A 63009-nucleotide genomic window follows, 5' to 3' on the forward strand; every position below is an offset into this window, starting at 1 on the left:
ATACTCTACTGTGTTGTATTGTACTCTACTGTGCTGTATTGTACTCTCACTGTACTGAATTTCTACTCTACTGTACTGATTTCTACTTCACTGTGTTGTATTGTACTCTACTGTACTGTACAGACTCTACTGTACTGATTTCTACTCTACTGTGCTGTATTGTACTCTACTGTGTTGTATTGTACTCTACTGTACTGTCAGAACTCTACTGTGTTGTACTTACTGTACTGTACAGAACTCTACTGTGTTGTATTGTACTCTACTGTACTCTGTTGTATTTTTGATGTCCAAACTTATGAAACAAAGACATCTATGATTGGTTCAGATTTCATTTGGTCTTGTTTGGGGGCAGAGCTCATTAAAATAATATCCAGTGTGTAGAATAATACTCAAATATGCAAAAGAGGATATTGCATATGTAAACCTTTGTGAACCTATTCAGGATACATCACCGTGAAGAGAATGACATTCATATCCATAATTATGCATTTATGTGTAGTACAGATCAGGGACCTGTGGATTTGCCCATAACTTTATAAAAAATCAACATCACTCTTGATTTAGATTCATTTCATTCACTCACATTTGATTAGGCCATCCTCATGAATATAATGGTATTATAGCAAAAATAAAAGCTATTATAGAGAAAATTGTGCAAAATTAACACGTTTCTGGATAGTCACAAAACAAATGAAAACCATACATTACTTACAACTCTATGATAAAGTGCATGTTATTAAGATATCKCCCACAGATATCTCACCTAGTCCAATGAGACAGCTTGAGTCATATGATTTAAATGATGCTGGGAATAACTGGCAACTACTAGATACCGCATAGGTTAGCTACAGTTATGTTTCATTATTTAGACACAGTGAAAAAAAATGGAAACAATTCATTTTCCATAATTGTGTCTTTTTTGTTGTTGTTTTACCTGAAGTTAAATGCCGATTAAATCCCTCTCTCCATAGTAAAGTTAAAGAAAAGGGCACTGGTTGTCTTTTCAAAATAGAGGAGGTGGGGTTTGGGGTGTAGTCACAAGGTGAGTGGGGGTGGTGTAGCTCCGCCTTTCTCCCCGTGGGAAGGTGAGTGCTCCCTCTGAAAAAGCAGAGTCACTCCTTTCTTGAAGCGCTGGTCTCTCACGCTGTATATTATCACATTACAGCAGCTGTTCCCAGTCAGTATCCAGAAGGCTACGAAGGAGAAGTTGCACCAGGTGAAGCCCACCACGTTGCCCAGCACAAACACAGCGATGGGGGTGAAGGAAGCCGTAAAGGCAAACGTCAGAATGCTGATCGTCTTGGCAGCCTTGATGTCAGAGAAGGAGGGTCTATGTTGGCAGCCGCCTCCCCCTCCCTCGACCCCTACATTCCCCTCTGACATGAGCTTACGTTTGCGTGTGTAGTGGCGGATGCTGGTGAAGGACAGGATGTTGAATACCAGGGTGCCGCCCAGCAGCGTGAAGTCAAACACAGGGAACAGCAGGAGGATGTTGGCGTCAGAGGGCAGCGTGACTCCATCCCACAGGGGGACGTAGTTACACATCCGGCTGCACTCACTGTACTCCAGTGTGAAGTTGTTGCTGAGGATGAGGGGGGCCAGGGCCAGGAGGAAACTGCCTGCCCAGGAGAAGAGGATGAGAAACAGGGTACGTCTCCGTGTCACCAGGTGGTCCTTATGAAGGGGCCATAAGATGGCCACACAGCGCTCTACCGTCATCAGGAAAATAGTACTGATGGAGACAAATGTACAGCCGGCGAAGACTGGACCAATCAGCATGCAGGGCTGCCAGGGTCCCACCAGGCCCCCCATGGAGGGGTCAGTGCCCCCCTGGTACCAGACAGGAGGGGAACTGGTCACCATCAGAGAGATCTCAGTGTAGACAGAGAAAGGAACCACCAGCAGTCCAACCATCATGTCCGCTATGGCCAGAGAGACTGTCAGGAGAGAAAGGTCATTCACAGTTCACACTCAACCACATACGGTACAAATCCCTGTGTTCTAAAAGCTGATTTTACATTCAATTCCATGGGGAAAAAATCAACAGTCTGTGTGGAAATGGTTTCGCGGCTTTTGAGGCAATGCACAAAGGAATCCCTGATTGTAACTGAACAGTATTGAAGATTGATTTAGTTCTCTGTTAATCAACAAGCACCGACTGTCTTAATTAATCCTGCCAATATAACTAACGCAGGGTGGCAGGTAGCCTAGCGTTTAWTAGCATTGGGCCAGTAACCGAAAAGTCTCTGGTTCGAATCCCTGAGCTGACTAGGTGAAAAATGTATCGATGTGTGCTTGAGCAAGGCCCTTAACCATAATTGCTCCTATAAGTCACTCTGGGTAAGAGTATCTGCTAAAAAATTATATGTAACCAGCAGGCAACATAAACAAACATGTGACTCTAGAAATCTTAGAACAACTCCAGAACATTAAACCAGAATTTGAATTTAAATGAATTTCACCTTTCAATGTCAAAAACACCAAAGGTTGTTCTTCCATGTCAGAGAATCTATTGCACCTATGTGCGTAAACATAAGCAACTTACATGTGACTACCATTCTCTCCTATCCAAATCAACAGCATTTCTAGAGAGTAAATGAGCTCATTCTGAATGAATCAGTGAGTTTGTTTGTTTACCTTTGAGGTATCCCTGTGGTGTGCGGACCTGTCTTGTCTGCATGAAGACGGTGAGCGTGACCACGTTGCCCACCACTATGGCGAYGGCCAGGCTGACCATAAACACCACAGCCAGGGTACGGTTCAGCAGGCCACAGCAGCAGAAGGTGCAGAAGGGGGCCAGAGACTTGTCTGACCCTGGCACAACCAGGGCAGCTGCTGTCAGGTTGGGTCTCACAATCGCCTGTGTGCCCCATGGAACACTCAGGTTGGCCAGGAGGTCAGTCATGGTAGTCTGGACGAGGCCCAGGACAAACCTCACTACTAGGTGAACTTTGTGCTCCTGGTGCCCATGTGCTGGACTGAGAGATGCTACTGGAGAAACAAGCAGGAACATTATAAACCAAGGTAAACCATCAAACCTGTCCAAAAGAAAACTACAAACACTGCTATGTAACACATCATACAGAGTTGATTTGCATGATAACACTCATATGACCTACTGTGCTGTCTAGCTATATGTTTCCTAAAATGACCTTCAGGTAACTGCCAAAATAAAGGAAACACTTGAGTAAATGAGGGATACAAAGTTTATTGAAAGCAGATGCCTCCACACAGGCTTGTGTGTGTGTCTCAGTCACCAGATGTCAACCCAGTTAAACACTTACGGGAGATTCTGGAGCAGTGCCCGAGACAGCGTTTTCTACCATCATCAACAAAACCCCAAATTATTGAATTTCTTGTGGAAGAATGGTGTTGCGTCCCTTCAATAGAGTTCCAGACACTTGTAGAATCTATGCCAAGGTGCATTGAAGCTGTTCTGGAGGCTCGTGGTGGCCCTATTAAGACACTTTATGTTGGTGTTTCCTTTATTTTGGCAGTTACCTGTACAGTATGTTCTGCAGAAGGGCACTGCTAGCGACACCTCACAAATCCCCATCAACGGACAACCTCTTTTGAGGTATTGAATATACTACAAAATGGGCAATCATGATGTATTCAAAAGAAATGACATGTACTGTATACTTCCCAAATCAGTGTAAGTACACAGTGTACCCCACAGGTTTTTGTATGGTGTTTATTTTTTATAGTACTTCTTATATTCATTACTGCATTGTTGGGAAAGAGCAAACAAGAAAAGCATTTCACTGTACTTGTGTACGTGACAATAGAAACTTGGTGTTGCACTGTACTGGAAATTTGTCATAGGCATGTCATATTCTCATGCTCCCGAGTGGRGCAGCGGTCTAAAGCACTGCATCTCAGTGCAAGAGGCATCACTACAGTCCCTGGTGCAAATCCAGGCTGTATCACAGCAAATATTGGCCTAGTGTCGTCCGGGGTAGGCCGTCATTATAAATAAAAATTTGTTCTTAACTGACTTGCCTAATTAAATAAAGGTTAAATAAAAAATACAAATAAATAATATATATTTATTATTCTATGCACATCACAATGCTTGATTAGGGGATTTGTGAGAAACATTGTTTTGTTTCACTGCAATATACAGTCAGATCCAAAATTATTGGCACTCTTGATAAAAATGAGTAAAAAAGACTATATAAAATAACAGCCTGGTCTCAAAGTCTAGACGTAACATAGTAAATGTAAATTTGTGTCACTCAAATTATATGTTACGCTTACTGGCGTAGCGCAGTTTCTCTGGACCCCGAGCAAAATCGGAGTTTGCGCTCCCCATATCAGATTATGTGGTGCTAGTGCTTGAAGTATCTTGTAGCTTTGCTTGAATGGATACGTTTATATTTATTTGGTCGTCATTTTCTCATGTTAAGTCAAACTTTTATGTTTCACGAAGTTATAGGCCTACGGTGTCGCAAAGCTGCAATTTCGAATGCTATAATGTAATAATGTATTTACGGCAATAATGGCAATAGTGTATTTACTTGTTCAGTAATTAAAGTGGAAAATTCTAAAATGTCAGATTGTAAAATGAACTTTCGATGCAACAGCATACTAAATCAGTACCCAATAGYTTATTTTTTTAAATATACAACTGTCCTGTAGGCCTATAGCCTACCAGCCATCCTTGCACTCTCTCTCAGTACGGATAGAAAGTTTGGGCTGCATAAAACCAGTCTATTAATGCCAAATAATACAAATCAGTCCACTGTCAAAACAATAGCTTACTAGGGCTTGTTTCATTATGCAAACAATGCAGTCTAGCCTACTAGCCTATCTATAGCTATATACAGTATTTAGCTGGTAGCCTCTTTATATTACAGATTGGTACTCAGGGCTAGCTGTCGGGGATATCAGTCTCATCACTCATAGGCTTTTACCAGTGTTCATAGAAGGGAGGGGGGTTGCTCAGCGCCGCTGGGTCTCTGACAGTCATCAGCTTGGTTTCCTGGGAGAAGAGGAGGACCGGTACTCTCTCTAGAGGAACTGTCACTATTCTTGAGGGGAGGAATTAGAGGAGAAGCAAGGCCACTGTCATTGCCAGGCCCTGGCAGTGAGGTCTCTGGGGACTGGGAGACTCTAGTGCTAGCTGCTGCATGACTAAGCCTACTAGCTTCCACCTGCGATGGTGTTTGGTCAGTTGAGAACAAGGTGGTAGCTTTGCTGATGTGGTTATCGTCTGTAATTTGACACGAGCTTGATCAGATAAAGCTTTTTGCGSCGTATTTGTGCACCAATTAGTCTTGCCTTTGTTTATCCATCTTGAACAACTCACTCACTCTCCATCCGAGTCCGACCTGATTCACCTAACTTTTTTGAACTTGATAGCAGAGGCGGGTTTGTTAGGGGTGTGTACGGGAGGCAAAGTCAGGTGCAGGAGAGCAGAGTGTAGTAAACAGGCGCACTTTAATTCCGGTCCAAAAACGACAGCACATAAAAACATAAACGTGCCAAAACACGGAACGTAACAAAAGTATGGCGCCTGACAATATCCACATAACAATAAACAATTACACACAAAGACATGGAGGGGAACAGATGACTAAATACATGCAGTGATTATGGAATGAAAACCAGGTGTGTATGGAACAAGACAAAACAAATGGACATATGAGAAATGGAGCGGCGATGGCTAGAAAGCCGGTGACGCCGAACGCCGCCCGAACAAGTCGTGACAGGGTTGCCACCGGCGTAACTGAGAAATAGGCTAATTAGATGCATGAAAACTGTATTGTCTGTCTGACTCAGCTACTACCCATGTTGATTGGAAACAACAAACACTTTGCTTGCTACATGTGAAAATGAAAAAGGATGGTTACTTATTTTTGTTTAAAAAATGTACTACTTACTACTTACTACTTTTGAGCTACTTTGCAACTACTTAGCATGTTAGCTTGTTAGCTAACTCTTCCCTAACCCTAACCTTAAGCCCTAACCCCTAGCCCAGGGGTTCTCTAACTTTTTTGTGATATCAAATTCATCAGTGAAAAATTGTAAATTAATAATATGACATTGTATTGTATTACACCCTCTAAACTTATTCCACGGATCCCTTGGCCAAAATGTGTTTATTCTGTTGTTGTTAGTAGTATTCATTWAAAAAAATCTATACATACACACTGAGTCTACCAAACATTAGGAACACCTTCTTAATATTGAGTTGCACCTGTGGTTTGAATTGAAGAGGGCAGTCCACAAGGGCAGACGAAGGATATCAAGGATCTGGAAATATTCTGTATGAAGGAATGGTATAAGATCCCTCCCAAAATGTTCTACAATCATCATAAAAACATTTTTAAAGGCTGTGTTCTTATCCTCGCAAGGGGAGTGTGCTAGAGTATTAAAAACAGGGGTGGCAATAATTTTGATACCTTTCTTTAAAGACCCTATTTTATTACTTGTTAAATAAAATCTCTTCCTCTTAGCACTTGCATTAGTATAAAACAATTTAACTTTCCCTTTTTTGCATTCAAATACTGTAGATCGGTATTTGTATTATATATTTCATATAGTCTTTTTTTGCTCATCTTTCTCAAGGGTGCCAATAATTTGGGACTTGACTGTATGTAATCAAATAGTCCATCATATTTCAGAGGTACCTTTTATGTGAGGTAAGATGGAAGCTAAATGTTCCTTCTAAATCTTGTTATTGCGTAACATTTTTATGCTTGTCTTCGAAACTGATAGTCCAAGAGTACTCAATGTTCAGAACCACATTTTGGTTTCAGCTGACAACTACACACCTTTCCCTTTCAATCGCCCACACAATATCCCCTTGACTGCTGTGCATGAAGACATCAAGAGACAGACATCTAGCAAGAAAAAGGCAATTGGAGGGAACACTGACAGAACAACAATAAAAAATGTGAACGTGGAAATGTGTTAAAGAACATTGTGAGTCCGACTGTAAAAATAGCCCAGCCCAGTTCATATTGACTGCAGCTGGAGCTCCTCAGGCAGCAGCATTCCCACTTCATCTTACGTTAGGGACACAGATCAAGGGTTCTCCAGGGACTGACAGTATTCTTCAAGCTAATTACATCCAGTTTATTAACATCGAGGATGAGTGCCATGGGAACTATCAGTATGGCCCAGCAGGACCAGCCTAAGTGACACGCCTCACATGTTTAAGATAATGCACACAGAATAATGGAGCCCTTAACCTTTACGGCACATTCAAAGGTGCTTTTTCTCTCCATGCAATCTTCGAACGCAGACGTATGTGTGTGTGCAACAGGCTGAATGAAGCTAATGAATCCAACATGGACAGAGAGGCTGCATTTTTTTGTTCATTATGAGCCATGCCTATAGACCAATCACCATGACTAAATAGCTCAACTAAGAGCAGCAATTTACTCTACAGGTCATAATGGGAGGTGGAAGCTCAACTTGCATAATTTAATGACACATAACCAGTGGTGTAAAGTACTCAAGTAAAAAACCTTTAAAGTACTACTTAAGTCATTGTTTGGGGTATCTGTACTTTATATTTGACAACTTTTACTTTTACTTCACTACCTGCCTAAAGAWTTTTTTTTACTTTTTACTCCATACATTTTCCCTGACACCCAGAAGTATTTGTTACATTTCGAATGCTTAGCAAGACAGGAAAATGGTCAAATTCACGTACTTATCAAGAGTCCATCCCTGGTCATCCCTTCTGCCTCTGATCTGGCAGACTCACTAGACTTCATGCACACAATATTTTAGTTTTACAACAAAACAAATCTCACAAACTCCAAACCAATGCAAAAGACCAAGGAGATGCAAGTGTTTGTGTGCACTAGCAGTATAACAATAGACGAACAAATGCCTTGCCCCTGATACAAATTAAAACTGATATACAGGCGTCTGTGCAAAGTAAAATGCCTAAGTGGTAGTCAGAAGTGTGTGGTGAACCTTTTGGTGAGGAGGTGGGTGAGGAGGGCTGACTGACCATGGGGCTCATGAGGCCTGTGCTTGTCATGCATGCAGTGGATATATGTTTGACTGTGTGAGGAGAGCCGTGGCGGTCTCCTTGAGTGAGAGGCGAGGCGTGGGGAAGGCTGCTGGATTAGGGGCTAGGTCAGGGCTCCCTCCCTGGAGCAGGACACGCTCATCTGGAATAATGGACTGGCCATTTCTACTCGATGTCCCCCCAAGCCAAGGGTTGTCTTCACTGTCATGGCCTAGCTGTACTTGACCACAGCAGTGACTCCTTCATCTCTCTCACACTCCCTCTCCTCCTTTAACCCTTTCTTCCCTTCTCKAAAGTCTACTCAATCTCTGACGACTCCCCATACTGCATATCTCTTCCCAGCCTTCTATTTTCACACCTCTCATCTACCTCTTACTTTCTCTATCAATTTATTTTGCTGTTGCAGGATGTGTGAAGACCACTGTGAACAGTGCTTTATTCCTTAATCTAGCTATCCGTTGATCTATAGCTATCTCCTCGCTTGCTCTGTTGATCTTTGTTGTGTTTGTTAACCATGTACAGAAGTCTCGTTGTTCTACTCCCTGTCAATATGCTGTGGTCTCAATCACACTCATCTAATGAACAGGCATCCCACCCAGAGCACGTCTCTCCATCAACTGTCCTGCTGTCTGCAGCTCTAGGGAGAGCCAGCAGCACAGGACTTACTGAACAAAAGCAACACATATTGTGAGTGTGACTGTATCTGTGTGTACGGTATGAGAGAGGGGAAAGAAGAGCGATACAGAGACACAGTACGTCATTGTTCTCTACACTCAATCATAAAAGTTCACTTTTCAAAGCACATCTTTGTTTTGTTTTTTACCTGGAAGCGCATATCAAATATATCTCAAATTACAAGTAAATGCATAGTAACAGCTTATTACCTCAATTTAACTAAACAGCACAGCCTCTGTCCACACATCAACTGGCTTCAGACAGAAGCTGTTGAATATTTTTTACCGCAAACATAACATATGAAATATAGATAACTCAGCATCTGGTAGATATTCAGTTTCCCCAATTATAAACAGATAGAAATGCCATGAACCAAAAGCTCAAATTCAAATCTAGCAAACCAAACTCTAATTTCAGTACAACATACAGTTGAACACATGTACAGTGTTTGAATAATCAAGAGAATCTCACCTGCATTGTCACTGCACTTCTTAAAAGTTCACCTTTAGTGCCTGCAATATTGTGAACAAGTAAATGGTCCAATGGTCATTGATGTCCTTTTCTGAGTAAATCCAGCTGATAGGAGACAAGTGGATGAGACAGCAAATGTGTCGTTCTGGTATCACACTGCCTCCACAGACACAACCGAATTCGTACATCTACAGTAGACAGAGAAGCATTGCGCCACTCTACTGTCTTTCGTGCATTCTTTATTTACTTCACTCTCTGTGCTTCAGCCTTCTCTCTCTCTCTCTGTCTGTCTGTCTCTCTCTCTCTCTCTCTCTCTCTCTCTCTCTCTCTCTCTCACTCTCTCTCTCTCTCACTATATCCCTCTCTCTCTTTCTAGTAGTCTCTGAGTCTCTCTCACATGAGCACGCTTTCTCGCTCTTCCACAATTGCAGCTGCAAGCTACAGTCCACACGCAGCAGCATCTCTCTCCCAGTCTCTTTCCCCCACACTTTCCCTCCCACGTCCCCTCCCCCTTCTGTCCCTCACAACTCCAAGCGACTTATATGCCCTATGTCTTGTGCGCTCTTCACACTCATATAAAAAAGGTGCTATCTAGAACCTAAAAGGATTCTTCGGCTTTCCTCATAGGAGAACCATAATGAAATAATGATTTTCAAATGATTTTAGAGCTTTTTAATGGAAGTTCCAAAGCCAACAACTGTGAACATTCAATTGACAAAATATTGAAAATATTACATTTTCTCTGTCAGGTCCACGTTGAGTAGACATCAATAGAAAAATAGTAATTTACTATGAAATAATACAATATTTCAGTTGTGTATATTACTTTGCTTTTATTTTCGTTTTTATTTGATGGCTTTACCATGTTTCATTCCTTAAAGTCATCATCTCATCTCTGCTCAGGCAGGAGCAGCCAGCCAGACAATGTTATCTCTGGGCTCCTCGTACTGTCTTTGGTCATCATATTCAGCTAGGCAAGCCTGCCTAAGTATGCTGCAGAGCTGTCTGACAAAATCATTTTACTAGCTCTTCAAAGTAGATAAACAACGTGGACTCAGAGGTAGATGTAACATAGTAAACTAAATCTGGGACACTTCAATTATACTGAACAAAAATATAAATGCAACGTGCAACAATTTCAAAGATTTTACTGAGTTATAGTTCATATAAGGACTGGGAACACAGATATGCATCTGTTGGTCACAGATACACTACCATTCAAACGTTTGGGGTCACTTAGAAATGTCCTTGTTTTTAAAAGAAAAGCATATTTTTTGTCCATTAAAATAACATCAAATTGATCAGAAATACAGTGTAGACATTGATAACGTTGTAAATGACTATCGTAGCTGGATWTTTTATGGAATATCTACATAGGCGTACCGAGGCCCATTATTAGCAACCATCACTCCTGTGTTCCAATGGCACGCTGTGTTAGCTAATCCAAGTTTATCATTTTAAAAGGTTAATTGATCATCAGAAAACCCTTTTGCAATTATGTTAGCACAGCTGAAAACTGTTGTTCTGAATAAAGAATCAATTCAACTGGCCTTCTTTAGACTAGTTGAGTATCTGGAGCATCAGCGTTTAGGGTTGGATTACAGGCTCAAAATGGCCAGAAAAAAAGTGCTTTCTTCTGAAACTCGTCAGTCTATTCTTGTTCTGAGAAATGAAGGCTGTTATGGCTTTTTCTTTGCAACTCTGCCTGGAAGGCCAGCATCCCGGAGTCGCCTCTTCACTGTTGACATTGAGACTAGTGTCTCAACAACGTTGGAGGCGGCTTATGGTAGAGAAATTAACATTCAATTATCTGGCAGCAGCTTTGGTGGACATTTCTGCAGTCAGCATGCCAATTGCATGCTCCCTCAAAATTTGAGACATCTGTGGCATTGTGTTGTGTGACAAAATGGCACATTTTAGAGTGGCCTTTTATTGTTCCCAGCACAAGGTGCACCTGTGTAATGATCATGCCGTTTATTCAGCTTCTTGATATGCCACACCTGTCAGGTGGATGGATTATCTTGGCAAAAGAGAAATGCACACTAACAAGGATGTAAACAAAATGTGAGAGAAATAAGCTTTTTGTGCATATGGAACATTTCTGGAATGTTTTATTTCAGCTCATGAAACATTGGACCAACACTTTACATGTTGAGTTTATATTTTTGTTCAGTGTAGTATGATATGTTACAAATTATAATTTGTATGATATGTTGCTAATTGCAATTCGTACAATATGTTATGAATTGCAATGCATACAATATGTTATGAATTTGCAAAATGTATGATATGTTATGAATTCAAATTTGCTGTGGTTAACGTTAGCTAGGTGGCTAACACTAACGTTAACTAGGTGGCTAACGTTAGCTAAGCTAGAGGATAGGGTTAGGGGTTATTGTTAGGGTTAAGGTTAGGGTTGAGGTTAGGGTTAGGAGTTTGGTTAAAGGGTTAAGGTTAGGGTAAGGGTTAGCTAACATGCCAAGTAGTTGCAAAGTAGCTAAAAAGTAGTAAGTAGTTGCTAATTAGTAAAAATGTTAAAGTTGTACATGATGAGATTCAAATACACAACCTTTGGGTTGCTAGACCCATCCACCCCGACCAACCACCCCGACCAACCACCCAACTTTTTAAGTAACCTTCTGTCTAATGTAACCATACCAAACGTGACACTGATTTGGAAGTCCCTGATTTACATTTACTATGTTACGTCTCGTCTATGAGACCGTCTCGTCTATGTGTCGCAGTCGGCCGCGACCGGGAGACCCATGAGGCGGTGCACAATTGGCCCAGCGTCGTCCGGGTTAGAGAAGGGTTTGACCGGCCACCCCTGTCCCAACGCACTCTAGCAACTCCTGTGGCGGGCCGGGCGCATGCACGCTGACACGATCGCCAGGTGTACGGTGTTTCCTCCTGGCTGGCTTCCGGGTTAAGCGAGCAGTGTATCAAGAGGCAGTGCGGCTTAGCGGGTCGTGTTTCGGGGGACGCATGGCTCTCGACCTTCACCTCTTCCGAGTCCGTACGGGAGTTGCAGCAATGGGGCAAGACTGTAACTACCAATTGGATCGAAAAAGGGGTCAAATAAAATAAGCAGACAATGGAAAGCTCTTACAATAATGATTACATTTCTCTAAAACAGGTTATAGGCTACATGTGCACCACCAAGTCAGAACAGTAGGCAAAATTAAGAGGGGAAAACAGACCAAATTATTAAGGTGAGGCACATGGGCTACTAACAGCTTACTACACAACATACATTTAGTATTACTTTCTTAGCTACAGTATACATATCTCCCTGGCATATTACATAATTTATGCAGCAGCATACAAAGGCCATATGTTGGACTCACCTTGTTGTGCTTTGCTCACTTGAACAGGAAGGTGCCAAACATTTGTCATCAAAATCTGTCATTCTCTGGATTTAATGGTGCTTTCAAGACAACTGGGAACTCGAAAAAAAAAACATTTCGAATCATGATTATGTCTAGTAACCTTCAGGTCGTAGCTCTAGAAAGAGGCCGGATTTACAATTATGAGTGGATGACCGTTCAAAACCTATTTTTCAAGTCGGAGTTACCAGTTGTCTGACTCACTGAAGTCAGATTTAAGAAGTTAACAGTTGTTTGAAAGCGGCAGAAAATCGTGCTGGATTGACAGCATGGCCAATGTTGGAAAAGAGACCTTAAAACTTCCTCTTAATAGGGGGCGCTGTTTTCACTGAGTAATGTTTTTACTGAGTAAAACAGAACTCATTTGGCAGCAAACTTCCAGACAGGAAGTGAAAATTCTGAAAATGGGGCTCTGTGTCAGGGCCTGCTATTCAACTGGCTTATATTTATGGATCTGTATGCACTTCATACGCCTTCCCGACTAGATGTCAACAGGCAGTAGAAGAGTTGAATGGGGTGGTCTAGCTTGATGTGAGGCGAATGAGAGCTTTTGGAGTACAGGTCCGCTCTTTTGTCAAGTTTTCAACTGCGCACAGGGGAACTCCACATTGTCTTCTGAAATGCGTTACGTTACACAACGAAATGCTCCGGCTCTGATTTTATTGGTGAAAATAATGAGAAAAACATCATAAAGTAGGATTTTCAAACCGAGTTTGACCAGTTTATTCGACGTTTATTGGGAATTTTGGAATTTTCGTTCCAGGCGCAAAGATTTCTTGGACATGTGCCCTCATATGGCTAGCCAAAGTTGCTAATTCGACAGAAGAAATGGACATTCTAAAACAAAACAACGATTTTATTCTGGAACTAGGACTCCTTGCACAACATTCTGATGGAAGATCATCAAAAGTAAGAGAATATTATGATGTTATTTCGTATTTTGTGTTTTTTATTGTTGGCTCAACAAGGCGGAGAATTGTAGGGCGCTGTGCTCACAATATTGCATGCTGTATGTTGTACTAAAGTTACTTTTAAAAAATCTAACACAGCGGTTGCATTAAGAACCAGTGTATCTTTCATTTGCTGTACAACATGTATTTTTTAGTAAAGTTTATGATGAGTTCTTTGGTTAGTTAGGTGACTGTCCAAAATATCTCCGGATAATTTGGTGCATTGTGGTCACGTATTCACAGGTAAACACACGATTTGTAGCTCTAAATATGCACATTTTCGAACAAAACATAAATGTATTGTATACATGATGTTATAAGACTGTCATCTGATGAAGTTGTCCAAAGGTTAGTGATTAATTTTATCTCTATTTCTGGTTTTGTGTGAAGCTATGTTGGCGGTGAATAAATGGCGTTGTGTGTTTGTCTATTGTGGTGAGCTAATATAAATATATATTGTGTTTTCTCATGTAAAACACTTAACAAATCTGAAATATTGGCTGGATTCACAAGATGTTTATCTTTCATTTGCTGTACACCATGTATTTTCATAAATGTTTATGATGAGTATTTATGTATTTCACGTTGCTCTCTGAATTAATTCTGGCTGTTTTGGTGCTTATTGTGATGGTGGCTGCAATGTAAAAACTACGATTTATACCTCAAATATGCAAATTTTCGAACAAAACATAAATGTATTGTATAACATGATGTTTATAAGACTGTCATCTGATGAAGTTGTTCAAGGTTAGTGATTAATTTTATCTCTATTTGTGGGTTTGTGAAAGCTACCTATGCGGTGGAAACATGGTGAAAAACATGGCGTTCTGTGTTTGGCTATTGTGGTGAGCTAATATAAATATATATTTGTGTTTTCGGTGTGTAAAACATTAAAAAAAATCAGAAATGATGGCTGGATTCACAAGATGTTTATCTTTCATTTGCTGTATTGAACTTGCGATTTCATGAAATTATATTATATGATATCCCTGTCGCGTTAGGCTAGGCTATGCTAGTCAGCTTTTTTGATGAGGAGGATCCRGGATCCGGGAGGGAGACTCGTTAGAGGTTAAACCAAGAATTGGGACCACACACCTACTCCACTGAATAGTAGGCTAGTGATTGCTTTGCAATGCTTGCAGTTAGCCACTGGTTCCTTCCAAACCAACTCATTGCTGAATTTGCTATTTCCAACTTGTTGGCCGATGAGCACTGATACATTTTATCTATAATTTCTCTTCATTATTTCTCGTCATATGACAAGGATTAAAAAGGATTTGCCAGTAGATTGTCGACTTGATTCATGATGATGACTGCTAGCTAAGATTTTGAAAGTATGATGTTGACATGACTAGTCCAATCAAAGCTACTGTAGAAATAACATTGATTTGAAGTAATTTTATCTGTGGCCAATTACCTTGAGCCTTCTTGGATGGGCTCTTCTAATATAACTCTATGGCATCACCCAAAGGGCTTGAATTTTCGAGCTCTACTTTAATATGCTGACCAAACCACTCGCGCACGTGTGTCTGCGTGTGCCATCGCGCCCGCGATCAGGACACGCAGGTTGAAATACCAAAACGATATCTGAACCAACTATATTAATTTGGGGACAGGTCGTATATCATTAAACATTTATGGCAATTTAGCTAGCTAGCTTGCTGTTGCTCGCTAATTTGTCCTGGGATATAAACATTGGGTTGTTATTTTACCTGAAATGCACAAGGTCCTCTACTCTGACAATTCATCCACAGATAAGGGTAAACCGAGTTTGTTTCTAGCAATCTCTCCTCCATCTGGCTTCTTCTTCTTCTTCTTCGGACCTATATGGCAGTTGACAACCAACTTTAAGCTCCATTAGCACCACCAACTGAACTGAAGTGTGGACCTCAGTTCATCTTTCAATCACCCATGTGGGTTTATGCTGCAAATAACCAATGAGGAGATGGGAGAAGCAGGACTTGTAGCGAGTGAAGCGTCACAAATAGAGCAGTGTGGCTGCAAATTTTTTATTAAAATGTTTTTATTTCACCGTTATTTAACCAGGTAGGCTAGTTGAGAACAAGTTCTAATTTACAACTGCGACCTGGCCAAGAGAAAGCAAAGCAGTGCGACACAAACAACACAGAGTTAGTTACACATGGAATAAACAAGTGTACAGTCAATAACACAGTAGAAAAAAAGAAAGTCTATATATGTACAGTTTGTGCAAATGGCATGAGGACGTAAGGCAATAAATAGGCCATATTAGCGGAGTAATTACAATTTAGCAAACTAACACTTGAGTGATAGATGAGCAGATGATGATGTGCAAGTAGAAATACTGGTGTGCAAAAGAGCAGAAAAGTAAATAAAAACAATATGGGGATGAGGTAGGTAGATTGGGTGGGCTATTTACAGATGGGCTATGTACAGCTGCAGCGATCGGTTAACCGCTCAGATAGCTAATGTTTAAATTTAGTGAGGGAAATATAATTCTCCAGCTTCAGCGATTTTTGCAAATCGATCCAGTCATTGGCAGCAGAGAACTGGAAGGAAAGGCGGCCAAATGAGGTGTTGGCTTTGGGATGACCAGTGAGATATACCTGCTGGAGCGCGTGCTATGGGTGGATGTTGTTATTGTGACCAGTGAGCTGAGATAAGGTGGAGCTTTACCTAGCATAGACTTATAGATGACCTGGAGCCAGTGGGTCTGGCGACGAATATGTAGCGAGGGCCAGTCGACTAGAGCATAGGTCACAGTGGTGGGTGGTATAAGGGGCTTTGGTGACAAACCGGATGGCACTGTGATAGACTGCATCCAGTTTGCTGAGTAGAGTATAGGAAGCTATTTTGTAAATGACATCGCCGAAGTCGAGGATCCGTAGGATAGTCAGTTTTACGAGGGTATGTTTGGCGACGTGAGTGAAGCAGGCTTTGTTGCGAAATAGGTAGCCGATTCTAGATTTAATTTTGGATTGGAGATGTCTAATATGAGTCTGGAAGGAGAGTTTACAGTCTAYCCAGACACCTAGGTATTTGTAGTTGTCCACATATTCTAAGTCAGAACCGTCCAGAGTAGTGATGCTAGTCGTGCTGGTGTGGGCAGTGAACGGTTGAAAAGCATGCATTTGGTTTTACTAGCGTTTAAGAGCAGTTGGAGGCCATGGAAGGAGTGTTGTATGGTATTGAAGCTTGTTTGGAGGTTTGTTAACACAGTGTCCAAAGACGGGCCAGATGTATAAAGAATGGTGTCGTCTGCGTAGAGGTGGGCCAGGGAATCACCTGCAGCAAGAGCGACATCGTTGATATATACAGAGAAAAGAGTCGGCCTGAGAATTGAACCCTGTGGCACCCTCATAGAGACCGCCAGAGGTCCTCCGATTTGACACACTGAACTATATCTGAGAAGTAGTTGTTGAACCAGGCGAGGCAGTCATTTGAGAAGCCAAGGCTATTGAGTCTGCCGATAAGAATGCAGTGATTGACAGAGTCGAAAGCCTTGGCCAGGTCGATGAAGACGGCTGCACAGAACTGTCTTTTATCGATGGCGGTTATGATATCGTTTAGGACCTTGAGTGTGGCTGAGGTGCACCCGTGACCAGCTCAGAAACCAGATTGCACAACGGAGAAGGTACGGTGGGATTCGAAATGGTCAGTGATCTGTTTATTAACTTGGCTTTCGAAGACTTTAGAAAGGCAGCGCAGGATGGATATAGGTCTGTAACGGTTTGGGTCTAGAGTGTCTCCCCCTTTGTAGAGGGGGATGACCGCGGCAGCTTTCCAATCTTTAGGGATCTCGGACGATACGAAAGAGAGGTTGAACAGACTGGTAATAGAGGTTGCAACAATGGCAGTGGATAATTTTAGATAGAGAGGGTCCAGATTGTCGAGCCCAGCTGATTTGTACGGGTCCAGGTTTTGCAGCTCTTTCAGAACATCTACTATCTGGATTTGCGTGAAGGAGAAGCTGGGGAGGCTTGGGCAAGTAGCTGCGGGGTTGCGGAGCTGTTGGCCGGGGTTGGGGTAGCCAGGAGGAAAGCATGGCCAGCCGTAGAGAAATGCATATTGAAATGATCGATTATCGTGGATTTATCAGTGGTGACAGTGTTTCCTAGCCTCAGTGCAGTGGGCAGCTGGGWGGAGGTGCTCTTATTCTCCATGGACTTTACAGTGTCCCAAAACTTTTTGGAGTTAGAGCTACAGGATGCAAATTTCTGTTTGAAAAAAGCTAGTCTTTGCTTTCCTGACTACTGCGTGTATTGATTCCTGACTTCCCTGAAAAGTTGCATATCGCGGGGACTATTCGATGCTAGTGCAGTCCGCCACAGGATGTTTTTGTGCTTGTCGAGGACAGTCAGGTCTGGAGTGAACCAAGGGCTGTATCTGTTCTTAGTATTACATTTTTTGAAAGGGCATGCTTATTTAAGATGTTGAGGAAATTACTTTTAAAGAACGACCAGGCTTCGGCTCGACTGACGGGATGAGGTCAATATCCTTCCAGGATAACCGGACCAGGTCGATTAGAAAGGTCTGCTCACAGAAGTGTTTCAGGGAGTGTTTGACAGTGATGAGGGGTTGTCYTTTGACCGCGGATCCATAGCGGATGCAGGCAATGAGGCAGTGATCGCTGAGATCCTTATTGAAAACAGCAGAGGTGTATTTGGAGGGCAAGTTGGTCAGGGTGCCCATGTTTACGGAGTTAGGGTTGTACCTGGTGGGTTCCTTGATAATTTTTGTGAGATTGAGGACATCTAGTTTAGATTGTAGATTGAATAACATGTATATGTACATTTATTTAGCAATTCTCATGAACACGACGTGGGCGGTGTGGTCAGCATGTTAGATTTGGCAGTGATTAAGTGTCCCCATGAGTTACAGAACACAAAGCCAATCACGGCGCAACTAGAGAACATTACCAACCCCTATGCTCTGTATTTTCCGCTGGCTGCCCCACCACCACAGAAAGCGCTGAGCTAGGCTGAAACACCTGCATTTTGGAGCTGCCTTACTCAAGGAAGCAAAAAAGAGACCAMGWTRMCATGGAGGCTTTATTAACTCTTATGATTATAATTTTTTTTACATTGTTTGCAAACTGTTATGTGACACATATTAATGCTAAAATAATATGCAAACGTGTGGGGCTCAAAGCAGGTGCCCCACCTACCCTGAATGCCTGGTCACTGGCTAGTACACGTGATTAAATTATTATGGATATTTGTATTTGACAAATGGCAGTCGAGCATTGTGTCACCAGAATAAGACCCTCGATATTTATTGGAAAGGAGCATCATGCTCATCACCGTGCACTTTCACCACCCTGTGAAATTCATCATAATTTTTTWAATCTGTAGCCTAATAAACTGCATGGTTTCCTGAGTCGTAGTGGGAGGACCACACACAATATCATCGCGTGACAAGTTTACTTCGAAATGATGTTATTACATAAATATTTGAGCTTAAAGGCGTTTCCACCGCCATTCCTCCATAATTAATTTTACAGACACAAAAAGATCCCACCATGTCAAATGAAGAAATTATTTGTCTGCATTTATACAATTGTACCAAATCTTCCTGTTTCCATCACAGCTAGTTTATTTATTTATACCGTATACTTTACCCACATATCAACTGAGGATGAAAACGTGGTTACTGTAGTTAATTACCACATTTCTGCGCTGAACTAGGTTAATTAATAGTTGGTTAATGAAAACTACAACTCCCTTCAGCCCAGTGTCCCATATAGTTTTTGACTTGATTTCTCTCGAGAATGATTTGATTTCTCTCTAGAGAAACGGCGCATTGGGATCACAAAAATAACGAACTAAATGGAATTCAAATAATTGAAACGACATCGGCCAACTATTTGTTTAATAACCGGAGGAAAACAATCTTCCAATCTTCTCTCCATTTCCTGGGATAAGATGTTTTCTCTAAACCGCTCTTCACCTTTCTCCTTCCCTCACTCCAGTGCTTAATTTAAGCCGGATCCTGCCGGAACAGGATCTGGCACCGCTCAGTTTTGGACTGTTTCGTTCTAGAACCTACAGTTGAAGTCGGAAGTTTACATACACCTTAGTCAAAAACATTTAAACTCAGTTGTTCACAATTCTTGACATTTACATCCTCGTAAAAATTCCCTGTCTTACGTCAGTTGGGATCACCACTTTATTTTAAGAATGTGAAATGTCAGAATAATAGTAGAGAGAGGGATTTATTTCAGCTTTAATTTCTTTCAWAACATTCCCAGTGGGTCAGAAGTTTACATACACTCATTTAGTATTTGGTAGCATTGCCTTTAAATTGTTTAACTTGGGTCAAACGTTTCAGGTAGCCTTCCACAAGTTTCCCACAATAAATTGGGTGAATTTTGACCCATTCCTCCTGACAGAGATGGTGTAACTGAGTCAGGTTTGTAGGCCTCCTTGCTTGCACACGCTTTTTCGTTCTGCCCACAAATTTTCTATAAGATTGAGGTCAGGGCTTTGTGATGGCCAGTCTAATACCTTGACTTTGTTGTCCATAAGCCATTTTGCCACAACTTTGGAAGTATGCTTGGGGTCATTGTCCATTTGGAAGACCCATTTGCGACCAAGCTTTAACTTCCTGACTGATGTCTTGAGATGTTGCTTCAATATATCCACATAATTTTCCCTCCTCATGATGCATCTATTTTGTGAAGTGCACCAGTCCCTCTTGCAGCAAAGCACCCCCACAACATGATGTTGCCACCCGTGGCTTCACGGTTTGGGATGGTGTTCTTCGGCTTGCAAGCCTCCCCATTTATCCTCCAAACATAATGATTGGCATTATGGCCAAACAGTTATATTTTTGTTTCATCAGACCAGAGGACATTTCTCCAAAAAGTACGTCTTTGTCCCCATGTGCAGTTGCAAACCGTAGTCTGGCTTTTTTATGGCAGTTTTGGAGCAGTGGCTTTCTTTTGCTGAGCGGCTTTTCAGGTTAAATCGATATAGGACTCATTTTACTGTGGATATAGATACTTTTGCACCTGTTTCCTCCAGCATCTTCACAAGGTCCTTTGCTGTTGTTCTGGGTTGATTTGCACTTTTCGCACCAAAGTATGTTCATCTCTAGGAGACAGAACGCGTCTCCTTCCTGAGCGGTATGACGGCTGCGTGGTCCCATGGTGTTTATACTTGCGTACTATTGTTTGTACAGATGAACGTGGTACGTTCAGGCATTTGGAAATTGCTCCCAAGGATGAACCAGACTTGTGGAGGTCTACAATTTTTTTTCTGAGGTCTTGGCTGATTTCTTTGATTTTCCCATGATGTCAAGCAAAGAGGCACTGAGTTTGAAGGTAGACCTTGAAATACATCCACAGGTTCCCCTCCAATTGACTCAAATGATGCCAATTAGCCTATCAGAAGCTTCTAAAGCCATGACATCATTTTCTGGAATTTTCCAAGCTGTTTAAAGGCACAGTCAACTTAGTGTATTTCAACTTCTGACCCACTGGAATTGTGATACAGTGAATTATAAGTGAAATAATCTGTCTGTAAACAATTGTTGGAAAAATTACTTGTGTCATGCACACAGTAAATGTCCTGACCGACTTGCCAAAACTATAGTTTGTTAACAAGAAATTTGTGGAGTGGTTGAAAAATGAGTTTTAATGACTCCAACCTAAGTGTATGTAAACTTCCGACTTCAACTGTATTTGGCCAGATCCGGTACCTCTTCTGGCATCAACAATAATTGTCCCTTTTTGCAATGTACAAATTATAACAAACGCGATCAAAGTTCATTCGAGTTGCCTCATCTTTAATTCTCTCTCACCCCCCCATCTCTCACAGAATTACAATGAGATTCACTTTCTATAATCTCTCTCTCCCTCTGCTCTGATAGACAGGAGCCTGCAACTCATCTCTCCAGCAATGCACTTCAGAATGTATTTCCTTATGCAGCACGCCTGAAAATTTCAAATACATTTGCTAAAGTTATAGAATTACTGTTGTCTGTTCAGAAATAAATGAAATCATTCAGAATAGCAGAACTACCTCATGAGAAGGCCTATCATTTAGACACAGAGGATCAATAGCTTWTTTWAAAAATTGCCTAGCTGTGTAATGTAGCCCAATATTAAGGCATAGCCTACAGTCGGGAACGCTCAGCAAATCTGTGGGTGAGCAAACAGCATGCAGACAAAACTGTCCTTTCCCAATATTTCAAATAGTCTACAATCGTGAGAAAACACAGGTTGGAAAGCAAATGGCTCCTGCTGAAAAGATAATTCTCCAATCCGTCAGCTGTAGGCTACCAACATATTTGATAAAACTATTGTTTTACAAAGTGAAATGAGAGAAAGTGAGGGAGAGATGTTTTTGGCACGAGCGCATATGCTTTTTTAGGACTATAATTTATTCCTCATATTGTAGCATACAATTGTCTCCACACACCTAAGCCTAGGCTATTGATGGATTCAAGGTCGTTTTCATTGATCTCAGATTCTCAGTTTGTCAGTCTAAGTAGCCTGTCATTTCGATCATTTTGTGCTTTCAAGATAACTGGGAACTCTGAAAAAAAACTAGGTTGAATCATGATGTCAGTGATCTTCTGGTCAGAAAGTCGGAGGTCTAAAAGAGGCCAGAGTTCCACACTTGGAATTCCGTTCAAAACAAATTTTCCAAATCGGAGCTCCTTTTCCCCCCAATTTCCCAGTTGTCTTGAACGCACTGAAGTCAGAAGTCAGAGATTTCCCAGCTCCGAGTTCCCAGTTGTTTTGAATGCAGCATTCAAAAGGATTATGCCAAAGTCTCCAGTCATGTAAAATGTAGTAGAATTGCATTAAATGCATTTATAAAAAGGCCAACAATATTCCGGACCCTAGGCCACAAATGTTCTTTCTCCCATGTGTTTGACTTCTGTAAGTGCCTGTACTCTACTGCTCGATGCCACTACGCAAATGTGATGATTTGCATCCAATGCTTTCTTATGAAGGTGATTTTTTTCTCATGTGTTCCGTCCGGTACCTCAGAGCTCCCCAGGTCACCCCTCTCTGATGCTTACTTTTTGTTCCGGCATCTCCCAGTTTACAAATTAGGCACTGCTTCACTCTTTTTTCTCCCTCAGTCAGTCTTTTTCCAGTCAGTCCACAGTCAACAACTCCACAGTCAACAACGTCTAGCCCAGGGGTGTCAAATTTGATTCCCAAGGGACTGRGGGTTTTTGGTTTTTCCTTTCAATAAAGACCTAGGCAACCAGGTGAGGGGAGTTCCTTACTAATTAGTGACTTTAATTCATCTATCAAGTACAAGGGTGAAGGGATAACCTGTAGATACTCGGCCCTCTGTGGAATGAATTTGTTACGTGATCTAACCCTTACCTAGCTCTCTCTCTCTCTCTCTGTGGCTCGTATTCTTTCCCCTGGCTTCCTTGTTCGGGCACTCTCTCCCTCCCCTACTCGCTCTCTCCTCTTCCCCACTCTCTCTCCTCTTCTCCCTTTCTCTCATTTCTCCCCCCCCCCTCTCTGTTCCTCTCCCATTCTTCCACCCCTGGCAGTGCACTCTTAATCCCCCGCCAGAGTCCATGCCCTTGTGAAGCAGAGAGCATACGCTGGCGACCGTCAGCCCAGCTCCAGTAGATGAGGTAGCAGCATATTGCTTAGGGGCCCTGGCATGGGTCACATCCTGCCACGGCCTTGCCGCAGCCCTCAGGGAGGCACCATCCCAGTCAACTCCCCCCTCCACTATCACTGCACTTCATGTGTATGCACTGAGCATGCTTGGCTGCTTCACCCAATCAWAATAACTTATTACAATAAAATAACAACAGCTTGCAGTCAACGGTAGATCCACAGAGCCAGGTAAACACTTCTTCAATCCCTAGATGTCATATTGGGCTGCAGAACTATTAGTGACTTACTACATAATTGTTAACAACATATAAATTAACTTCATATAAATGCACACACTCAATCACATAGAAATACAATAAGGTCATTTTTCTTTCCGATTTGGATAATCTGGCAACGTCAAAGCATTCCCCCTAGCATGTCCATGTTTGTCTTGTCTTATAATGCATTTGTGTGGTATGGAGTTCACATACTGTACCTACAAACCCCTAAGGCTATATTAAAATGGCGTGCTGACTGTTGCGATTTATATTTATATTTTCAGCACAGTGTCTTCCCTCCAAGATCACACTCAGTCAACTTGTCAGACAAGATAGCAAAACAATACCGCAGAGAAAAGACAGTTCTCAGTTCATTATCCTCTTTTAAAAGCTAGTCAGCATGTAGTGACATAGCCTGATGCAAAATAGAAATTCCAGAAGAAAAACTCTCCATGTAACTAAATTAGGCTCTGAGTGAAAGTAAGCTCACCCATGCGATTAATTTGACTAATTTTCCGAAAGGACTTTTGTTTCTCATGAGAGGATGTAGCTAGCTAATGAGTTTGTCAGTCCACTCCAGCTGAATAATATGTATAGAGATCCCATTAAATAACTGTTCTAGTATTCTAATTCCCAATTCTATGGTCATATGACCCACAATGAGAGACAACTGGGGAATGCAGCTGATCGGTAGACTACAACGCTAACATCACAATATTAGACCCAGGAAGCACTGCTCCCATTGCCTTTCCATGCCCTCTTCCCATTTTCTCGGTCGGTCACATCAAATGGCTGTGACCCCACCCCCTCCCACTTAATGACCCCATACCTCATATGATCTACAAAGTTCATTGGCGTCCTTTCACCATATGGTCCCCCACAGCACAGCCCACACCATCTCTTTAAAGGTACAGCACCCTGGTGAGAATGTGCTGTATTTTAAACCACATGGCTGTCAGGTAGAGTCATCGCATCTGTGCTGAGTGGTGTTACTGACATTTTTGCTTTGAGTGCTTTACTATGTAGATTCTCCTCTTGTCAATTGTGAATTCTCCATCCTGTTTTAGAAGCACTCTAATGTAGCCAATGGTAATCTGCAGTTTGAACAATAACAACGTTTTAGTAAAGGGATGCGCGATGGGGCTGGAGAAATGAAACCACTTTCAAAATTATAGACAGAGTTATGGATGCAAGGACTGACCATCCATGGAATCAAAATTATAGTTTTAACCATGTTTTGAGGCTATACAGTGTTTGTTTACATTGTTTACAAACAATGGAGTAAAACAATATTTTATTTTGGGATCTGATGGGGTCCAACAGTTAAACTAAGGTCATGAGGCAATACATAAATAGATGGATTGTAAAGTTGTTGACAAGCAGCCAGCAGCCAGTCCTCCAGACTACAACAGATGACTCGGTGTCTGTTAATATGTGTGTTTATATGTGGTCAGACAAAGGTTTGAGGACAGTGAAGGTCAAATGCGTAAACGTCATAAATAATTGCATTCTGAAGAAACAGATCTATGAATTAAACTGTTGACGGGATTGTATCTTTGCCGAGGAGTCATTCAAACTAAAAGACGTAAAGTTTCAAGTAGCTTTTGGGTAGGCGAAACAGACCGTGCCAAACAAAGAAAGTCCATGGCCAACTTGCCTGACTCCACTGCACTATTTACGTAGATAGAGAGGCTCCTCAATGGGAGCATCACTTGTGAATACAATGAATTCAGCTGAAATACAATGAACTCTTATGACTCAGAGCAATGGATTTMAAATATTCTTTCAAAATAAAATATAGAAGAAATGAATGACGTCCAGAGTTACAAAATTCCTGTAGGTGTCATTCAAGACTATGTGACTTGTTGATCTAAGGAGGTTTTGAATGTTATATGATCACAGATGACTCAGGCATATGAGTCACCTGMTTCAAAGGGACAGTCATTGGCAATCAATGTGTGGTGTAAACCTTTGTTGATTCCAGCAGTGATTGAATCAACGTGAATAGTTTGAAACATTCGTGACTAAGACCTTTGTATAGACATACATAGCTATCCTGATTTGTGCTGCAGCGAAAGTAGAGAGGATGCTGAATGCATAGTACAGCAACGTGAAAGTGCAACCATACAGAGAACAGCTGAAGAGTAAAGGCTGGTAACAGTGCACCAACTCGTATCTTTCTCCTGCTTTAAAAACCTTTTACTGCAGTGGACCAAATCTGTGTCACACAGAGTGTTTCTTGGTAGTCAAACAAATCTACTTTGAAACAAAAGTACTCCACTCGTAGGAGTGGAGTAGTTTGTTCATAACCATCCTCCTTTTTGAGGCCACTAGGTCATTTGACTGCGGGAAAGGGCTACAGCTGGAATCCTTAATTGGTGAAACTGCCACGTCTGTTTGAGATATTACAACAACAAAGAAGTTACTGCAAACAACCAACACAGTTTTTTCCCCTCTGACATCATTCCAATTTTTTGACTACGCTGCCGGAGGCTCCTCTCCGCTGTTTCAACAACAAATCAAAAACAATAACTAAAAAGACAGATTTGTCCCTCAGATCGTCAAGGAGTTCTACAGCTGCACCATTGAGAGTATCTTGACTGGCTGTTTCACCGTCTGGTATGGCAACTGCACCGCCCTCGACCACAAGGCTCTACAGAGGGTGGTGTGGACAGCCCAGTACATCAGTGGGGCTGACCTCCATGCCGTCCAGGACCTTTATACCAGGCGGTGTCTAAGGAAGGCCCAGGAAATTGCCAAAGACTTCAGCCACCTAAGCCATGTACATATTTACCTCAATTACCACGTATCCCTGAACGTTAATATGTTATTGGTACTCCTTGTATATAGCTTCATGCTTGTGTGTTTTAATCTTTTTATCTAAAACTCTACATCTTTGGGAAAGAGCTTGTAAGTAAGCATTTCACTGCATGTAACAAATAACATTTTATTTGACACACGCACACACACATGCACATGCACACGCACCCGCACACGCACACACACACATACACACATACACACGTGAAAACGCTAAATGAAATGACTGCTGGCAGATGGCTGTTTTTATCTGTACATGTACCTGTACATCATATCCTGTCCTGTAGTGTGATACCCAACACAACACACAGGTTCCAGTCTGGAATCACAAGGCCTAAGGACAGTCAGTGTTTGTGAGAGTGTGACATAGAGCCACAATGACGTTACCAGTCTTATGTAACATCAGGCACTAAGAGCATGACAGTTCAGAGACATCAACAGCATTACAGTGCCAGGCATGCAGGCATGCATGCAGGCAGGCAGGCAGGCAGGTAGGCAAGCAGGCAGGCAGGCAGGCAGGCAGACAGGCAGGCAGGCAGGCAGGCAGGCAGGCAGGCAGGCAGGCAGGGCATCCATCCCTCTGTCCTTGCATCAGTCATTGTATTATGCTAGCCCGCCCACCTGTTTCAGAGACATGAATGAATGATACCGATGAGACCATCTGAGAGACAATCTGCTAACTCGTTAACCCTGACACAGTTCCTATTAACAATATGGCTGTTTTATATGCTGTAATTACACTGATGAGGTACATGATACTGTTCAGTCACCATCAATCCCTAGATCTACAGTAATATAAGTACARGACAACATACTGTARGTTATACGCTCACCTCTTTGTTACAAAGCACTGCAGCTTTTTTTCTCTTTGTCAATGAAAGCCTCTCATTTTACAGTTAATCGATACTATTGCAAACTAATTTTGCACGGACTTAAAGGAGGATGGTTATGAACAAACTACTCCACTCCAACGAGTGGCCATAAGAATGAGATCGCACACTAATACATGTCAGAAGGTGCTTTCAACTGGGATGTGGTAGTAGCCCTGTCCTGCAGTCAAATGACCTAGTGGCCTKACAGGTGGAGTGATATTCATATTTTTCATCATTGAGTCATTAATAAACATTATTTTCTTTTTTTATGCAGAAAATCCGGTGTTTCTATGTCTAACAGTTTTGTTATATTTCAGTATTCCATGACGTATATAAAGTGTAATATTGGGATGCAAACTCAGAATTGAATACATCAGATAATGACCAGATCTCCCAGTGGAAGAAAGTCACTTAATCCTTCAATTTCTTTCCCCAACACCCGAATATTATTTAGTTGCCAGGCTGGATTTTTCCTAATGTTGTTGAGAGACTAGAAGCATGGCAAAAGGTCAGACTACTTGTTTACTCAACTTTACACTACTAGGCTACCTGTTCTTTCTCCCTCTGTCAACAGCCAAGTGGAATTCACATGATTTCGCAAAGCTGGTATTTTAAAAGCTTGGATCCTTTACAACAAATGCAAAAACACAAAGTAAATGTTTCCCTCCTGATGTTTCAAAGGCAAGCACATTTTATTCTTCTTGAAAAGTGAGGGTAACACTTTACTTTACACCCAGTGTCATAACCATGTCATAATATGTTGTAACAGCTGACACAACTTGTCACAACCAGCCATGAAATAACACAATACATGTCACAACAGGTCTAAATATGTGTCATGACAGTGTTATGACCATATTATAACAGGTTATGACAAGTTATGTCAGCTGTTATGACATATTATAACCTGGTTATATCTGTGTCATAACGTGTTATGACGCTGGATGTCAAGTAAAGTGTTACCAAAGTGAGTCATAAACAGCAAATGTGAGTCAACAACAAACAACAACAACAACAACTTTTTAATTGGGGTTTTCCAAATAACATGATCAAGAAAAAGTTTTGGGGATTCTGATGGTACCACATTTTTTTAAATAACACACTCTGATGCGGCATTTATATGCACCTCATTTACTTTCAATAAACCAAACTGACACACACATTATAGATGTTCTGTTCTGGTTTCATAATTCATACCCTGTGAAATGATTTATCCCTCAGATGGTCTTCTCTGATACTCGTTGGCTGTGGCTGAGCTCCAGATGGGGTCAGGGTTAGGGTTTAGACACGGTCCCAATAATGGGTTGGCATGAACAGAGATTCTGCAATCTCTCCGATTTTCGGGATTCAGAACTGAAGCTGTGTCCAGTAAAATTCCCAGGGGTGGGCAGACAGGGGGTGAGTTCTCTCCTCAGCAGATATAAGGTCTTGGTCCCATAACTTCTCACGGAGTACATCGTCTTTACAGAGGAGACACAGCTCAACATACAAACTGATATACTGATATTTCCATCAAAATGTGGTATGTTATACCTTTCATATTCTTTCCTCAACAAAACCCTAGTTGCCTGGCAATTGTTGTCGTTGCGGTACCAATCCAAATAAATCTCTGAAATGTCTTTGAACAAAGGATCTTTGTAATATGGCAGGGAAATGCAGCTACTTAAATCTTTCAAAAAAACATTCAAACTGCTCTAGCTAGAGACATTTCCTTATATAGGTAAACATGCAAGCCCCGAGAAGCCCTAAGTAAAGGAACAGTTAGCTGTGGTACTGGTGAGTGTTTGGGCTCTGTCTGTCAGTTGGCTCTGTGTGTGTGTACTGTACTCATGTGTTCCTTCTGTCCACAGGTCATCCCTGGCAGTGCTCCTCACAGCCTCCTGTGTCTGTCTGGCTCAGGTCAGAATCAAAATCAAAACCCAAGAATCACATGCAATTGATGAGATCTCAGGCGATTCAGGTAACTATCTATCTAACTGACACATAACTAACTGATACATCCCTGCTTTATGCCAATACAGGCTTACTTCTTCTGATTTAGATTGAAATGTCAAAAAAGTGAGAGGGATTAAATGTTCTGAATGAAGAGAGGAAACGCTTTCAAACAAAAACAAGACCAAGGAGCACTGACACCCGTTCTTATCCCATGTCTATGTTAAGGTGGGTATTGGTTACTCCATTGATGCAGAATATCGCCAAAAACATTGGATATACAGGTGCAATTCTTCTATTTCCAAAACATATTATATTTGCTGGCCCATTGTGACTGGTTCGTGTAAGGATATCGCTCACATTTKAATTACACTGTCACTCTCATCGGATGTTCTGAAGCCAATATTCACTATGGCTCCCCTCAGGCTACTCTGAGCTTAGCAGACACAAGCTGTTTCTATTCAGCCTGTTGGCCTCTGTAAGAGGAAGAGAATACAGTAGCTGTGGCCAAAATGAGGATGTCACCATCACTTTCAAGTGAGAACCTTGTTAAGTCTCACGGGTCACAGCTATTATCCTGATTATCTTAAAAATCGATTCAGCAGCGACACACATAAGATGACAGGGATCAAAGAGAAGGCAAGCAGGGAGGAAAGAAAAGAGAGATCCTCAGTCTCAGCTTCCTCCAAGCAGAATGGGAAGATATGTCATTAGGAAAATCTACAGAGCATGAAAGCCTTTAAAAGTAAAATTCCTTGAAAAATCCACCTCTCATCAAGCGTTTCAAGGAAAATGTTTGAGAAGAGAAACGACACTAATTCCATCCTCATTTAGGTTTCTGCGTATTGTGACCCCCAAGGTAATTCTGTGAAAGCTAGCCTTGTCTGGCTCAAATCATGACAACACTTACTTTTTCAGATAATAGTAGATGATTAATGAATTTACTGAGCTTCTGTCAGGTCAAGGTTCCACAAAGCTATTACCAAATGCTGTGTGTATTCAAGTGAATAGTGCTGATTTTAGCAAACTCAAACTCAAACTGAAACTAAGGCTGGAATTGTATTGAGGCACATTTCATTTTTCTGCAATAATCTTTTACAGTTGTGTTTGAGTTGCACAGCAGTATGTGCTAGGTGGTGTGAGGGAGATGGGAGTGTTTTAAATGTATAGATTGTATACAAATAATGTTGTTGTGTTTCTTGCCCAGACCTGCGCTTCAGGCGTATGGTTGGGGGCACTCTGGCCCCTCATGTCCCCTGGCAGGCCATGGTCTACCTGAGTGAAAACGTCATGAARGGGGGCTTCGCTGGGGGAGCTCTAATCTCTGACCGCTGGGTCCTGACCGCTGGCAGGAACTTGTTTGTCAGGAAGAGTAGGCAGGACACCAAGGGGAAAGAACCAATCATCCCCAAGGTGTACCTAGGCATCACGCGACGCTCCCAAGCCAATGCCTCCAAAGAAGTTGCTGTAGAAAAGGTGAGCTAGTATGTCCATRACCATCTCTTTCAAACAATATTCAGACAATTCAGTATTTTCAGCAAGCAGAACTGCACTGGGCTCTCATCACTGGGCTCTCTCAGTCTTACAGGTAGTCAAAGCACAAATACAGTAGATCATCAAAAAGAAGTCCTATGAATTATTCCCTTCCCCCTTCTAGGTGGTTCTGCACCCAGGCTTCCAGAACGTGTCAGACTGGGACAACAACCTGGCTCTGATTCAGCTGAAGGAGCCATTCACACTGAGCGAGGATGTGATGCCCATCCCTCTGCCTGAGAGGGGTGAGGACCTGGCTGAGGCAGCCCAGGAGAAAGGCATCATCACAGGCTGGGGCTGGGGGGTCCACTTCACCCCCGCTGAGTCACTGAAACACCTGGTGTTGCCTGTGGRATCGCARYGCTRCTGTAAGGCAGAGTACKACCGCGGTGGCCAAGTGCTGAGCGGGACTCCAACCATAGACGACAACATGTTCTGTACTGGAGCCAGCAAGTACCAGGAGAATGTGTGCTTTGGGGATGCAGGCGGTGCCCTGGCAGTTCAGGACCCCAAAGACGGCAGAGTGTATGCTGTAGGGATCCTGTCCTTCGATAAGYCCTGTGCCYMGGAGAAATACGCTGTCTACATGAAGCTCTCTGCCTACATGCCTTGGATCAACAGTGTCCTCAGGGGCGACAGTGAGACATCAGCCAGTCTCCGCTCCAGTGTAATGTCTGAGATGTATTCGAGGCAGTTGTAGCCTCCACTCAGCACAGTTTCAGATATGAGAGCCGGGGCTCATAATCTCCATTATGCCTTTGCAAACAAAGTCATTTTCTGCCTTGATCTTGTAAAACTCTCTCAAGTTATGACTTTCTTTGAGTGTGTGTCCCCGCCTGATTGAGTATGTCTTCCGATGTTGATTTCAAAGGATTTTCAATAAATTCATCTCTCTTAAGAAGTTTGGTTTCCGATGTTTCACCTTACAACTTTTGTTCACATTTTCCTCAACTCATATTAGAATGCTGGGAAACATGTTTTAGATAATCTCACAAGCTGTAAGATGAGAGCATGTTAGAGCCATTAAAACAAGTAGGCTACAGCTAGGACTTGAGATGATTTTAAAGTTCATTTAAGTGATGGAATTATTAAGGACAAGATGTTATCTGGTCAAGGAGGATATTGTGATTAGATTCTAGCCACTAGATTTCTACGGCCTTTGTCAACCAGGAAGGATTTTGAAGTGGATTTGTCCTGAAAATCATCCAAGAAGGAAATAACTTGTTCTAAAATAGAGCTGCATAAACGAGGGTCTAGAWTCCCTCCCAGCAGGGGAATGGAGGTCCTGTCACTCCTGGTTAGTGACTCATTTAAATACAGATGACAAAAGGCTTGTCATCATAGCCCAACTCTAGTTAATAGCTCTCTTGCTTTGGAGCAGCCTGCTGTACCTCAATTTGTTCAGTTTCAACAAGATATATCTCAGATGTCACATGCATAACGTGATGATAATCTCAACCATATACATTTCATTTCAATGAAGGAAGTGAATTGAAATTCCATTTAGAAAATTGAAAAATCCTCTTTGATGATAAATGGTACCTTACGGTACTTTCCCCAACCCTGATCTCTTGAGTTGAAGTATTGTAGAGGTGCCAGCTTGACATAGCGTAGCATAGCCCTGACGTATCATAGCCTTGACGTAGCATAGCCTATACGTATAATGGAATATGCCATCTAGCCCCCATAAAAAACTGAAAGTGAAAATGTTTCAAACTCCTTGTCAAACCTGAATTGCATAATAACACACATATACAGTTCCATGAAAGATTCTAGCTTCTGCCAGTCACGAGAAACTGCTTTCATGTGTGTCCATGTGTTGCACAGAAGAAGGGACAGAGAGAGTGAGAGGGAGAAGAAGAAGAGAGAGAGAATCGATTGTTGCGCAATTACTATCCCTTCTGTCTGTAAATCCAAGAACCTGAGAGTGTTTGAATCGTTTCTGCATTACATCGGAGGGACAGACAGATTGAGCTATCTTTTATCCATTAAACAGTGGGAGCTCTTTGTCATGTCGTTTGTCGCTGTGAAGTTAGTGAACGGTGGTTCCTCAGAGTATGTGAGGATGACTGGGGGCTGGTCCGGAGTGGGGCTATGCCCCCCCCATCCGGAAGTTGGAGCATTTGGGATTTTTRAAACACCTGAAACAGCTTTTATCTGCAATCTAGAGGCATAATGATTATGCTTACTTCTACAGGTATGTAAAAAAACATATATGTATATTTTTCAGCATATCTTCAGCATACCTTCTTGAGCTGTCTGTATCCTGCTGGTTCTTTTTTTAAAGAAACTAAATATGCTTCTCTGCATTTCTGTTCAAATCTGAGTAAAGGATTTAAATGAATGTGAGTCTTATTCAGTATATTTAGTTATTGCTTGTTTTTTGAAAGTCTACCAGCCTTGCCAGAAGGCATGCCAGCTAAGATAGTTAGACAAGCTAGCTACTCTAACTTGATTGACAGCCTGAAATGGCTTATTGGTAGCTAGTTGTGAGGTTGGGAGATTAGGAACCTATCTGGGCTAGCTAAAGCCAACTTCATAATTATTATTTGTATTATTATTAAACAGGATAAATCTGAGGGCCTATGGGCCTCTGGTTCTGCCCCGGTTTCATGTCATTCTGTCTGTCCATCTTCAGAGCCACAGTTAGAGGCAACAGGTGATAGATACAGATCTTCAATCCTCAACCAAGTAAATTGTACTGTAAATTGTACTGTAAGGATATGATTAATTATATTTGTTCTTCATATCAAAAAACTGCAGTTCCCACTCAACTGGTATGTTCAGGTTTCCACCAAAATGTCTCAAAAGCCTAGCTTGATAGGAGCAATACCTCCTCCTTGTTTAACAATATACAAGTGACAGCATTTAGGCTACTATTGTGAGACATCAAATTCTAAACTAAATTGAGCTTCTCGATGTTAGTCTAGTGGGATCTGATAAGCAAGACACAGTAGGTGCAATATGAAGATGTGCATGTGACTACACAGTAGGACATAACATTCTGTAAACTCATCACCACCTAGTGTTGAGAACTGAGGAGAACAGAGGAGAGGGCCATTTTGAGATAATGAAATTCCAAGAACGAGGAGAGGAGAGGGCCATTTTGAGATAATGAAATTCCAAGAACGAGGAGCGCTCTTCTGTTGCCACATGTACAAAGATGACGCGCTGTGGTTCTTGGTACTTCAACACCCACCTCTGTTGACAGCAGGATGTCCAATTCCCTAAATAAAACAGTGTGGGGGGGGGGGGGGGGGGGGGGGGGGCAGAACTATTGAGCTCAGGAGAATACCTGTCTCTTATACACATCTAGATGTGTATAAGAGACAAGAACTATTGAGCTCAGGAGAATACAGTAGATTACCTAAAATATCAACCCAGAGGCTGTTATGAGGTGGGAAGATTCAATTCCTACTTGATCATTGAAAATTGACATTAGTCACTCTTCTATAATGTAGCTATTTAATTACAAGTGAGTGCGCATAGCAACAGGAAATGGTTAACCAACCCTATTACACTACCAGAATGACTCAACACGATTTCTACGCCATTTTCCGATGAAAACACGACCTTCGTATTTGAGGATTAAGTAGGCATTTTTTTAACAATCGGTAAGAGTGAAGTAGTGGGTGCACCTCTGTCGAGCTAAAATATGAATGTCCCTGTCAGGGGTCATTATACTCTGCTAGTCTCAGTGTGTGCACCCTCGCTAACACTGGTGTTCCTGCTGTGCTGACAGAGTTACATAAAGTCCCTCACCCCCGTATTGAGGGGAGGTATCGAGGGCTAGTCCTCATGGTTTCTTGCAACACATTGGCGCTTAGACTCAGCAGCTCGTTCGTTTCATCACCTTATCCAACACATAGTCTAGCCTAGGCCGGGTTCCTCAGGGGACTACTGATAAAGTGCTCTCCCTCATCATTGTTACTACGAGACTTGATGTGTACACTTGACATCTGTGTGAGCTTTTGAAATTGTGTTGTCTTTTCCTGCAAGGATACACCGACAAACAACTGCAAAGCTACAAGTGATGCAACTATTATGAAGAGAACATCAGGCATAATTAGTACTTTATGTGTTAATGTTTGTACCTATTTTAAATACACATTTAAACACAGACAGCAAGTTCTGATATAATCACAGTCTTCTGAACAACTCTGATCTCCTTCATAGTCAACAGTAGAGCCCTTGTGTGCAGTGGTTGGCTTACCATTAGGCAGAAGAGGCAATTGCCTCAGGCCTCATATACTGTATCATCAGGGGTGAGCTGGGCATAATAAAAAAAATGATAACTAGTAATAAATAAATAAATAAAATAATAAAATAAAATAAAATAAAAGTTAACTAATTTCTTCATTAATAAGACAGATGCTGCTGATAATACTGTCATCGTCGTCGAGGCAGAGGCCATGTGTCTGATGCTGCCCACCTATCTGATGCTGTCTGATGCTGTCTGAGCCTTCAAATCACTAAGTTCACCCCTGCTTGTATGTAACTCTTTGAGGAAGGTTTACAGTTCCATGCATTACATTTCATGCACTATTGCCCTCTTGCACACAGTTGAAAGCACTTCCTCCTACAACTCTGATCCACTAACTGGCCTCTATAACCTTACACAACCTAGAAGGGACCAAGATGATAGAGAGAGGAGAGTGGGTATAAAGGCTACTGACACTCTCACTAGTTTCAATACGGCAGGTAGCCTAGTGGTTAGAGCAGGTAGCCTCGTGGTTAGAGCAGGTAGCCTAGTGGTTAGAGCGTTGGGCCAGTAACCGAAAGGTTGCTGGATGGAATCCACGAACTGACAAGGTAAAAATCTGTTGTTCTGCCCCTGAACAAGGCAGCTAACCCACTGTTCCCCGGTAGGCTGTCATTGTAAATAAGAATTTGTTCTTAACTGACTTGCCTAGTTCAATAAAGGTTACAATACCAGCATATCCCCATTTATACAATCAGAGGCTAAGCAACCAAGAGAATTCCTCTGTGTTAAGCCACTGACAATTTGGCCCTGACATTTTTTTGACATCCTTTTGTTTTTCTTTTAGACCCTGAATGGTGACTTTTGAGGGTCGAGAATAGTTCACCAAGTGTATATACAGTGCCTTCAGAAAGTATTCATACACCTTGACTTGTAGCACATTTTGTCCCCAAATGAATTACAAAAATTATAATCAAATCAAATCAAATCAAATTTGATTAGTCACATACACATGGTTAGCAGATGTTAATGCGAGTGTAGCGAAATGCTTGTGCTTCTAGTTCCGACAATGCAGTAATAACCAACAGTAATCTAACCTAACAATTCCACACTACTACCTTACACACACACACAAGTGTAAAGGATAAAGAATATGTACATAAAGATATATGAATGAGTGGTGGTACAGAACGGCATGGCAGATGCAGTAGATGGTATAGAGTACGGTATATACGTATGAGATGAGTACTGTAGGGTATGTAAACATAAAGTGGCATAGTTTAAAGTGGCTAGTGTACATGTATTGCATAAAGATGGCAAGATGCAGTAGATGATATAGAGTACAGTATATACATATGAGATGGTAATGTAGGGTATGTAAACATTGTATAAGTGGCATTGCTTAAAGTGGCTAGTGGTACATTTTTACATAATTTCCATCAATTCCCATTTTTAAAGTGGCTGGAGTTGAGTCAGTAGTATGTTGGCAGCGCGCTAAATGTTAGTGGTGGCTGTTTAACAGTCTGATGGCCTTGAGATAGAAGCTGTTTTTCAGTCTTCTCGGTCCCTGCTTTGATGCACCTGTACTGACCTCGCCTTCTGGATGATAGCGGGGTGAACAGGCAGTGGCTTGGGTGGTTGTTGTCCTTGATGATCTTTATGGCCTTCCTGTGACATCGGGTGGTGTAGGTGTCCTGGAGGCAGGTAGTTTGCCCCGGTGGTGCTTTGTGCAGACCTCACTACCCTCGGAGAGCCTTACGGTTGTGGGCGGAGCAGTTGCCGTACCAGGCGTGATACAGCCCGACAGGATGCTCTCGATTGTGCATCTGTAGAAGTTTGTGAGTGCTTTTGGTGACAAGCCGAATTTCTTCAGCCTCCTGAGGTTGAAGAGGCGCTGCTGCGCCTTCTTCACAACGCTGTCTGTGTGGGTGGACCAATTCAGTTTGTCCGTGATGTGTACACCGAGGAACTTAAAACTTTCCACCTTCTCCACTACTGACCCGTCGATGTGGATAGGGGGGTGCTCCTCTTGCTGTTTCCTGAAGTCCACAATCATCTCCTTTGTTTTGTTGACGTTGAGTGTGAGGTTATTTCCTGACACCACACTCCGAGGGCCCTCACCTCCTCCCTGTAGGCCGTCTCGTCGTTGTTGGTAATCAAGCCTACCACTGTAGTGTCATCCGCAAACTTGATGATTGAGTTGGAGGCGTGCATGCCACGCATCGTGGGTGAACAGGGAGTACAGGAGAGGGCTCAGAACGCACCCTTGTGGGCCCCAGTGTTGAGGATCAGCGGGGTGGAGATGTTGTTACCTACCCTCACCACCTGGGGGCGGCCCGTCAGGAAGTCCAGGACCCAGTTGCACAGGGCGGGTCGAGACCCAGGTCTCGAGCTTGATGACGAGTTTGGAGGGTACTATGGTGTTAAATGCTGAGCTGTAATCGATGAACAGCATTCTCACATGGGTATTCCTCTTGTCCAGATGGGTTAGGGCAGTGTGCAGTGTGGTTGCGATTGCGTCGTCTGTGACCTATTGGGTCGGTAAGCAAATTGGAGTGGGTCTAGGGTGTCCGGTAGGGTGGAGGTGATATGTCCTTGACTAGTCTCTCAAAGCACTTCATGATGACGGAAGTGAGTGCTACGGGGCGGTAGTCGTTTAGCTCAGTTACCTTAGCTTTCTTGGAACAGGAACAATGGTGGCCCTCTTGAAGCATGTGGGAACAGCAGACTGGGATAAGGAATGATTGAATATGTCCGTAAACACACCAGCCAGCTGGTCTGCGCATGCTCTGAGACGCGGCTGGGAATGCCGTCTGGCGCTGCAGCCTTGCGAGGGTTAACACGTTTAAATGTTTACTCACCTCGGCTGCAGTGAAGGAGAGCCCGCAGGTTTGGTAGGGCCGTGTCAGTGCACTGTATTGTCCTCAAAGCGGCAAAAAAGTTGTTTAGCCTGTCTGGGAGCAAGAACATCCTGGTCCACGACGGGGCTGGTTTTCTTTTTGTAATCCGTGATTGACTGTAGACCCTGCCACATTCCTCTTGTGTCTGAGCTGTTGAATTGCGACTCGATTTTGTCTCTGTACTGAGACTTAGCCTGTTTGATTGCCTTCGGAGAGAATAGCTACACTGTTTGTATTCGGTCATGCTTCCGGTCACCTTGCCCTGGTTAAAAGCAGTGGTTCGCGCTTTCAGTTTCACGCGAATGCTGCCGTCAATCCACGGTTTCTGGTTTGGGAATGTTTTTACGTTGCTGTGGGTACGACATCGTCAATGCACTTCCTAATGAACTCGCTCACCGAATCAGCATATTCGTCAATATTGTTGTTGGACGCGATGCGGAACATATTCCAATCCGCGTGATCGAAGCAGTCTTGAAGCGTGGATTCAGATTGGTCGGACCAGCGTTGAACAGACCTGAGCGCGGGAGCTTGTTGTTTGAGTTCTGTTTGTAGGCTGAATCAACAAAATGGAGCTGTGGTCAGCTTTTCCGAAAGGGGGCGGGGGAGGGCCTTATAAGCGTCGCGGAAATTAGTATAACAATGGTCTAGTGTTTTTTCCAGCCCTGGTAGCACAATCGATATGCTGATAGAATTTAGGAGTTTTGTTTTTAGATTAGCCTTGTTAAAATCCCCAGCTACGATGAATGCAGCCTCAGGGTGTGTGGTTTCCAGTTTACAAAGAGTCAGATAAAAGCGTTCAGGGCCATCGATGTGTCTGCTTGGGGGGAATGTATACGGCTGTGATTATGATTGACGAGAATTCCCTTGGTAGATAATGCGGTCGACATTTGATTGTGAGGAGTTCTAGATCAGGTGAACAGAACGACTTGAGTTCTTGTGTGTGTTATGATGATCACACCACTTCTCGTTAATCATAAGCATACCCCCGCCCCTCTTCTTACCGAAAGATGTTTGTTTCTGTCGGCGCGATGCATGAAGAAACCAGCTGGCTGCACCGACTCCGTTAGCGTCCCTTGAGTTAGCCATGTTCCGTGAAGCAGAGCACGTTGCAATCCCTGATGTCTCTCTGGAATGCTACCCGTGCTCGGATTCATCAACCTTATTGGCAAGAGACTGGACATTTTCGAGTAGTATGCTAGGGAGTGGAGCGCGATGTGCCCGTCTCCGAAGCCTGACCACGAGACCGCCTCGTTTTCCCCTTTTTCGGCGTCGCACAGGGTCGCCGGCTGGGATCAGATCCATTGTATTGGGTGGAAGGCAAAACACTGGATCCGTTTCGGGAAAGTCATATTCCTGGTAGGAACGATGATGAGTTGACGTTAGTCGTATATTCAGTAGTTCCTCCCGACTGTATGTAATGAAACCTAAGATTACCCGGGGTACCGATGTAAGAAATAACACGTAAAAAAACAAAATACTGCATATTTTCCAAGGAACACGAAGCGAGGCGGCCATCTCTTTTCGGCGCCGGAAGACAATAATTCTCCCCCATCTACACACAATACCCCATAATGACAAAGTGAACGCATGTTTTTAGAAATGTTTGCAAATTTATTGAGAATTAAGTACAGAAATATTTCATTTACATAGTATTCTGAGTCAATAAATGTTAGAATCACCTTTGGCAGCGATTAGAGCTGTTAGTCTCTAAGAGCTTTGCACACCTGGACTGTGCAACATTCGCACATTATTCTTAAAAAATTATTCAACCTCTGTCAAGTTGGTTGTTGATCATTGCTAGACAGCCATTTTCAATTCTTGGCATAGATTTTCAATCCGATTTATGTCTAAACTGTGACTAGGCCACTCAGGAACATTCAATGCCGTCTTGGTAAGCAACTAGTCTATATTTGGCCTTGTGTTTTAGGTTATTGTCATGTCTATTACTTTTCTTTTCATCCTAAAAAAATCCCTAGTCCTTCGATGACAAGCATACCCATAACATGATGCAGCCACCACCATGCTTGAAAATATGAAGAGTGGTACTAAGTTGTGTGCTGGATTTGCCCCAAACATAATGCTTTGTATTCAGGACATGAAGTTAATTTCTTTGCCACATTTTTTGCAGTTTAAGTTTTAATTAAATTTTTTATAAGTGCCCTTCTTTGTGAGACGTTGGAAAACCTCCCTGTTTTTGTGATTGAATCTGTGTTTGAAATTCACTGCTCGACAGAGATAACAGATCATTTGTATGTGTGGGATACAGAGATGAGGTATTCATTAAAAAATCATGTTAAACACTATTATTGCACAGTGAGTCCATGCAAATTACACTACAGTATATATATAGAAGTATGTGGACACCCCTTCAAATGAATGTATTTGGCTAATTTTGCCACACCCGTAGCTGACAGGTGTATAAAATCGAGCACACGTCAATGCTGCAATCTCCATAGACAAACATTGGCAGTAGAATGGCCTTACTGAAGAGCTCAGTGACTTTCAACGTGGCACCGTCATAGGATGCCACCTTTCCAACAAGTCAAATATCTGCCCTGCTAGAGCTTCCCCAGTCAACTGTAAGTGCTGTTATTGTGAAGTGGAAACGTCAAGGATTAACAATGGCTCAGCCGCAAAGATGTAGGCCACACAAGCTCACAGAACGGGACCACTGAATGCTGAAGCACGTAGCGTGTAAAAATAGTCTGTCTTCGGTTGCAACACTCACTCCTGAGTTCCAAACTGCCTCTGGAAGCAACGTCAGCACAATAACTGTTTGACAGGAGCATCATGAAAGGGTTTCAATGGCCGAGCAGCCGCACACAAGCCTAATAATCTGGGTTTGGCGGATGCCAGGAGAACACTACCTGCCCCAATGCATAGTGCCAACTGTAAAGTTTGGAGGAGGAGGAATAGTGGTCTGGGGCTGTTTTTCATGGTCCTGGCTACAGCATACAATGGCATTCTATACGAATATGTGCTTCCAACTTTGTGTCAACAGTTTAAGGAAGGCCCTTTCCTATTTCAGCATGACAATACCCCGTGCACAAAGCGAGGTCCATACAGAAATGCTTTGTCAAGATCGGTTTGGAAGAACAGAGCCCCGACCTAGAGACCTGAGCCCCGACCTAATCAGCCTAGTCAGGCCTAATCGCATAACATCAGTGCCCGACCTCACTAATGCTCTTGTGGCTGACTAGAAGCAAATTCCCACAGGAATGTTTCAACTTCTAGTGGAATGCCTTCCCATAAGAGTGGAGGCTGTTATAGCAGCAAACTCCGTATTAATGCCCATGATTTTGGAATGAGATGTTCCACGTGCAGGTGTCCACATACCTTTGTTCATGTAGTGTATTATGTGACTTGTTAAGCAAATCTTTACTCCTGAACTTACTTTGACTTGCCATAACAAAGAGGTTGAATACTTATTGACTCAAACATTTCAGTTTAAAATGTTTTATTAATTTTATAAAATGTAATAAAAATGTAAAAAGATATAATTCTACTTTGACATTATGGGGTATTGTGTGTAGGCCAGTGACACAAAATCTCAATTTAATCCAATTAAATTCAGGATGTAACACAACAAAATGTGGAAAAAGTCAAGGGGTGTGAATACTTTCTGAAGGCACTTTACTTCCTCGAAACACAGACAGTAGTGAACATTATTATACTATAGGCAGGAAAATTCAATTGGTTAACCAGTGGAGGCTTGTGGGGGGAACTATAGGAGGACAGGCTCATTGTAATGGCTGGAGTGGAATAAATGGAATGGTATCAAATCGATCAGACATATGGGAACCATGTTTGACTCCGTTCCATTGACACCATTCCAGCCATTACAATGAGCCCATTATCCTATAGCTGCACCCACCAACCTACACTGTGGTCAACATGCTATGTAAAAACATTAAAAACAACAAACCCCATGTACAAAAATACACTTAGGACACATGTATCCTGTCCAGTGTTTAAGGAAAGGAATGTGCTGCTACCTCGCTCTACAACCAAAGATGATGAATTGAGGCGCAAACTGAAGTGAAGAGGAAATATTGTTCAAACGGCCTTTTGCAACCACAATTGGCCACCGATTTAACACAGGGTAATCCATTGTTAAACCATACATTTGCGCTAAAATCACCCCCACATCTTATCTCCATTGCAACCATTATTGGCCACTGAATTACCGTTCCCTAAACCTGATGTCAGTGTTAACTTTTAGTAGTCTACTGCTTGCCTTCAACATCTTTGAAGAAATGTTCTCCCTCTGGTGTGTATTATCAGCGGTGTAAATTAAACATTTAAACGTGCGTAAGACACTCAGTCTCTCTCTCTGTTCTCATAGTCTCACCTGTGTCCTTTAAAAGAGACGTGAGACTTGTACGCAACTTCTGGGGCTATGTGTCCAACACAGAGAGACACACACACACACACACCCACACACACAGCTCATTCCCCAGACATTTGTCTCGTGTTTATGAAACGTGAGGCGCTTTGTAGTTTTATGTTGATATTGGGTGATCACAATGTGTTCTGAGGTCTGATTGGGAGGCTGACTTTAATTTCCTGTCTTCCTGTTTCCCTTCTCACCTGCATCCCCATGTGTTCATACGTGCGTGTGCGTGTTCGTGTTTGTGCGTGCGTGTGTGCAAGTGTGTTTCTGAGAATGTGTATGTGAATAAAAACCATTTTATTTCCCATAGGGCCTGTTATCATACCATTATTAGACGAGTAGAATGTGGCTTTAGAAGGAGCCTTATCGGAAAGCCTTTTATGTTGCTGAACTGACAAATAAAAGTCAAACAGCCATTCAGAGTAAAACCATTAATAATATTTATTTTCAATCGCTCTGATGTTGTGGAGAGGACACTGTATAAACAGCTGTTTGGCTTTGTCTCATGTCCTCCACTGTATCTGGGAAACTAATATCTGCCAACCTGTAGAGGAAACATTCACAGCTTTTCATCAAGCAACAATATCAGAGATACTGTAGATACTGTAGATCCACAGAAGCATGTTGAATGTAACGTTTTATATCACACACACGGTGGGGATAATTGAATTAAGTCACTAATAGAGACAGGGAGTTATCACTGTCTCCAAAAGCAGATGATCTGATTTGCTTATATGTGCATAAGGCCTGAGCAAACCTTCCTCTGAAAGTTAATGGATTTAAATAGATTTACCATTCAGTGTTGCAGCAGCACTGTGTATGTGTGACATATTTCATCTGTCCTTCTGTGGTTTCGCTGCCTTTGTCATCCATTCTCATTGAGTTTGCAGATGAGGTTATATAACATTACATGATCAAAACATAGATAAGAAAGATAAGCAGCAAAGAAAATTCCATCAAATCACATCAAATAATAACAAGCATTCACTATTAGTTTTGTCTGTACCTGTCGGAATAATGTAATAAGGATAAGCACGTTGTTTAGCTATTATTAGCGGAATCCACAAATGATTTTCCCTTCTGACTTTCAGCCGCTTGATTATGTTTGAGAATCCATTTTACATTCAGATGAAGGACATGATTAGTTATTGACTCAGGAGACAGCATTTCAGAGTTGTTACTTAGTTCACTGCTTCTTAGTTCCTGTATGTCAACATGCTGCCCAGACAAGCTCTGAAGATAATAAGAAAAGAGGGAAAACAAGTTCAAATACGATATTGAAGCCAATTGGCTGAAAAGATCAGGCATGAAATTATGTTTTTGACGGTCTGAATCGCTTAGGGGAAACGTTGTGGTTCTGTTTCAACTGARCAGCAGCCACTGTGCACAAKCTCAACTGCTTCACTCTCATTGGCTTTGATGTCATTTGGGAATGAATTCCCGATTAACAAGGTTCCGGCTGACAGAGTTTGATTGCACAAAAAGGCCAAGGCTTAACTTCCTGAGAAGTGGWTGAGATGAGGTTGTAATTGGGCACAGAGGGGAAAGGKAACTTACATGCGACACTTACCTCTAGTCCCTTTGTATGCTGAAGTGAGTAGCACAGCCAACGAGGTTGACTTTTTTAGGGAAGATCAAAATACTAATTATTCTGCTGGTCACCCCTTAACCACTATTCCTGATACGTTTTAGAGATTCAAATGAATATTTCCCCTAATTCACATTTTTTAAACGTTCCAGGCATCCCATCTTACCTCTTACGGAACATTTTCAATAAATTGATGCAATTTACAGGAACTTGATTCGGAATTGGAAACAGCCGATGATTCATATTACTACCCTAGAGCATCCCAAATCTCACGCTAGTCTGTTTTTACCCAATTGTAAATTATATATTTTTCATATTGAGGTCCTCACAGAAAGCCTTAAAAATGTGCATAGTCATTTTATTTAAACATGTTTCTCTGGTTAAAAGCTCTGGTGTGTGAGAACCGGGTGATGATGATGATAATCATTTGGACAAACAGACAGACAAACAGACAGGGATGCAGACAGGCAGGCGTCGGTCCCAGATGGCATAGGAAGCCTGACTGTCTCAGTGGCTCTTCCAAGACACCCCCTCCACTCAGGAATGAAACGCTCATAACTGCCTCAGGCCAGGCTCTAAACAGCTGGCCCATTACAWCCAGGGTGTGCCGGTCCGAGACACTGTGTGTGTGAGTGTGTGTCTTTCTCCTGGTCGTCAGCATTGAGACAGGACTATGGAGTAAGGAGCTGCTGTGACACACACGGTACCCAACACCATCACTCACACTCCATTGCAGAGGAAACTCATTCTGTTGCATGGCCTCTGTCTCTGTGGCTGAACGACATGAACCAGCAGCTAATTCTAACACTATGTTCTATTCAGTATTCCAGAGACACTCAACACTGTGTGTGCGTGTTAGCGCATGCGTATAATATGCATGTACACATGCATGTGTGCTTGCATTTGTGTTGTATGTTGTAAATATACTGTAAGTTCTCGCTCTTGACCTCACCCTTGTCCTCACCCAGACTTACTTACAGGAGAGGCAGTTGGACCATGGGTAGAGGGAGTGCTCAGGTGGCCACAATCATCTCTTCAATTAAATTAAATTAAAGGGGCTTTTTTGGCATGGGAAACATYTGTTAACATTGCCAAAGCAAGTGAAGTAGATAATATACAAAAGTGAAATAAATAATAAAAATGAACAGTAAACATTACACTAACAGAAGTTCCAAAATAATAAAGACATTACAAATGTCATATTATGTATATATACAGTGTTGTAACGATGTGCAAATGGTTAAAGTACAAAAGGGAAAATAAATAAACATAAATATGGGTTGTATTTACAATGGTGTTTGTTCTTTACTGGTTGCCCTTTTCTTSTGGCAACAGGTCACAAATCTTGCTGCTGTGATGGCACACTGTGGTATTTCACCCAGTAGATAGGGGAGTTTATCAAAATAAGTTTTTTTTTCAAATTCTTTGTGGATCTGGTAATCTGAGGGAAATATGTGTCTCTAATATGGTCATACATTTTGCAGGAGGTTAGGAAGTGCAGCTCAATTTCCACCTCCTTTTGTGGGCAGTGTGCACATAGCCTGTCTTCTCTTGAGTGCCAGGTCTGCCTATGGCGGCCTTTCTCAATAGCAAGGCTATGCTCACTGAGTCTGTACATAGTCAAAGCTTTCCTTAAGTTTGGGTCAGTCACAGTGGTCAGGTATTCTGTCACTGTGTACTCTCTGCATAGGGCCAAATAGCATTCTAGTTTGCTCAGTTTTTTTGTTAATTCTTTCCAATGTGTCAAGTAATTATCTTTTTGTTTTCTCATGATTTGGTTGGGTCTAATTGTGTTGCTGTCTTGGGGCTCTGTGGGGTCTGTTTGTGTTTGTGAACAGAGCCCCAGGACCAGCTTGCTTAGGGGACTCTTCTCCAGGTTCATCTCTCTATAGGTGATGGCTTTGTTATGGAAGGTTTGGGAATCGCTTCCTTTTAGGTGGTTGTAGAATTTAATAGCTCTTTTCAGGATTTTGATAATTAGCGGGTATCGGCCTAATTCTGCTCTGTATGCATTATTTGGTGTTTTACGTTGTACACCGAGAATATTTTTGCTGAATTCTGCATGCAGAGTCTCAATTTGGCGTTTGTACCATTTTGTGAATTCTTGGTTGGTGAGCGGACCCCAGACCTCACAACCATAAAGGGCACTGAGTTCTATAACTGATTCAAGTACTTTTAGACAGATCCTAATTGGTATGTCAAATTTATGTTCCTTTTGATGGCAGTCACTATAGGTAATGGTCTGCTCTGAAGTTTTACAGCTTCACTGTATGAGACTACGCCACTGAGAACTGTCGTCTGTCTGTCTGTCTGTCTGTCTGTCCTGTCTGTCTGTCTGTCTGTCTGTCTGTCTGTCTGTCTGTCTGTCTGTCTGTCTGTCTGTCTGTCTTTGTCTGTCTGTCTGTCTCTGTCTGTCTGTCTGTCTGTCTGTCTGTCTGTCTGTCTGTCTGGTCTGTCTGTCTGTCTGTCTGTCTGTCTGTCTGTCTGTTCTGTCTGCTCTGTCTGTCTGTCTGTCTGTCCTGTCTGTCTGTCTCTGTCTCTGTCTCTGTCTCTGTCTCAATTTCTGTCATATATATATATCGCTCTCCCTTCAATAGTGACTGTCTATAGTCCTCACTTCTTCACCCCCACCTCTACATCACTCCCCACCCCTCCAGCAGAAAGATTTCACATCTTATCAGTCTCTCTTTCCTCCTGCTCTCCTTCGCTTGATATACAACATTCCATTTCTCGCTTGCTCTCTCTAGTTTTCTTGATCACCTCTCACCCTCTCTCTGACACACACACACACACACACACACACACGCGCACACGCACACGCAACACACACACACGCACGCACACACACACACACACACACACACACACACACACACACACACACACACACACACACACACCACACACACACACACACACACCACACACACACACACACACACACACACACACACACACACACACACACACACACACAGGGTCATCACCCGGGGCACTGTGGGTACGTTGAGGGTGTATGCCAGGGTATTGTGTTGGCTTAACACCCCAGAGCATGTCACACAGTTCCTCTGACACCCCTCCCCCATGTCCCTAGAGAGGTGCAGCTCTGTGTCCTTATGTCACCGTGTCTCTGATACCACAGTCAGGCTTGAGCCACAGCCATGTGTTGCTGCTGGATTTGAAGGAGGAATGATTATGTGACTCCCACAGCTGTAGTCATTTAGCACATATAATTGCTCAAAATCCATGTGAAATGTTGATATTAAGATGGGTGGAGCCAGGTCTGGTCTATAATGGCATGGGTGACATGTGGACCTCAGTAGGGCATATAGGGCTCTTGGATGTGAGAAATATGCTCTTGATTCAACCATGATGAATAATTATAATGGATTGCATATACAGTATAGTGCACAGTGACTAAACACCTTGGTCACACAACAATCAGTGCCATGCTAGTCTCTGAAACCGAGGAGGTTTCACACAAATCACGAGATTCTACTTCTACAGACGCGTATGCAGGAAAGTTGGTACATTGTGAGAGGCAACCCGTCTGTCTAGAGAGACTATTGTCATGCTACACATTCAAATGTTTTCTCATCTAAAGGTCTGCTGAGAGTTGTCTGACTTCACTCTGTTACTTAATCAAAGAAGAAAGTGACTCGTGGAGTCTCATACAGCGAAAGCTGTAAAACTTCAGAGCAGACCAGTACCTATATTCACCAAATGTTGCGACAGATATTCACAGTGACAATTATTTCTCCTCTTAGCCCAGTGTACAGGCGGAGTGGTATGAAGAGGATCCCCACGAGCGCTGTGGGTGTCTCAGTCAGAGCCTAGTAAAACTGAGGTGGTCTATGGACAACAGGACTCCAGAGTACCTTATCACAACAGACTGTGTTTTTTCTCCTCTTAGCCTGTGTTTCCATTCATTGTTTCACTCTGCATAACTTAATTAGCAGTTGTTACAATAACACATGCACTGCACAGTGTGCATTAGCATAGCTATGATAARTCTATGAAGTGAATGTGAGGACGACTATTGTGATGATTTTAGCCCTTTGCTGCCCTACTCCTCACTCAGTTCTACCTGTTTGCTAGGTGCAATWCCACGACAGGTTGGCCCAAAGATATTTATGATGTTTTGGATTTTCCTGTAGTACAACCATTTAAAGGCCCTTTGGGGGAAGGATGTTTCGAATACCTATTGAGAAAAAATTGCTTAAAATTTAGAAATTTGTGACACTACAACGATGAGTCTGTAGATGCTACAAAGTCAGTCTTGGTGTCATTTAAAATATGAGTAATGTTTAGATTAAGAATAGCTAAATGTCTTCACATTCTTTCATCCAAAACATCATAATTATCTCTGGTGTAGAAATGCAAATTCAACATACACTATAGACATAAGTATTTGGACACCCCTTCAAATTAGTGGATTCGGCTAATTTCAGCCACACCCTTTGCTGACAGYTGTATAAAATCAAGCACACAGCCATGCAATCTCCACAGACAAACACTGGCAGTAGAATGGCCTTACTGAAGAGCTCAGTGACTTTCAACGTGGCACCGTCATAGGATGCCACCTTTCCAATAAGTCAGTTAGTAAACATTTCTGCCCTACTAGACCTGCCACGGTCAACTGTAAGTGCTGTTATTGTGAAGTGGAAATGTCCAGGAGCYACAACGGCTCAGCTGTGAAGTGGTAGAACACACAAGCTCACAGAACGGGACCATCGAGGGCTGAATCGCGTAGCGCATAAAAATGTAGTGTATACTCTTCCAAAGACCCATCACCATGCCCTATTCTGAAATATGGAATCATAGAGTTATATTTGGGTGGTGTATGAGGGCGGCAGCAGGTCTCCACAGTGGAGTCTGTCTGGCAACACAACCACATGCCACCCTCCTGGTGGCCAGGTGCAGTACTCTAGCTCTGGCCCCTTCCCCTAATAAACAGCACTTCCCCTGATAAACAACACTTCTCATCAAAGAAACATTCCTGTCAGATATGCGCTCTCTGAACTACCACTTGTCTTGCCGTGTAAGTACTAATCAAGCAGCCGGAGTCTGAGAGCAGCAGATGAAGATCGATGTCATTAGTTGCTGAGGGGACACTCGTTGAATCAGCTTGACACACTGCCTCTCATTGATATAAACTGTTATCGGGAGGATTATGACCTTTGTTAGTGTTCGCATAACTTCACCATAATGTTCCCACTAGAGCTGACAGGTTGACAGGCCCAAGGGGTATGGGGACACATGTGACTTGGAACTTACCACCAGTAAAAGAATAGACCACTTCCTCTTTGACTAAACCACTTCCTGTACTTGTGTTGCTGATACATTTATTTTTTWAWTTTTTTTTAATTTCACCTTTATTTTATTTAACCAGGTAGGTCAGTTGAGAACAAGTTCTCATTTACAACTGTGACCTGGCCAAGATAAAGCAAAGCAGTGCGACAAAAACAACAACACAGAGTTACACATAAACAAATGTACAGTCAATAACACAAAAGAAAAGAAAAATCTATGGACAGTGTGTGCAAATGTAGAAGAGTAGGAAGGTAGGCAATAAATAGGCCCTAGATGCAAAAATAATTACAATTTAGCGTTAATACTGGAGTGATAGATGTGCAGATGATGATGTGCAAGTACTGGGGTGCAAAAGAGCAAGAGGGTAAGTAATAATATGGGGATGAGGTAGTTGGGTGTGCTATTTACAGATTGGCTGTGTACAGGTACAGTGATCGGTAAGCTGCTCAGACAGCTGATGCTTAAAGTTAGAGAGGGAGATATAAGACTCCAGCTTCAGTGATTTTTGCAATTCGTTCCAGTCATTGGCAGCAGAGAACTGGAAGGAAAGGCGCCCAAAGGAAGTGTTGGCTTTGGGGATGACCAGTGAAATATACCTGCTGGAGCGTGTACTACGGGTGGGTTTTGCTATGGTGACCAGTGAGCTGAGATAAGGRGGGGCTTTATCTAGCAAAGACTTATAGATGACCTGGAGCCAGTGGGTTTGGCGACGAATATGTAGTGGGGGCCAGCCAACGGGAGCATACAGGTCGCAGTGGTGGGTAGTATATGGGGCTTTGGTGACAAAARYGATGGCACTGTGATAGACTACATCCAGTTTGCTGAGTAGAGTGTTGGGGGATATTTTGTAAATGACATTGCCGAAGTCAAGGATCGGTAGGATAGTCAGTTTTACGAGGGTATGTTTGGCAACATGAGTGAAGGAGGCTTTGTTGCGAAATAGGAAGCCGAATCTAGATTTAATTTTGGATTCGAGATGCTTAATGTGAGTCTGGAAGGAGAGTTTACAGTCTAACCAGACACCTAGGTATTTGTAGTTGTCCACATATTATAAATCAGAACCGTCCAGAGTAGTGATGCTAGTTGGACGGGAGGGTGTGGCCACAATCAGTTGAAGAGCATGCACTTAGTTTTACTAGCATTTAAAAGCAGTTGGAGGCCACGGAAGGAGTGCTGTATGGCTTTGAAGCTCGATTGGAGGTTTGTTAGCACAGTGTCCAAAGAAGGGCCAGATGTATACAGAATGGTGTCGTCTGCGTAAAGGTGGATCAGAGAATCACCAGCAGCAAGAGCGACATCCTTGATGTATACAGAGAAAAGAGTCGGCCCGAGAATTGAACCCTGTGGCACCCCCATAGAGACTGCCAGAGGTCCGGACAACAGGCCCTCCGATTTGACACACTGAACTCTGTCTGAGAAGTAGTTGGTGAACCAGGCGAGGCAGTCATTTGAGAAGCAAAGGCTATTGAGTCTGTCGATAAGAATACAGTGATTGACAGAGTCGAAAGCCTTAGCCAGGTCGATGAAGACAGCTGCACAMTACTGTCTTTTATCGATGGCMGTTATGATATTGTTTAGGACCTTGAGCGTGGCTGAGGTGCTCCCATGACCAGCTCGGAAACCAGATTGCATAGTGGAGAACGTACGGTGGGATTTGAAATGGTCGGTGATCTGTTTATTAACTTGGCCTTAGAAGATTTTAGAAAGGCAGGGCAGGATGGATATAGGTCTATAACAGTTTGGGTCTAGAGTGTCTCCCCCTTTGAAGAGGGGGATGACCGCGGCAGCTTTCCAATCTTTGGGGATCTCAGACGATACGAAAGAGAGGTTGAATATATGTCACACAGGGACAGAGTTCATGCTGACCCCCAGAAATAGCTCTGGCACACCACTTTGTAATGGAATCCAGTGGTGAACCCTGACGTCACTGACAGCTGAACACAAGACCCATGACACAGAAGCCCCGCAAAGACAACTTCAACAACCAACCCAGACTGAATAACATGACACGCATTAGGTGGACATACTGTATGTGGTTGTATATTTTAGCAGCATCAATGAGACAACCGGAGCACTATGATAAAGACACTTGACCGCAATATCTGGTCGGTGAGACAGTACTGTCTTGAACGCTTTCATAACACAACTCATAACACAACACAACCATCTTTCACATTATTTTAGTTGAGCAGCACATGGAATCTGGGATTAGATAGGCCTAATGATGATATATGCCTATATGTTAGCATCAGTCACATAGTTTCCCAACAACTCAGGGCTATGAACCTTACTGATGGAAATACAGTAAGTAGATGAGCTATATATGGGAAATCCAGGTTGTTCGGAATCAAGCTATGTGGACTGATGTAACAACAGCTTTTTATGTACACGTCAGCCTTTCTGGAGATAATATATGAGCCCTTCTGCTTGATGCACTGCCACACACTGGGAGTATTTCCAATGTGTCAATGTCAGGGAGTTAAATGTGTCCCTCTCGGATCCCATCAGCAGGCTAATGAGAGGGACCGGCTGACAGCGCTAGCTAGGGAGGAGACATGGTTTATTCATCTAGCTATTGRAGCACAAGCCAAGATGCAGGAGAAACTTCACTCTCATTCAGTTAACTATAACATTTAGATTTCTTTAGAGGTGGAAAAACCTAACTACAACAACAAATAGGTCACACACAATATTTNACTGCCAGAGGTCCGGACAACAGGCCCTCCGATTTGACACACTGAACTCTGTCTGAGAAGTAGTTGGTGAACCAGGCGAGGCAGTCATTTGAGAAGCAAAGGCTATTGAGTCTGTCGATAAGAATACAGTGATTGACAGAGTCGAAAGCCTTAGCCAGGTCGATGAAGACAGCTGCACAMTACTGTCTTTTATCGATGGCMGTTATGATATTGTTTAGGACCTTGAGCGTGGCTGAGGTGCTCCCATGACCAGCTCGGAAACCAGATTGCATAGTGGAGAACGTACGGTGGGATTTGAAATGGTCGGTGATCTGTTTATTAACTTGGCCTTAGAAGATTTTAGAAAGGCAGGGCAGGATGGATATAGGTCTATAACAGTTTGGGTCTAGAGTGTCTCCCCCTTTGAAGAGGGGGATGACCGCGGCAGCTTTCCAATCTTTGGGGATCTCAGACGATACGAAAGAGAGGTTGAATATATGTCACACAGGGACAGAGTTCATGCTGACCCCCAGAAATAGCTCTGGCACACCACTTTGTAATGGAATCCAGTGGTGAACCCTGACGTCACTGACAGCTGAACACAAGACCCATGACACAGAAGCCCCGCAAAGACAACTTCAACAACCAACCCAGACTGAATAACATGACACGCATTAGGTGGACATACTGTATGTGGTTGTATATTTTAGCAGCATCAATGAGACAACCGGAGCACTATGATAAAGACACATGACTACAGTCTCTGGTGGATGAGACAGTATCCTTACTGTCACAAATGCTTTCAATACACAACTCACCATCCTTCACATTATTTTAGATGAGCAGCCKATAGAATCTGGGATTAGGTAGGCCTAACGATGATATCCGCCTATTTGTTAGCATCTGTCACATCGTTTTCCAACAACCGTACTGATGGAAGTACAAGACGTATATGGGAAATATATGGGAAATCCAGGTTGTTCGGAGTCAAGCTATGTGACTGACGTAACAACAGCTTTTTATGTACACGTCAGCCTTTCTGGAGTTAATATATGAGCCCTTCTGCTTGATGCACTGCCACACACTGGGAGGATTTCCAATGTGTCAATGTCAGGGAGTTAAATGTGTCCCTCTCGGATCCCATCAGCAGGCTAATGAGAGGGACCGGCTGACAGCGCTAGCTAGGGAGGAGACATGGTTTATTCATCTAGCTATTGCAGCACAAGCCAAGATGCAGGAGAAACTTCACTCTCATTCAGTTAACTATAACATTTAGATTTCTTTAGAGGTGGAAAAACCTAACTACAACAACAAATAGGTCACACACAATATTTGTTTATATTAGCGTATCAGTTTTATTATATTATTTTACTATATTAGCTTATGTACATTACATTTACATTCACAAAAACACGGAGAACATCCGTGGGAGAATCCCAGGACTTGTATGAACCGTATCCATCAATCTCCGGCGGCATGGAGGATAAGGGCCCTCCCCTGATCCCCAGAGGCCTGTCCTCCTACTCCTCCTACTACTCCTCCCCCTCAGGACACTCCCACAAAAAGGTCTGAGGACAGTCTTGCATCTGGTAGCTGTAGACGGTGTCGAATAGACAAATCTGGTCCTCTGTGAAAGTGTTTCTCCAGTCACCAATTTTACCTGCAAACAGAACAAGGTCTTCATTATTATGGCCCATCTCTCTCCACAGCACTGTGAGTGCAGGGGAGGCCTACGGTACTGTTCTATCCTTCTGGCACTGACTGACACATATCTCTAGTCAGGATTGTACTCCTGTTGAGCAATGGAGCCTCACCTTTCCGCATGAATTTGCCTTTGCTGTGGTCCATGATCTCCTGTGGGACTAGGGTGTAGTTCACCATGGCGTTGTCTCTCATGCTGCTAAAGCTGCAGTGTCTCATGGAGCTGGTTAACTCCTCACCCACTAGGGGGCACTGCAGGAAAGTGCTGATCTTCTCCATCGAGCCTCGCAGGTCCTGAGAAAAGTCAATGCTCTTATTATAGATACGGACAAAGAGGGTTGTTTTCACAAGAGGCTGAATTGATCTTCTATGTCTAGTCTATCAACAACATTTGTGGCATACTAAGAGATCAAACGCTCATTAGGTCAGATACAGTGAATATCTGTAATGCAAGCAATTCTTTTTCCTAAAACAATGTTCATGTGGTATTTTATGTGCACCTGTTTGCCAAGAATAAATCATAATGTCACTTAAAATAGCATCTCACAAAGGTCTATTTATAATCTATGACTAATGTTTTCATGTCTGAAGGATAGCCTATTTCTGTACTTAACACAACCTCAGAGACTCATGAGACTGTAATACAACTGCTGTGATACAAGTGTTGTGTTTTGATGCCCATAAATGAACATGTCTACAATATGGTTAGGGGTGACACAACTGCCATGAGGAAGAGAGAATGTAATGGGGTGTTTGCAATTTATGACAACCACAATAAATAGCAGACATTAATAGACAAGAGTTATCCTACCAGCCACATCTCCTCATAAGAGATATAAAGAACATTTGCCAAGACTTCTGCTTGTCTCGTCCAGRCTTTCACATGATCGAACCACGACCCATAACTCACTGTAAAAAGGGTAAACGTTGGATTAGATCTGACTGTTAACAGGAGGATTACATCCCAGAATTGCTTGAGGTACAAATCATTAGTGTCAACTCACCTGATCCCTCCAGAAAACTATCCAGAAACTCATCAAATGAGTTGGGTTCTGGGAGGAATTTGGCCATTTTATGGAAGTGGTAATATGACACAACAACATCTTTGGGGTTTCTGGTTACATAGATGACCTAAGAGACGAGGTAGAGATAGTGTCACTTGCTATCAATATATTATTTCCATAGAGTTGATTTAGAAAAAAAGGAAATGTCTCACAGCATTGAGAATAGTTTCTTCAACATAACCACATCCTACCTTAGCTTTGGAGCCCTGGAGTGCAGAAGCCAGCAGGTTGTAGGGCAGGTGAGTGGTGATGATTCGGGGCCCTTGGGTGGCCCCCAGCACCTTTGCACTGTAATACTGTTCCAGCCAGGGGGCTCGGGCCCAGTTGGGAACAGTTTTGGAGAGTTGTGGGTCCCCTCTGTTTTTCACAAGAGTGACAATCTCCTGCATCCAGGTAGTCCCTTTAACCAGAGATCACAGAGGGAAAGAAAGAAGAGAGTTAAAGAGAGAGAGAGATAAGAGAGAACTGTACATCTAATACCTCTGTCTTCATTGAATCCCTCCCTAAACCACTACTTCCATAAAGACAGGTGGTCTGAGAGAAGTGGATGTTGAAAACAATTCATTAATGACAAGTAAAACCAACCGTGACAATACAATAACCTACTGTAGTCTGTACATATACAGTTATTAAAGCCCTGACCGTTTTCTTCAACTGCAAAGTGTGTGAAAGAGGGAGAAGTACTATAGTTGGCTAGTGTTGCAGCATGTCTAATGTGTTGTGACACAGAGCAGAGGTGTGACAGAGCTGTCCCGTCCTTACCTGATTTGGGGTAGGTGGCGATGACGGTGTCCCTGTCCTGGAACTTGAAGTGGCGGGCATAGTTCAGGGAGTCCTGGGTGTGAATGTGCCCAGGGAATGAGATGTGATGGAAGGTCTCTGTCACGTCCAGCCTGGCCATGTCTGTCTGTCTGCCTGCCTGTCTGACTGCTTGTCTACTTAACTGACGGTCTACCTTTTGGTCTGCCTGTGCCTGTCTCTCTGTCTGACTGACTATCTGTGAGGAAGTATGAGATGATCTGGCTTGCTACAGACCTTAAATAGCGAAGCAGTAAGATACAACAGGAACTYTAAGAGGAACTCATTGGAGGAAAGCTGAGTGGGTGTAGCTGTAGCTGTAGAAACCGTTTAACGTTGTCTGGATGGAGGGGGATTTCCCAGGAGGAAATGAATGGTAGGTACTGTAGCTATGGGAATTACCATTTGTATAGAGATCATTTTCTTTTGTACAGATGAGGTTGGGGCTGAGTAAAATGATCCGCACTGCCTGTACATAAAAACTGTCTCTGAGCCTGTTGGTCTGGGTCGTAAAAAAGCTGGAATCCTTAGTTGATACATCCATTTTTGGACTTATAAATTAATGATATATACTCATTGATGCTTAAGGAATATAACTTTATAAATGTCTCATGAGCTTAGTTCAACTGTCCTACTCCATCAGAACCCAAAATACAAGCTTGATTTACTCCAATGATTGTGAACAATGTAATTGTAAACAAACACTGTATAGCCTCAAAACATGGTTAAAGGCCAGAGAGAATAAAGTAGATGTCACACGTCAAAATGTTGATTTATGACCCTATGTCCTGCTGACGTGTGCATGCCCATATTTGGGCTTCCGGTCAGGACATCCTGGTGGGGCGGGGGGGAGGAGGAAGTGACCATGTGTTTGGGCATCCTGTTCCTGGTTCTCACGGCTTAGAGTGCAAAAATAGTTTTATGATGTTTTTGAAGTTGTCATGATGTTTGATGTCTAGTGTCCAGGTTGAACGAGGTGGGGGGACATTTCAAAGAGTAAGGCCTATTTTATTGCCCTCCGGGTTGTTGTCTATGAAACACGAATGTCCTGGGGTATTGGGCTTTGCAGACGCCTTATAAAGCCCCAGAACAATACATGCGTAAGACTGTACATGATAACCCCCGGAATATTAAACAAAAATMACACCTATGCCAATTTTCGGTATGTTATGCGCGTCTTGTCATGAACCCAGTGACCAAAGCATTGAGGAAGTTCTGTGTGAAGCTCCAGAATGTTTTAAAGGATTTTGGYGTACGAGTGAGGGACATATGTCGTACATATTCCAGCCGGAYGATTCTACGGTAAAGATATTCACAGACAGTGGCCCCAAACCCCTTTATCAGGCAAAACCTGGGAGTTTTTCTCCTGCTCTGCGGATGAGAGAATGGCTAAAGATTAGGCTGGCGCTCTGTAAAATTGAACAGGCCCTGAGTGGTACAAATGTGCCCGGTTATGCGTTGGAAGAACAGGTCTGCGACCGCAGTGATCTGAAGGCCCTAAGAATCGCTTCAATGGCCTATAGCCCTGACGCCAAAGTGACAATTTTAGCCTGTGAACTTTATGATGGTGCTAATGCTACAAAGTCTGTCAATTCTCCTGTATCTTCCACAGCATGCAAAGATGTAAACTTTTTTATTCCTGTGTTTAGTTTTAAATGGGTGGATTATCCAATTTTCATAACACTTATGAATAAGCCGGACAGTCTTTTCCAAAATCGTGAACAATTACAGCGCTGGCCGCGGCTGTCCTTGAGACATAGCCAGGACCTAAAGGCCCGACGGATTATATACCCCTGGAGTGAAAACTTACAGAGTTTTGATGGACCGTGCAAGAGAGCCAGGCAGTTTGATGGGGAATTGGACACAGATAATGGGGGGTGGCTATTACAGGCCCCTGTATCTGTAAGAAAGGCATAGTAAAAGACCTTAATTATGAACGGCTATAAATTGTATGTACATGATTTTTTGAATGAAATAAAGATGTTTTTAAAAGCAGTATCTCACCACGTCCTGTACTCTCTCGTTTTTCACTCTTACCACAGTCTGTCCCTGAGAAAAAAACTTGCGGAAAAAGCCATGTGCGCGCGTGGGTGTGTGTGTGTGTGTTAGAAACAAGGTCCCTTCGTATTGTGTACATTTCAAGCTTTCAACAACAATCTAAATAATGTTTCTAGGCCTAACACACTGTTGAGTTTRCTATTTAGTTGTCTTTATATGTACATGCACCGAGCTTCCAGGTGGCTCCAGCCTATGGTTGTTCGGTGCATGTACACCGGGGAGATTAGAACCCCAAAGAAAGATCCTAAAGGTAATTTCAGGTTTAGGTTTAGGGTATAATAACTTTAGTGAAACCGCATTTCACACTATGTACAGACATAGAGAGGCAACACATAAAGGTGTAACAGYGATGAATGGATATTCAATGTACAACAGTGGTCTTCTGTAACAAGCAATACGTGTTAAATATGGGCCACAGTCAATCATGACAGCCTCTTTAGGAAAGGCCTTTACTTATGACTTAAACAGAGATTCATTTTTCTACACAATCTTATCATTAATGCTGTGGATAAATCAGGTGTTTCTAGGTGGGCTTAAACAAATCTACAGTGAAACAAAAGTGTACATTTTACACACATGTTTATTGACTTTTAAAAAGACCACAGTAACATGACAGATATAGTGGAGATGCATGCTACACAAATCTGCTAGTGGATAATCAATGTACAACAATAGACTTAGGTAACAAGCAATACGTGTTAAATATGGGCCACAGTCAATCATGACAGCCTCTTTATGAAAGGCTTTACTTATGACTTAACAGATTCATTTCTACCCATCTTATTCATTAATGCTGTGGGCATACCCCAGGATTTACATGCCGGACGGATTATCTAGCCATGGAGGGAAAATTACGGGCTTTGATGGAGTGTGCAGGCGTCTAGCGTCGTGAATTGGAAACGAATAATGTCAGGGCTAACCAGGACTTAATCTGTAAGAAAGGCATAGTAAAATACATTAATTATGAACGGCTATAAACTGTATGTACTAAATATTTTGAATTAAATAAATGGTTTTAAAATGTATCTACCTTTTAACGATAGAATATGTCCTTTCCATCTATCACCCAAGCATGCCCCCGGAGAAAAAAACTTGCGGAAAAAGCCATGTGCGCGTGCTGTGCGGTAGTGGATTGTGTGTGTTTCAAACAAAGAAAAAGGGGCGGGGTGTGTTCATAAATGTCTATGCGGCTGCGCTCAAGCTTCTCTCTCTCTTTACAATATCCTGCAAAACAGAGGCCTACCCCCAAAACAAAAAAAAGTGTGTCTGTGTTTTACGGACACTTACGCTTCATTAACAGCCTTTCAAAACCTAATTTAGCCCACCCCAGAGGATGTGGGGCTAAAAAGTCAACAGCCCAGAAATAATAGCTATGTCTAAGACCGCCCCCAGCATGAGGTGCTAGCCCCTTGAACATTGTGGATGTTATAGTAATATTAAACAGGAGTTATATGTGTTTAAACCGATGACAAAATTATTATTTATTTAAGTCAAATGCACAAATTTAAAAATGTATATAACATTTAATATTATCTAACGTTCGCAGGATATGCAACATTAAGCCACCTGCATCCCGGGATAAATGATATGGAACCGCTTCATAGAATGGAATTCCGAAGAGCACGGATGGACACAGAATTTTACGAGATAATTGTTTTTTAATATATTTTTAGGCAATATGTTAAATGGACGTATTCTTATAAGTTAAAATTTATCTATTCGTAAAATACAGGTTAACATTATCGAACGTCTGTTATGATACCAGAGGCTACAGGGCATAATGGATGGGAACGACAGAGTTAGACGGGGATTCTCAGAAGCAAACTCGCCCGTCCTTTACGTAGCCCATTCACTATACACTATTTTCACTAATACACGTAACCCACACTATACACTACCCCCCCCCCCCTCCCTCCCGACTACGGAAGAGCAGATGAAACAGAGACAAATCTGCGGGCTTGTACTGAAGGCCTTAACCTAACTCAAACACAAGCCAGCAGCCCAGGACAGATAAAACAATAATCGGTGAATCTTCCTTCCTCATGGACTTTTTGAAGGGGAGTTGAATATTAGAGGTGATTTTGTATATATATTATCTAGAATGATAGGCATTATTTCTAGGCATTTACATGTATGTTTTTAAAAATGAAGGCTATTTATACATATGAAACATTGTTTTTATTCATACTGTATGTAAACAATAGCTTCTGCCCTTAGGGTCTACTTGTGTGATGATTCGTTACTTGAGAAATGAGACCAAGTTGAGACGCTGGACGAGGTGGATAAGGTATTATAAAGACAGTTTATTCAGAGGTAAAAATATCTGGCAAAGCGTGCTGCACGGCCCGTTCGTCCTAGTTCTTAGGGAACTATCGGAAGAAGGACCCGAAACATATTGTGCAGTTCAAGTTTACAGTAAATGACGTAGGTAGATTCTTGTAGTTCGTGCTCCTGACTGGTCGCTGTAAGTGGAGGCCCGTTCCCTCCACGCTGGTGTCCATGCCTCATTGGTTCCTGGCACTGTTCTTTGTTCCTGGAAACCAGCCTAAAGCAAGGGTGTGTGTGTGTGTGTGTGTGCATGTGCGTGTGCGTGTGCGTGCTCGTATAATGGCATGCCTCCCTTATCAGTGGTAAAAAAGGTCTGAGTCAGCCATCCTCCCTGCGTGGGGGAGTGAGGTTTGTATCTGTTACGGGCAGATGGTGTTTAATGTGGGGTGTAGCAAGATATTTGCAACAAAGTCTGCTTTAATAAGGAAGGCATTATAACAGTATTATAGCTATGTGTTAAGGTCAATGAAGACAGCATTTCTTACACTTGAACCGCTTATTAAATCAGACCTCTCAGATCAGAAAGTATGATTAGAAACCATGGCCAACTATATTCAATCTGTGATTAGAAACGATAATTAGAAGCTATGACAAAACTATGATCAAACTATGATAATAAACTATGAACAACTATAAAGACAGGGCTGTATGTGTGTGAATGATGAGCTATTTTTAAGTGTGTAATATTCTCTCTCTCTCTCTCTCTCTTCTCTCTCTCTCTCTCTCTCTCTCTCTCTCTCTCCTCTCTCTCTTTCTCTCTCTCTCTCTCTCTCTCAAAGTATACCCTTCCACTCAATGTATACCAAAGTAGCAAATATTTAACAACGTTTCAACATCAGGTAATGCAACATTTATGAAAGACAATGAAATACAATTTTAGGCAATTATCGATATAAGTTGTTACATAGTGTGCAGCTACGACAACTTTAGGTAATATACTCTCTCTCTCTCTCTCTCTCTCTCTCTCTCTCTCTCTCTCTCTCTCTCTCTCTCTCTCTCTCTCTCTCTCTCTCTCTCTCTCTCTCTCTCTCTCTCTCTCTCTTCTCTCTCCGGCTATGAAAAAGACAAGAGATAGAACATTGACTCCTGAGTGTTGATAGGTCTTAGATTTTATAGACAGGGTAGACAGGGTAGACAGGGTATAGACAGGGTATCTGTAAAACACAATGTGACAACTATTGAAGATGCAAAAAGGGTTTTCAGAAATATATTTGGTTGACAGATTTGTATTTTATAAAAAGTAATATAAAAATGATTAGAATTTTTAGTATTATTATGTTACATGCGAGACATACCCAGAAATGTCAGCGTAGACAACTTGGTATAAGACACATGTATGTCTGAGGAATTTTAATTATGCGATTTCAGTTTTTTGAATTTGGCGCCCTGCACTTTCATTGGCTGTTGTCATATCGATCCCGTTACGGATTGCAGCCCTAAGACGTTTTTAAGGGCTCCTCTTTGGAATTAGGGTTACAGAATGATTGAAATTTAAAGGCGATGTTACTGCGTTAGCGGTGACAGCATTCACGGTAAACACTGCGTATGTTGGCTCACTCGGAAATTACCTTTACATTTATATTGTGCACTCTGTAATGCTTCAGCGATACAGATTGAATTGAGCCCAAACTATAATTTTGATATCATGGATGGTCCGTCCTTGCATCCATAGCTCTGTCTATGAGTTTGAGAGTGGTTACATTTCTCCAAACCCATCCCTCAGCTTTTTACCAAAACACAGGCAGGGTGGCCACTTTGTTATTGTTTCAAGTAAGGATTCTAGCTTTAATACTACAGTACTCTCTGCCAGACTGAGGATTTTCCTGATTCATGACGAGGGTGACTGGAGTCCTACAGTGTTGAGTTATATTTTTGCCACTGTTTAATTGACTCAAGGACGAGAGTTGTTGATGATGAGCGAAGAGTCCTGAGGGTGCTCTAAGGATGTTTTATCAAAGAGTTGATTATCATAATGCAAACAAGTCGTGACCTTCGCAAGGCACTTTTTCCTGCTCCTGATAGAGAGCTGACTGTAATCTGATTCAAATTAACATTTTACCTCCAAACACTGTTATTTTAAGAATAGACTTCTAAGTAACCATTCATAAGAGGCTATTATGTTATATTTCACCTTTATTTAACCAGGTAGGTCAGTTGAGAACAAGTTCTCATTTACAACTGCGACCTGGCCAAGATAAAGCAAAGCAGTGCGACAAAAACAACAACAAAGAGTTACACATAAACAAGCGTACAGTCAATAACACAAAATAATAGAAAAATAGAAAAATCTATGGACAGTGTCAGGTTTTGGCCAGGACTGTTCTGGTTTTGTCACTAGATGTCCCCATTGCACCTTTTTTGAACCTTTTGTTTTTTCCTTGCTCTTTTATTGTTTGCACCTGTAGGTCGTTCCCTTGTTTGTATTTAAACCCTGTGTGTTCCTCAGTTCTTGCTCAGTGTTTGTATGTTAGCACCCAGCCCCAGACAAGCCTTTTTGTGTGAAACATATATTTCTCGATTGGATTTTCCAGAGGTTCTCTGGTTTAGTTCTTGTGTAATTTTGAGTAGTCTTTTGAGGTTTGTTTTTCCCTGCTGTTTTTACCACTTTGTGGAGTTTTCTTTGTATTTTTGAGGATATCCTTTGTGCCTCTTGGCTTTATTTTGGACATTGTGGATTTAGATTTTGGCCTGAAGATTTTGTTCTTTAATTAAACCACCATCTCTAGAACTACTGTGTCTCGCTCATCTTCTGGGTTCTGCTGATTATTAGTGACTGTTTCTCGCACCGGTCCTGACAGACAGTGTGTGCAAATGTAGAAGAGTAGGGAGGTAGGCAATAAATAGGCCCAAGAGGCGAAATAATTACAATTTAGCATTAACACTGGAGAGATAGAGAGTACTGGGGTGCAAAAGAGCAAGAGGGTAAGTAATAATATGGGAATGAGGTAGTTGGGTGTGCTATTTACAGATTGGCTGTGTACAGGTACAGTGATCGGTAAGCTGCTCAGACAGCTGATGCTTAAAGTTAGAGAGGGAGATATAAGACTCCAGCTTCAGTGATTTTGCAATTCATTCCAGTCAATTGGCAGCAGAGAACTGGAGAAAAGGCGCCCAAAGGAAGTGTTGGCTTTGGGGATGACCAGTGAAATATACCTGCTGGAGTGCGTACTACGGGTGGGTGTGCTATGGTGACCATTGAGCTGAGATAAGGCGGGGCTTTATCTAGCAAAGACTTATAGATGACCTGGAGCCAGTGGGTTTGGCGACGATATGTAGTGAGGGCAGCCAACGAGAGCATACAGGTCGCAGTGGTGGGTAGTATATGGGGCTTTGGTGACAAACGGATGGCACTGTGATAGACTACATCCAGTTTGCTGAGTAGAGTGTGGGGATATTTTGTAAATGACATTGCCGAAGTCAAGGATCGGTAGGATAGTCAGTTTTACGAGGGTATGTTTGGCAGGATGAGTGAGGAGGCTTTGTTGCGAAATAGAAGCAGACTCTAGATTTAATTTTGGATT

General features: G+C 42.4%; 3 protein-coding genes across 3 annotated transcripts; 1 reads left to right on the plus strand and 2 right to left on the minus strand.

The window, feature by feature from the left end:
- Window positions 1-1035: 1035 nt before the first annotated feature.
- LOC112080887 (trace amine-associated receptor 13c-like) lies at window positions 1036-2905 on the minus strand. The gene is made up of 2 exons (XM_024146816.1): window positions 2638-2905; window positions 1036-1937 (listed from the first exon to the last, which is right to left on the minus strand). The coding sequence occupies exons 1-2, from the start codon at window positions 2903-2905 to the stop codon at window positions 1036-1038; spliced, it is 1170 nt and encodes a 389-aa protein (XP_024002584.1).
- Window positions 2906-28437: 25532 nt separating this feature from the next.
- On the plus strand, window positions 28438-31370 carry LOC112080892 (haptoglobin). Its single transcript, XM_024146824.2, has 4 exons — window positions 28438-28526; window positions 28855-28964; window positions 30144-30412; window positions 30594-31370. Exons 1-4 carry the CDS (start codon window positions 28522-28524, stop codon window positions 31167-31169), a joined length of 960 nt encoding a protein of 319 aa, XP_024002592.1. The 5' UTR covers window positions 28438-28521; the 3' UTR covers window positions 31170-31370.
- A 21502-nt stretch (window positions 31371-52872) lies between these two features.
- Window positions 52873-55319, minus strand: LOC112080888 (sulfotransferase 2B1). The gene is made up of 6 exons (XM_024146817.2): window positions 55067-55319; window positions 54496-54704; window positions 54245-54371; window positions 54052-54149; window positions 53354-53534; window positions 52873-53199 (listed from the first exon to the last, which is right to left on the minus strand). Exons 1-6 carry the CDS (start codon window positions 55203-55205, stop codon window positions 53072-53074), a joined length of 882 nt encoding a protein of 293 aa, XP_024002585.1. The 5' UTR covers window positions 55206-55319; the 3' UTR covers window positions 52873-53071.
- Between the last annotated feature and the right edge of the window lie 7690 nt (window positions 55320-63009).

Source organism: Salvelinus sp. IW2-2015, unplaced genomic scaffold, assembly GCF_002910315.2.
Source record: "Salvelinus sp. IW2-2015 unplaced genomic scaffold, ASM291031v2 Un_scaffold16568, whole genome shotgun sequence".
NCBI lineage: Eukaryota > Metazoa > Chordata > Actinopteri > Salmoniformes > Salmonidae > Salvelinus > Salvelinus sp. IW2-2015.